This window comes from Nannobrachium achirus (assembly GCF_963921795.1).
Source record: "Nannobrachium achirus genome assembly, chromosome: 24".
Classification (NCBI taxonomy): domain Eukaryota; kingdom Metazoa; phylum Chordata; class Actinopteri; order Myctophiformes; family Myctophidae; genus Nannobrachium; species Nannobrachium achirus.
Window position 1 is genome coordinate 26,096,678 of NC_137831.1, and position 60,948 is coordinate 26,157,625.

Genomic DNA, 60,948 nt, shown 5'->3' on the forward strand with positions numbered 1-60,948 from the left:
TTTTCTGCAGAGAATGCAGTTTTCGACCACTTTTTGAGCAATTCTCCGACCCTTCACAACCCATGCTCTTCTTCTCATCTTGAGCAAGGTTCCGGCCACTCCATCGTGGTTCTCCTCGTGTGCTTCTCGTGCTAACAGTGTCGACACCCAGGCTTCATACGGCAAGATGGGGACAGCAACTTTATCTTCATTGAAGATCTGCACGCGACCCCCACAGACCAACAAGCCAGTCTCTTGGTCTTTGTACACCACCAGCCTGTCTGTGGTTGTGCTTGGGAAGGATGTACTTTGCTGTGCCGCAAGGAAGATGTTTCTTAGGGCGTCTTCTCTCTCTGTCACTGAGATGACTTGTGAAGACGAAGCTGCCTCCCACTTTGGGTTGTTTGCAGTTCGCTTGTTTCCTCTCATGAACGTCTTCGCTGCTCTCCGAATCCAGGCGATTGTTTTGACAAGTCGGCTTAGGTTGCTGAACCGCTTGACATCCACAAGTTCTAGGACACCTGATCCTGCTGGTGGCCTCTTTGGTTGTGTTTGGGTTTGAGCTGGTTCCTCTTCTTGCTTTAGTTCAGATGGCTTTTGAGTGTCAGTAACCTTTGGATCTGGTGGCAGTTGTGCCTTGGCCTGTGCCCGGGTCAGTGCAGCAACAAACGCTTTCTTCTGTAATCTGTTGACACTGTCTCTGGCAGCTGTCACCAATTCTTTGGCAGATTTAACTGGCCACTCATCCACTGTTGACTTCAAGAATGCTGGTCCGTTCTGCCATTCTGAACTTTCATCCAGATCTTGAGGACTGGCCCCTCTGGTTATGATATCAGCAATATTGAGAGGACCAGGAATCCACCACCAGTCTTGGATCGCTGTTGTGTTCTGGATCTCCCCGATTCTGTTCGCGAAGAAGGTTTGATAACCGTAGCTCTCTCTTTGGATTGCACCGAGAACTGTTTGGCTATCAATGACATGGAACCACTTTTCAACTCGGATCTTGCTGTGCTGCTCGAAGTACTTTTTGAGCCGTGAGGCAAACACTGCTCCGCACATCTCTGCCTTGACAGCATCACCTTTGTGGTCTAAAGGAGTTAGCTTCGCCTTGGACTCCACTAGAGTGACGACTGGGCCCTGGTCGGTGTTCCACCGGAGGTACATCACTGCGCCGTAGGCATGCTCGCTTCCATCCGAGAATGTTATTGCCCAAGGTTCTCCACTGAAGCTTGGAGGGATTATGGCCCTGGGGAATGTAATCTGCCCAAGTTGCACATACTCTCCGAAGAGACGGATTGCATCTTCTCTGAGGCTGTCTGACAATGCTGTATCCCAGGTGTCTTTGACAGGGCAGTTGTCGGACTTAGCCTCCTGGAATGCTCTCCGCACAAGGATGGCACCCTTTTGCTTGGCAGGAGTCACCAGGCCAACTGGATCATATAACCCTGAGACTTGACTCAGGAGGTCCCTTCTTGTTAAGGGGTTAGGGGTTTGCACTCTTACTTGGTCTAGTAGAAGGTCTTGGCCAAGTCGCATCTTCTTCTTTCTCTTTGAGAAGTTTATGGATGACATGACGTGGAGCTTATCCTCTTCCACAAGGTAACCTAGACCGAGCGCTTTGTTATCGTCTTCCCTCATTTGATTTGGGAGGACCATGTTGTTAACTTTGGTCTTGCTTGCTTCGTTGTCGTTCCCCTTCCTCCCACTTTGGCCTGAGAAGACCCAAGGCTTCAACAGGAAACCTCCAGCTTTCAGGATTAGCTCCACGTTTGCTGTGATGGTTTTCAGCTTCTCAAGGTCATTGTGAGAGGTTAGGATATCATCGACATAGCTGTCATTGTGAAGTACTCCTCGCTCCTCTTCGAGGTGGGCAAAGAGAGGTAGGTTGGCTGTTTCTCGCATTGCGAGCTGTGCGATGCAGCCTGCTGGTTTATCACCAATGTTGACTCTGGTGATAGCGTACTCCTCCAACTCCTCTTCCTCTGAGTCTCGCCAGACGAACCTGTGGAGGTGCATCTCACGGTCTTCCAACCAAACAGAGTTGTACATTTTTCTGATGTCCCCTAAGGCAGCGTTGGTTCCCCCTCTGAACCTCAGGAGGACAGCACGTATCTGGTTTAGGACGTCTGGCCCCTTCATCAGCAGGTCGTTCATGCTGGTGCCTCTGAACTTTTGACTGCTGTTCCAGACGAGTCTTACTGGGGTTGTTACAGAGTGTGGGTTTGGTGCTATAAGGTGACTCACAAACCATACTGGTCCTTTCCAGGTAATGATCTGTTCTTTAGTCAACTTTATTGCAGCTCCTCTGTTCACCATGTCATGCACTTGTGCTTTGTAGGCAGACTTCCACTCTGGTGCTTTGGCTAGCTGCTTCTCTGTCCTCAGAAATGTCGCCTCCACTGCTCCTCTGTTGTTCGGCAGTGAGGCTGGATCCTCTATCCAGGGATATTTTGCATGCCAATGTGGTTCTCCGCTGTGATTGTCACTCATGACATAGGTGAGTCCTTCTTTCACCACCTCAAGCTCCCTTTCTTCTGCAAGGGTCATTTCTTTGCCACCGGGCTGGCAGTTTCCGCAACGGCAGCCACCGCATCTGGGCTCACATGCGGCGCCAATGCTATCCCATTTCCACCACTCCAGGAAACTTTGTTTGCTGGTTGAAGCGGTTGAACCTTGTATTTCGAGTACTTCTTTGCTTGAGATGTTTTGTTCTGGAAGACTGTATATGAGCTCCTCATATTTCACAGCTGCTGCTCTCATTGATCTTGCAAAGTGCGTCTTTGACATGTGGGCTGTGACCTCAACCTCCTCGAACAGTTTGGGGTGGGTTCCTCCAACCGTTTTCCCGAGTGGTCCGTCCCACAGTACAAGATCCCCCACAACTCTGATTCTCTGAGGAGCTAGCCGGCCTTCTCTGTGGCTAATGAGAAGCTCCACTTCCTTGGGCCTCACAAGCTCATCAAGAGGTACATCTGAGAAGAATGGTTGCAGCTGTCCAGGTGTCACACTTTTGTGGACGTCTGCTATGCTGTCAAGCCCATAGCAAATCAATTGATGTGCTCTCAGTGTGCCCTTGGAGGTGGATACACGGATCTTGAGGAGATAGCGCTTTGTCCTTACTTGGACCTTCATTCCGGCTACTCCATGGACGACGAGCATGATGTCTTCACTCTTCAGATTCAGACGGCTTGCTGCTCTGTGAGTGATGTAATTGGTGTCAGATGCTAAGTCGATGAGTGTTCCGACTTTCTGTCCGGCATTGGCTGTGACAACGAGTAGCATCATGAGCACTGGAAACTCCTGCATTCCGCTTGTTTCAAGTAGACCTTGCTGGTCATTTGAGGTTGTGAAGACTCTGGAGGCAACGTTTGAGAACACCTCCCTGAACTGCTTTGCTAAGTCGGGTGGGAGACTTTTGATGAAATCCTCTTGACCCTCTGTGTACTTCTTTTTGCCTTTATCCTTTTCAGATCTGTCAGACTTCTTTGACACAGATTTGGGACAGAGGTAGAAGTGATGCTCAGGAGCCTGCTCTTCCCTGCAGTCTTGGTTTTTGCATAGAAAGCCAGGTTTGCAGGATGAATGGTCGTCATGAACCTCAAGGCATCTTGTACACGCTCCCAACTTCTTTACTGAAGCCTTCCTTTCAGCTGCAGTCAGAGCCTTGAATTGCTTGCAGAAGTAGAGCTTTTTCTTGTGTTTGGCATCGCCGCAAACTACACAGCCTTGGTCATCAGCTGACTTTGTAGACTTGGTTCTTGCACTCCTCTGCTCAATTTTGTTGTCTTTCCAACTTGGTTTACTTGGCTCCTCTTCTCGTAGCTGCTCAAGCTCCTCGTAGATAGCCTCTTGCTGCTGGAGGAATGCCAAGAGATAATCAAACCTTTTGTCTGGTGTCACTTGATTAGTTGGATCGGCTACATAGACAAGCCATTCTTTTTTGAGGGATTCAGGGAGTTTACTCTCAATTGATTTAGTCACGAGGGGATTTTTTATGGCGCCTGTGTCTCCGAGGTCACTCAGGTCCCCGAGTGCTTTCTCCACGGCTTGAATCAATTCCACAATTTTCCTTGGTTGGCTACTTTTGACAGATGGCATCTTCTGTAGGTCTTCCACTATTTCAATGGCGATAGCCGTTCGATTGCCATAGCGGTTCTCCAAGACACGAAGAATATCTTCTGCAGTGTTATAGGTGTTAAGGCGAAAGTCTCTTTTGATCTTATCGTCAAGACTGTCGAGTAACTGTATCTTTTTCACTTCTTTGGAGCCGGTTGGTTCTCCTTGTTTTTGGAGCGACTCCCAGTCTCTTTTCCACCTGTGAAAATCACGCTTGTAGCCAGAGAATCTTGGGAGAGCTGTGGGTTTCAGCCTAATGGTTGGGGTAAAGCTGTGATTGCTAGCAGTGTTAGCTGTATTTTCTGGTGGTCCCGTTATGAACTCAGCCTTTCTAGAGACCAGCCTGGTTGACTGGTGTTCCAGTTCTTTCAACCGACTACGGAACTCTCGCTGGTCTTCCACTGGAACCCACTGCTGCCATTTGCAGTGCGCTTTCTTTGCGGACTCCATAAGTGACTTCAGATGAGTGAGCCTAAATTCATAGGCGTCAAGGTTGCTATCGGTATGTACTTTTCCAACACGATCAGCTTCAGCTTCTGCTAATTCTACAGCAGTGCACAGTTCATCTCCAAACTTTGTCCAGAGTGTTTTTCCAAGTAGCTCTCCAACTTCCTTCAGCTTTTCATCACAATCTTTTACGGTCTTTGCTATGTCAGCGTTTTGCTGTTCGGTCAGCTTAACTGATTCTCCTTCACCCAGCTTGGTCTCCTCTTCTTCAATAACACCAGCCATGACTTCATCATTGGTTTCCATGACTTTCTCGGCTTCAATGGTGATTCTATTGAAGCTATCTCGGAGCTGGTCTTCTGACATGCTGTCGTGAGTTCTGATCACATTGTTCCTTAGACGTGTGAAGGATTTTTTGGCTGCTGTCCGCTCACTTTTGAGCTGCTCAATGGTTTTAGCCATGTTGGATTTTCTTGCTTATATATTGACTGTGTCAATTCTTGTTTGGGTCCACTTGCTGTTGCAGGGTGATTTTATTTCGATTTTATTTCTTCCAGGTCACTGTTTTCACTGTTCCAGTTTAAGGACCACGGTTTTTCACTGTCTAGCTATCTTGTATTTGTGCAGCTTCCCTGCTTGAAAGGGATTGGTACAGACCATAGGAGGTTTTAACTGGGTTCCACTCATACAATGACCACACCGTTTTCCTTCTTTTATACTCTTCTTTACTTTTCTTTTGTAGGTTTACAGGTACAGGTGAGCAGTAGGTAGGTATTGTGGGTAAGTAAGGTGTAAGTTGTAAGCTGAAAAACCTTTAAAGAAAATAAGAAAGGACTACAGTAAATGCAATGCAGATGAAATAGAAATACATGCTTTTCATATATGCTTTTAAACACTTGTAAATACTGTTTTTACTTTTCTGTGTCTTTTCATAAATTCATTTTTAACTGTTTTTTAAATATATGAATTCGTTTTTAACTGTTTTAAATATATGAATTCATTTTAAATGTTTTAAATACATGCAGTCCCAATTGAAATATGATAAACATTTAACTTTAGCAGCATTCATGTCGTTTTTATCAATCTACAGATCAACTAAATGAATCCCATTTGTTTTCAAACAACAGTCAAACAATCAGTGTTACTTTAGCTTCTAAACATCAAACAACAAACAATTGTCCATGAACTTGACCGCACGTTCCAACGTGCGCTACAAGCGGTTGCGCAAGAGTTTTACGATCGTTAAACAAACAAAGTCCGTCTCTCACCGGCCGTTTCTCCAGGCTTTTTATGGCTGCACCAGCACTGCTTCATTCATGTTTTCCAGCGCAACTTTGCTGCTGCTGGACACGCTGTCTGCTTTGTTTGAAAATGGAGGTTACTGAAGGATTCCTCCCTTCTTCTTTCTGTCCTCTGGTGCGGTGACGTGCAATGACGCTGATTTGTCAGGTAACGTTTTGGGAAGGGATTCAGACAGCTGTCACTCACGCTCCCCGTATTAACCCCTTCATTTCTAGCAGGGATTTTCCAAGTTGACTTCACAGACATATTCTGGTTCTGGCACACCTAGACTCTTGCAGGGTTTGCGTCGGCACACTGTTGTGGAGGCACTAGCCTACCTGTATGTGGTCGATCTGTCAGCCCGGTCGTGGAGTCTCAACATCGTTGTGCGTTGGAGTGAAACCGACGTCCCGTCACCCCTCACCTCCGATCCCATCCACGTCAACTGCAGAGAGAGAGAAACGGATAGAGAGATCAGATTTCGGGAAAAACAGACACACTTGACGGATCAATTTCCCCCAGTCTGTCATCAATCACCCAGGGCTTGTCAGGTTGTTTTTCTTTTCTTCAAGCAGGGGGAAATTATATTTCTGTGTGTGTGTCCTTTCAACTATTGCACCCATTCAGGTATTGATTAAGACACACATGAGAAGATTATACACCAAAAGAAAAAATGTGTGTAAATGTCAATATAACTGAAACTGCTTCTTCGGCTCATAATAATAGAAGAAACTCCACTTCTCAAAGTGGGGTCTGTGAAAGTGTTAAATGTATATAGCGCTTTATTCCAAAGCGCTTTACATTGCCAATCACAAACATTCAGCCATTCACACACATTCATGCACCGATGACAGAGGAAACCATGCAAGGCACCAACGAGCACATTGCCATCGGGAGCAATTAGGGGTTCACCGTCTTGCTCAAGGACACTTCTTTGACAATAACTCTGGGGGAGCCCAGAGTTCGGGATCGAACTGGGAACCTTGCGGTTCTCCATCTACCGGCCACTCTACCCCTGAGCCACTGCCGAGAACCAGTGTTCCAGGGGGTCCCCAGCAAAATGAGGAACAGATGAACCATGTCAACCATATTTACTAATCTGGCTAGCCGATGTACAAGCTCACAATGTGTGGTGAGCTTGACAATTTTTAACAAAAGACTTCTCTTTTGGGGGTCACTGCAGACACAAAATATTTACAGATGGGGTCAGCTGCAAAATACATATTAGTTTGGGGGGTCCTTAGAGGATAGAGGCATCTATACTATAAGCTAAAGAACCAATACTAAACCACTAAAAGATCTACTATAGGGTTGAACAGGTTCTTTGTACGACACTGATGATTATAGCAGCTCAACCTTCCCCCTAAAAACACAGAAGAACCAAAACATTTGTGTACTACTTCTGTCTCTGTTTACTAGTACAGAGAGAGAGAGAGAGAGAGAGAGAGTGCACATTTTATTACAAGATCCCTGAAATGAATCTCACCCCATAAAATAAATGAGGCTCTTGTTTTAATGTGAAACATTGAAACACACATGCACATACGCACACACACACACACCTACTGACAGTATTTGAACCCTAATTAACTAAAATGCAAATACCACATTTATATGCGCGGTGCAATTTGACACATCTGATGTTTTAAGCCAAAGGAATACATATCTGTTTAATAATTAATGTACACTTGAGACCAAGCCTGCTCCCCACACACACACACACACACACACACACACACACACACACACACACACACACACACACACACACACACACACACACACACACACACACACACACACACAGCCAGGAGTACAGTTCTTCCACTCTACCATGTGTGTGGACATTTCTTGTTGAAGCTGAAAGGGCTTGCTCCAATTTGTCAACAATTAAGTGTATTCAATCTTTTCAAATATCATTTTTGAAAAGATAGAATCAAACATTTAAGTCCTAACACCTTCCTCTACACCAGTGGTTCTCAAGGGGGGCCCCAGAAAAATTAGGTACCATTTTTAACCCTATACAATAGGTCATATGTGATAGCCAATCTTCAAGCTCACAACATCCATCTACTATTTTCAGCCCAAAGAGATCGAACAAAAAAGTACATATTGTTGAAACATCTTAACAAGACACATATTTTATGGGAGTCTCTGGCACGAAATGTTTTCAGGACACAGACCCCCATAAACAAAATAATGAAACCAAATGGATCCATAAGGTACAGACTTCAGACCTACAGTAGTAAGTGTCCATTTGGTTCCTATGCCAAACCTTATCAATCATTTAGCTGGGGACCCCCTCTCTAGCAGTGATTCTCAACCATTTTAATTTCTAGGACCCCCAGTTTGACACACATTAGGGCTATTTCTATCCCTGAGACCCCAATTAACTTGCTAGCACAGGGGTCTTCAATGTTTTCAGGCCGGGGACCCCCAAACTGATGGGGAGATGGAGCAGGGACCCCCTACCACCTCGTAGGGTGGGGGGGGGGTCGGGGCTACGACATATTTTTTATTTTAAACATGTACAAGTTACAGCGAGCAGGGTGGGCCGTACCACTACCATTTCTAAACATAGACCTACTACTTATTAACTGAGAACCAATGTCAATAATATCAACAATCTGTCAGTTGCATAGTAATCATGTATTCAAGCTATTCAAAATGGATAGAATCATGATTTATTTTTTAACATAAATTAAAAAAAAAAAAAAAAAAAAAAAACATTTTTGAAATCATTTTTTTTTTTTTAACCAATAATTTCGCGGACCCCCTGCAGTACCTCTGCGGACCCCCTAGGGGTCACGGACCCCCTGTTGAAGACCCCTGTGCTAGCATATTGTAAAATCAATGTTAATTTTAACTCTTTTAAGAGAATGTACAAATTCATGTGTACACTCTCTGAGTTACATACGTTTGGTTCCTAACTATCATTTAGCTGGGGACCCCCTGGAACTCCCTCAAGGACCCCTGGGGGTCCCTGTGGACCCCAATTTGACAACCAATGAGCAATAGTGAAGGACCTGTCAGCCTGCACCAACTTAAATTATGATGATGAACAGGTGCTTATGTTATGAATCATCAGTGGTGTAAAGCAGAGTGGTTCTCAAAGTACTAGGGGTCCTTGAGGGAGTTCCAGGGGGTCCCCGGCTAAATGATATAGTTATAGGAACCAAATGGACTCTTATGGGTCAATTTGGTTCCATTTCAAGTGTACACTGGAACACCCTCTCGTGTAACATTGCTTAAATAACCGCCTACCTGTGCAAGGTTCCTTTTAAGTGTCACTACAAATACAGCGTTTGTGTGGTGGTGGTGTTAGTTGTTGTTGTTGTTATTGTTATTGTTATTGTTGTTGTTGTTGTTGTTGTTGTTGTTGTTGACGTCGTCGTCGTCGTCGTCGGGTGGAAACCTCATACTGTATGTCCAAAACTCTTACTTTTCAAAATTGAAATTAAAAGATAGCAAAAATAGCAGCTCAAAACGACAAGGTGTTTTTGTTTTGTCAATAAACTTGACAGCAGGTGTCACTAATCACGTTGATTAGTGCCTGGGAAACGGAAAAGATGAGGACCTCACGATGTCCCTAAAAACGACCACACGAGGGCAGTGTCCAGTAACAGGGTGCTATATTCGCTCAGGGCAGGTTTTTCAAATGTTCTCAAAATAAATTAGATGATTTGTATTTAGGCCATGTCACCACATTATGTTCCAGGGAGCCTAGTGTAAAATAGTTTTGTTTTAAATTACATATAATTGTATACAAGATGTATAGCAGTGAGTGATATTGAAACCTATTCCTAGAATACTATAGGCCTAGCCTACTCTAAAATGTCAATTGAATTTAATTATAAACCACGAAGGTGCAATTCTGGGAAATTGCAAGTGTGGTTGCACTGACGCGAGTCGCGAATCCACTGGGAACTGAATTCTGTCTTACTATTATATTGTGATGTCATGTGAAGCATGTCAACAATGGCCAAAAGCTTCACTTTTATGTTGTGCAAATAAGGTTAACAAAAGGTCCAGAGAGGTCCAGGCGCATATACCACATGGGCTCTGTGTCGCTGGTTCGAATCCCGATCCTTAAAACTTTTGCTGTGTGTCACTCCATCTCTCTCCCCAAAAGCCCAACAAACGAATCTTAAAATATACAAATCTCAGACCTAGAACAATAGTGGCCATTTATTGAATACTAAAAGGACTGTCTTTGGGGAAAAAAATATAAGGGTAATAATAATAATAATAATAAAGCATCTTGTCACACAGGGTTACAGACAGCTTGTCTCCATGGCTCTGCTTTTGATATCCCAACTCTGTTCATGTGGGTAGGATATACGTTTTATCCCTTCTCTGGGACTGAATGAAATACATGCACACCCGTGCGGTGTGTGTCTCAGGAGGGCTGTGGGTTGTACTGTTGTTAGCCCCCTGGCCCGGGGTGCGTGTTTGCGTATGCCCCCCTCGTGGCTCCGATGGGATTTAGGCATAGGTTACTAACACTTGATGACACAAGCTGTTTCCCTGCAACCTGCCCACCTGCTGAAGGCTTAACTCACTGCGACACCTCACACAGTAAACACTCCATTTAGCTCACTCTCTGCTGCATACGCTCTGACACAGGTTAGGTCACACCACAGCATGTACTGCAAATCGTCACTGTCAGGCAGAAACCTTGTATCTCCAAGTCTCAAATTGGTAAGTTTTTTCATAAAGTAGGCTATAGGCTAAATAAAAACCCTGCTTCATCATACAAGACTGTCACACAAAACTAGTGAAAATAGCCGATCTACAAACACACAATGCCTCACACTGCAAGGTGTTGTGTGCTTGTACTGTAGCTCGGCTATTTTCACTAGTTTTGGACATACATCATACATGGTTTCCACCCGACAACGACGAAATGGATCCAATAGGCCTCCCTCTGGAGTAAAGCCCCTATCAGAGTCGGTACCGCGGTGAAGAGCTATCCACCGCGGTGTAGTCTTTTTGAGTCATAAAACTACAACGTTACGTCATTCCTCGCGGTGAAGAGCTTTCCACCGCGAGTCCCAACACATCTCTGTGTTTTTACTATCAGACAGATCGGCTCTTCACCCCGTTCACTGATTGGTCGACCTGGACCAGTCAGTCACAGTGAATAGGACTTCACCGTGACTAACTATGATGGCCTTCACTTATTTTCTGACTTGAGGTGGAAAGCTTTCCACCTCAAATTTGCGGTGGATAGCTCTTCTCCACAGACTCTGATAGAGGCTTTAAACGTTGTCCCTATCGCAACCTCAAAGTATTCTGAGGCACCTCTGGACTGGCATTACGGCACCCTAGGGTGCCATGGCACCCACTTTTAGAAACCCTGCTGTACTGTAGGTAAACCAAGAACCTACCATCGGTCTAAACTAAAAGATATATTTACCACCGCTCATTAGCACAACAGGCCAGAGTGTTCCATATAAATAACATGGTGTTTGTCAGGAACAGGAAAGGGAAAAGGCTGTATGCAGGAGGAACCACAGCAGGTCTCAGCTGACTCCATTTAGTCAGACTCAACATCTGTTTATGTGCACTTTGCTTTAATGATATCATCACATATCATTAAGTGTGGCAGAGCCCGCTCTGTGTGCCATGAGCAGGTGCAGCTGTTTGTGTGCGTGTGCGTGTGCGCGTGCGTGCGTGCGTGCGTGTGTATGTGTGTGTGTGTGTTACTACACTTGCGAGGGCCTTAATGTCCCCGCAAGCTTAGTAGTATTTGAGAAACAGAAGTTCTCGTGACAGAAATGGTTGTTTTAAAGGGGGAAAAAAACAATACTTGAGTTATGCTTACAGTTAGGAAAAGATTCAGGTTGGGTTTAAGGTTTGGATTAAATATTTAGAGGTTAGCATAAGGGTTGGAGTTATGCCTGATTATACTAAATTGCACTGAAAATACTGAAAATAGCAGATATACTATTACTATATACTGTGTATAGCCTACTACTATATTATTGCTAAACGCTTCATGCTATGACACGTCCTTGTTGTAGAGTAGAGTTAAAAATAGCCTTTTCTTAATGGCATTCATAAAATCGGCCTCAAAAGTATGGCAATACAACGCCTATACGTGCACACACGCACGGTCTGTTTCACAAACACCCTAAAACACACACGCATGCACACACTTGCACGCACACACACCTCCACTATAGCTGAAGCCTAGCGCCAAACACCCACCCACCCACCCAGCTGAAATGGGCCCCTAACCAATCATTAGGTACAGTCTTGATTCCATGTGTATTTCACCTGTAATTGTAGTTGTTAACACACTGTTGATTCCATACATTTAGCGGAGGGGTGTAAACTGCTCACAATTCTACTGGCAGGAGGGATCGGCACGTTACGGACCGCAGCCAGCTGGATACTGCTGTTTATGTACATGCCAGCGTGTGTGTGTGTGTGTGTGTGTGTGTGTGTGTGTGTGTGTGTGTGTGTGTGTGTGCGCGCGCGCGTGCTCGTGCCCGCACGTGTGCATGTGACTGTGCATGTGTACCCATTCTGAGTTGTTTATGTGTTTACAATGCAATATAAATTACGAAAATGACAGAAATTATGGTTGGTTCTTTTGTGTTGTCAAAACCATGAGCTGACAATGACATTGTCTGACTGTGTCTCGTGACCAGAAGGACGGTCGTCCTAATCCGTGGAGTCTGCCGTAATTAGTCATCTGTTTTATAATCACACACACACGGCATCACACAGGCGACTGCAAAGAATTATAATAATGAATGCGTTTTCTCGAAAGCAAATATAGATCTGCGCACTAGGGCATTAACGAAAAAGTTGACAAGTCGACTCAGTCGACTTTATTACACAACGTCGAAGTTGAATAAAAACATCTTTGTATTTTTTTCTATCATTATTTTGCTCCATGAGTGCAGTGCGTCTGTACAGCATTCAAACAGTAGGATTGCTTTTTTATCAAGGATCCAATATTACAGTGGTTCTCAACCTTTTCAGGCCGCGACCCCATAATCATATTTTAACTGGGGACCCCAACCCTGACGAGCACTAAGAAGTGAGGCATTACATTTGGTATAACACAGATCTACAGGCTCACGATGCCTCGAGGCGTTGTGAGCATGTAGATCGGCTATTTTCACAATTTCTGCCTCTATATATATTTGACGATTTGGACAATGTTTAATTTGTCATTTTAGAGGTACTAAAAAGTCCTTAAATTGTCACTTTAGAAATGTGAAGATACCCTCTATAAACTTAAACGTTATGTTAGTTTGTTTACAGTTGAGTGAGAAAACAATGTTGCACATTAAGTTAATCATCTGGGGACCCCCCAAAATAATTGGGGGTCGTGTGTGATGATGTGATGACGTCATCAAACGATAAAGTCGACTTAAACTCAACTTTTTACTGAGTCGAGTCGACTTGCAAAAATCACAAGTCGTTAATGCCCTACTGCGCACGCAGTTGAACGATCCAGGCCTCTCCTCCCCAGGAGTGGTGGGAGAACGACGCTGGTGCTGTCAGTGAGAGGAGAGGGAGACGCCCAGGCAGCTCCAGGACCTCAAGAAAGGGGCCTTTTGGCCCTGAGACCTCGTCGATGCCTCTCTCAACTAGGGCGCTTTTCGACCGGGTTCTTTCTCCCGCCTATGGGATGAACCAGAGGTGAGCTTTTCCACCGGTTGATTCCGAACCGTAAAAGTTGGTTCGGGAACGGGAACCACAAAATCCTTGGTTCCTCTGGTTCAATATGGTGGAACGCAAGGCGGTTCGCAAGAATGAACCAAGGTTCCGAGAAAGTTGAACGCCACTGGTTCCACTGGGTGGTTTTCCCCTTTAAGTAAAACATGTGAGAACTTTTTCCACCACTGGGTCAACAGTGTAATACTGGACCCAGGTCAGGACTAAGCCCTCCATGCTAAATGCACCGTCAGCAATAATCGCTTTGTTTCTGGTTGGGGGTCTCAGACAATAAGACCCCCGTCACCCTCCCTCTCCCCAGCCACCAGTTATCTGTGCTCCATCCATTCATCTTGGGACAGGAAATGACCAAAGCGTCCAATCCGCTCGGATAAAATCTGTATGTGCTGTCCTGTAAGCGCTGCTGCTGTGTGTGTGTGTGTGAGTGTGTTGTCTTGTAAGGGCTGCCGTGGGATAATGAGACCTGATAAACACACGCGTTTCCTGACCTGCACCATTCATCATCTGGCTCTGAGTGTGTGTGTGCGTGCGTGCGTGCGTGCGTGCGTGCGTGCGTGTGTGCGTGCGTGCGTGTGCAACTGGGCCAATAGATGCGTGCTGCAGTCTTTGTGTTGTGTTGAACCTGGTAGAAGAGTTAAGGATAAAGTTGAGATGCTTTTATAGAGATCGTACACTGCACCATTTGCTCTCTTCAAACTCACTACTAGGCTACTGTACCTCTTGTTATCGTGATATTATTTCCTTCTTAGCTTTTTATGCGCATATTAGCTTCTACTCCAGGGGTCTTCAACCTTTTTAGGCCAAGGACCCCTTAGTTGAGAGAGAGATGAAGCAGGGACCCCCACAACCTGTTCATAGATTCCATAGTTTCATCGTTTGACAGCACAATAGTCATAGTATTTTGGATTCATGTCAATTTGTGTTTTCAGATATTTAACCACTTGAACCGTCAATACTTAATAGAATTGACATTTCACTCTGTACTTAGTCTGCTCTTTTTCCCCTCTACACCAAAGCTCTTTGTCAAAAATTGCCGATCTACAAGCTCACAACGCCTCGCACCGCGAGGTGTTGTGAGCTTGTAGATCTGCAGAATTTTGGCTAAAGTTCTCAGAATATGGATGCTAGGGTTCATTCAAGTGGTTGATATAAAAAAGAGAAAAAAAGTTTCTATCATTCAAGGATTTGGAGGACCCCCTGTGGTAACTCTGAGGACCCCACCCCCTACGGGTCCTGGACCCCCTGTTGAAGACCCCTGTTCTACTCTACTAAGTTTATGCCCGGGAACCCCAGCAAAATGAGGTTTAATGACAATTCAGACCATAGGTTTCACTCCACCACCAGGATAGACAGTTAACTTAAAGGACAACTTTAGTTTTTTACAACAAGGGTTCATATTTTAGATTGTAATTAAAGAATATAAAAGATCAGTGTTAAAATTATTTCATTTACTTCTTTCTATTGTTTTAGAGATTCTTATTTCAGTGGTTGGGGGAATGCGTACAAGTGGCTAAATATGTCATTTTACACAGAATAAGCCCATTCCCAAGATACAACGCAACGTTTCATGGTTGGATGTGACTTATGGGGGCTAGAAGTGTTACTGAAAATAGCAATTAAGAAACTGCTGGCTTATTGTGTCTAAAAAGACATATTTAGCCACTTGTACGCATGCCCCCATGCGTACGCATGCCCCACATTTTAGCACGGTTAACGTGATAAAACAATAGATCGAAGCAAATGAAAACATTTTAACACTCACTTTTTCTTTTCTCAAATTACAATCTAAAATATGAACCCTTGTTGTAAAAAACCAAAGTTGTCCTTTAACTCACACAAAAAGTAATCCTAAGTTTAGACCAAAGTTTCAAGTGGTCATTGTAAATAAAACAATAATAAGTTCCTATCCCACAAAGATTTGGCAGCCTCCCTTTAATAACTCCGAGGACCCCATGGGGGTCCCGGACCCCCTGCATTAATTCATTATTGCGCCAGCATAGCTCGCAAGTACTACTTTCAGTGCTGTCTGTATCCAATCAACAGTATACAGGCACAAGTTGGCACCTCGACAGAGTGCCAACTTGCCCACCTACATACTGTACTGTTTATACTTGGACCATTTGTAAAATACTTCATCTACAAGTTGTAAACTTGTCGATCAACTATTTTCAAAATAATTGTGCACGTTTTGAAAAATTACAGTACTTTTACTTGTAGGGCCTACACCATGCTTTTAAAACTATATTTTTTGTATAAATATATGCTTAAAATTGAGTCTTAGACAGGTTTTAACCCTCAACAAACACTCTGACCATTCTTTTTCTTTGTTCTAGCTCTACTATAATGAGGCTCTCCAGCTGCAATACCAAAACGGCCTCTGTTTGCTCAGGGGCGCATCTAGTGGGGTTTTTCCAGAAAAAAAAGAATTTTTTTTGAAAAAAAAAGAGAAAAAAAAAAGTTTTTGAAAAAAAAGTTTTTTGAAAAAAAGTTTTTGAAAAAAAAGGTTTTTTGAAAAAAAAAATTGAAAAAGTTTTGAAAAAAAAAATTTTGAAAAAAAATTTTTTTTGATTTTTTTTTTTTACTTTTTGACAGTTTTTGAAAAAAAAAATTTTTGAAAAAAAAAAAAGTTTTTGAAAAAAAAGGTTTTTTGAAAAAAAAAATTGAAAAAGTTTTGAAAAAAAAAATTTTGAAAAAAAATTTTTTTTGATTTTTTTTTTTTACTTTTTGACAGTTTTTGAAAAAAAAAATTTTTGAAAAAAAAAAAAGTTTTGAAAAAAAAATTTTTTTGAAAAAAAATTTTTTTTGAAAAAAAATGTTTTTTGACTGAAAAAAAAAACGGGAAACGCGTGTGACGTCACATGCATCAACTCTCAGAACAGCACTGTTCTGAGAACCCGTGGAAAGCTTTTCATCTCTGTCTTCCCAAAACCAGAGAAAGACACAATGTACAGAAATAGGACTTTGTGAGGATAGAAGGTGCCAGTGGGACCCCAAAAAAAGGTTTTAAAATAGAAAAAGTGAAAATTCATGGTGTAGGTCCTTTAAGTAAAATATTGAATACAGGCCTTTTGCGAGTAACAGTATGTTAATAATTGTAGTTGCTACTTTTACTACTTCCACTGTTCTATATTCTTCTGTTTTCCGCAAAGGTCAGTGAGATGTCTGCACCATGCGTTTTGTTGTTGGAGAGCCACTCTACATCATTTAGTTCAAGAGGCCACTTCTCACCCCTATAACCTACGCCCGACACACACACACACACACACACACACACACACACACACACACACACACACACACACACACACACACACACACACACACACACACACACAGAGTCCTCAGAAGCGTTGTGAAGGAGCTGCATTAATGCAGGGGTCTCGATTCATTTCACATTTCAGGCCGCGACAGGTTTTCAAAAGACTCTTTAATTTCACCCTGCTTACTCTCTCTTGTCGTCCTCTCTCTCTCTCTCTCTCTCTCTCTCTCTCTCTCTCTCTTAAGATCTTAAACACTGTTCAAAATCAAATTCATTTTTTTTATTCTAAATTAAGCATTGGCTCTCGCCTCACCGTACCAAGGATTAAGAATCTTGGTGCCACAGATTAGAATGTCTCTCTCTCTCTCTCTCTCTCTCTCTCTCTCTCTCTCACGCTCTGGGGGCGAGATAAGAGCCACATCCGGCCTCAGAAACCACACTGAAAGTAAACACGTAATAATGAACTAATGGTCTTTCTCGTGTGGGGCCAAGGTCCACAAACATCAAACGAACAACCGCACTCACGAGTTAAGAGAGTCTTTTGAGGTCTTTTAATGTGCCACGGCAGCAGCCCGAGAGCAACGGAATGTGCTTCGACCGACTGGCTCTCGTCAGCGTTTAGGCTAAGGTTCACCAAACGTAACGGGAAAAATCCTCACAAATGCAGATTTGTGAAAACGTTTTCCCCTTCCCTGTGAGTTGTGTCGAAGAGAAGCTCTATACATAAATGGCTTGAAAAGATGAAACGAATTATCGTATAGCGCCCTGCCAAGGGTGTCGACGTGTCCACAGCGTCGAAACCTAAACCGCTGCTCTTTCATACGCTTGTTTTCCGCTTATTTCCCCCCCGAAAAAAAATAATTACAAGCACGTCAGACGTATATGATGGCGGTGACAGTGGCCACACCGCAGCGGTGTCACACAACCACGCATCTATCTGAGCCTCCAATCCACTCAATTAGCTGCCGGGCTCTCCAGGTTAATGGAACTTTTGATTGGGGGGACAACGGCTGTTTCCTGGGTCCTGCAACCTCTTGTAGTTGGGGTTGAGAGAGGGTCAGAGCGCTGGCGTCTTATCTGCTGGACTGAACAGGAAGTCTATATCCTTGGAGCCACGGCTGTTTCGCAAGAGTGGACAAAGCAGTGGTAGTCAGGGACCCACCACAGGCCCAAAAGCTCAAGGATTAGGGTTGAACCTGTGATGTCATGCCGTACTTTTTATTTCTGTTTTATCTATTAGTTTGGTCATTAAGGTCCACAGAATGAGAGGCTTGCTCTGCCAGAAACATTGCAAAATCTTTCTATGGCCATTTGTATATTCACTGTCCCATTGACAGAAATCTGCTTTACGTAGTATGCAAGGTGTCAAACTAGGGTTTTTTCATGATTCTGAATCCATTGCATGCATTTGTTTTGCATGAAAAACATTCCTTGGGCTAAAAACGGCCCCATAAAACTGTGAAAAGTGACGACTCATCACTTTTCACACATTTTTGGGACCGTTTTTAGCCCATAACACCCCCCTATAAAGGAACCTAGAGTCAAAAACAGCCAATCAATTTTTCGCGATGTGATGCAGTGTGAGCTTGTAAAATATTTTTTGTATACATTTTGTACAAATTAAAACTCATGAAATGGGACATTCTGCATAATTAGTAGCCTACTTTCTACTTTTGGTATTTTAAGTAGGCTATATTTTGATACAAACACTTTTGTCATTTTAGTTCAAGTTAATTTAGAATTCCAGACATAGGCTACTTGTAACAGCATTTCTAGTATTTCTATACTTTACGGTAAGTAAAACATGTGAGTACTTTTTCCATCACTGGGACAAAGTACTCCACACCAAAACTTGAAACAAAGTGTAGATACCGGTACTTCTGGTCAAATATGACTCAAACACGATTGAAAGTTGCTCAGTCAAATGTTGGAGTGCTTGCTTTTAAATATGTTAGAATATTCAACAGTGCATGCTTTTCAAACTATGCATAGGCCTAATGAATAAAAATATTCAGGAGTGCAAATTACAAACGAAAATTTCCTTTTAATGTCAAAGTTAGGTTGTTGCGACCGAAGGTCGCAGTTTACCATGAGAAATGTCACAGCTTGTCTCCGTGTGTGCACACATTTTTACAGTCTATGGCTTGGTTCCCTTGACGCATCACTGTGACATCACATGTCACATCACCTATGTAAAAGTCCGTATTCCCCAGAATCCCTTTTATGCCCATGTACTGTATGAAGATCCCTGATGTCAGACATGGCCCATATCTGTGTGGCTGGTTCAGATAAGGATCTCCATGTATGGGCATAAAATATATTGTATGTTGTGATGTCATGGGAACCACTCTAACATAATCCCTTTTATGCCCATATATGGAGATCCTTGACGTGATCAATATTAAGCCCATATCTAACAGGACTTCATATGGGAATGCCCATATATGGAAGACAGCCCATATCTGTGCGGCTGGTTCAGACAGGGATCTCCATATGGGCATAAAAGGGATGTACTATATACAGTACATGGATCTCCATATATGGGTAACTGGTCCGATATACATCACTGGCCAGAAGGGCGAGGTTGCATGTCGCCTGCCCCTGATGCGTCTAACTAGTATTAAATACTGCATTAAGATTTCAACAATAATTTTAGCCTACCAAAATTATTCTAAGGACTTTCAAAAAAATATATAGGCCTATAATAGCGAAAATAGCAGTTCTGAGCTTGCAGTGTAACAAAAGAAAAGAAAATATTAATGAACTGTGTACTGTAGCTGTAGCCTATTGTAAAAGTGTATTGAAAATAGGAGTTACACAAGTTAAAACACCTCAACAACATTGAACTTAAATACAGTACATGAGTAGCCTTGCACATTCTTGTTACTTCCCACTACTATTAAACTGACAAATGTTGAGGGTATTGCAGAAAGGAAAACTGTAGACATTTCAGAGTTGGAGTGATTCAGGTACTGAGGCAGAAATGAACTAGTACTAGTCTCTCTTTCATGGTGCTTGTCTGACCTCTACTGGTCTTTTGGTGGAACTGTCACAGGCTGACATAATTGTCATATAGGCCTGATTGATTGAATTGATTGAAGAATTTATTAGAAGTTTGCAATAGAAAAAAGTACAGTTTCATGACAGTACAAATCACTGGTACAAGGTCAACTAAAACGAGATCCTAGAAAGCCGAGGCTTATTTCCACAGGAACCACACTTTAAGTATCTCAACATTGAAAGACAGACGGATAGAACATAGTACTTTATCTAGGATAATATCAGTTTCAAAAGCATAACATCAAATACAAAGGCAGAAAAAAGAATAATAAAAAAGGGGGGGGGGCATGGGGGCTTAGTCTATTTACAAGTCACGGGTAGCAGCTGTCTGAAGGTGACTTTTCATACCAATTTTGAAGGAGGCTAGGGATTTGCTCTCCTTTAGGGCTTGAGGAAGGGCGTTCCACATGTTGATGGTGTAGCAGGAGAACGAGTTAGAGCCTTGTTTAGTGTTAAATCTACGTCGATGATGATTAGTGGAGCTGCCTCTGGTGTTGTGGTCGTGAACATCCTTGACCTTTAAGAAGTACCCTTCTTTCCCCCCTGTGTGCATGCGTGTGTTTGCCTTTATCTTTGAAAATATGTAATCAATGAGGTCAAATGGGTCAGTTCACCTCCTGCTTAAAGCGGGGTGACATCCTATATGCTGGTTTTTGTAGTTCTCCAGTTCTGGTTAAAAACAACAGGATAAAAACATGGCAGGCTGCATCGACTCATAAATGTATAAGTAGCCTACAGTAGGCCTATACCGCTGCTGTTCAATGGAGCGATGTATCATCACATGCCTCGCATAATAGGGCAAAGCAGTGGCCGTGGTTTACTGGTGCCATTACAAAATGTAGCCTACTGGTGCCACTAAAAAAAACGTCCAATAATTTTTCCCATAGAGATTTACAAAAATATTCAGGCTATATCAATTATCTTAACCCTAGAATCAAGCCATCCGGGATCCTGGTGAATCATGACCATAAAACCCTTGATTCTGCGGAGAAGAAGAAAAATATAAAGAAAAAAGTTTAATTATATGAAATACATACATTTTATAAATACCCTTTGTTTAGCAGTTTTAAATTGTTTATGGTCATGTTTGGTCAACTTGGCTAACTTTGTGTTAGCTAAATGGAGATCCATCTCCTTGGGGCTATCTCCTCTATCAACAAGACTGTGGGCATAGTCTGTCCAACACCACAACCTGGACTTTCTCTGAACTGAAAACCAGCGCCGGCAGAACACTGCCCGGGACCCGAGACAGCGATCACACTCGCACAGATTGTGGTCGCTGTCTAGGGTTCCAGGCTGCACCCAGCCAACCCCGACCCAAACCCCAAGCAAAGTCTGAGGGCCAACTCCACATCCTTCGGTATTCCAATCTGGATGTGACACAGATCTGATTCAGGCTGGATCTGGCTGACAGTGTAAATCCGGCCTAAGAGCATTTTTGGTAAAGTCTTCATTAACAGCCAATGAGGCCACTAGGGCACACCTCATGGCGTGCTCTGCTGGCGCACAAGTAAGTTGGCACCTCAATAGAGTGCAGTTATTATTATTTTTCAAGAGGTTGAAATTTTTAAAAGGTTGAGAAACTTGAGAACCACTGCTATAAAGACCCAGAACAGATAGGAGTGAAAATCCTTTGTTGCTGCCCTACATGAAATAAAGTGCAGTAAATAAGTATGTATTTGTATGATATTCTACAGCTCCATTACTGTTCTGCCATGTTTTAATCTGCCATAGTTTTGAAGTGGGAAGTGAGTCTTTCATGCACCTATAATAGGCTATTGCCTATTCGGTGTGTGTGTGTGTGTGTGTGTGTGTGTGTGTGTGTGTGTGTGTGTGTGTGTGTGTGTGTGTGTGTGTGTGCACGTGAGCGAGCGTGTGTCAGGGTTCGGTATCCTGAAGACACTGTCATGCAGAATTGATTTCCTCTCCGCTGATTCATGCACACATTCCTGTAACACAGCTGACTCACCCCCCCCCCCCTCTCCCCCCACACCACCTAAAACACACACACACGCACGCGCACACACACACACACACACACACACACACACACACACACACCTTGTCATCCTGCTGAACGGATCAAAACAGAGATGAGCTGGAAATAGACACACTCTGACCGTGTCCGTGAACTCCACCGACAGCTAGCCCCGTGACACACACGCACGCACGCACGCACGCACACACGCACGCACACACACACACACACACACACACACACACACACACACACACACACACACACAAACACACACACAAACACACACACACCACAATCTGCAAACTAGCTCCCATATCTCTGCATCGCCAAATGCACTCATACAGTAGATACATACACAGGCACTTGTTCACACAATAAGCTGTCCTTTGGTGCGCACACACGCTCGCTCGCTCGCTCGCTCTCTCTCTCCTAGACAAACATGACCCCTGTCACCTCCTGTTGGTCCCACATGCCGTCAAGGCACGTCTGATGTGTCAGTTGAAGCATGATGACACAGTTTTGTGCCAAACACCATGCTCTCTCTGTAGTCTGTTTTCTCACAGAGAGCGAGAGAGAGAGAGAGAGAGAGAGAGAGAGAAACACAGAGCCTGATAGCATGTCTGTCTGTAATATATTGTCTGCTAAGCTTTCCCTCACAATGTGGATGCTGAAGTTTAAGTGGTTAATTAATTCACCTTTCTTCCAAATGTGTGTACATGTCTGTCTGTCTATCTGTCGCGTTTCATTCAGTGAAAGCCTCACATCCTGTTGTACCAAATTGGTTGGAGCATTGACCCAGTGGTAACATCAAAGAAACACCAAAAAAAGTGTTAAATAACTCAATTGTTGTTTTGTGTAACAGCACTGGTTCTCCAAATGCAGTCCCAGGGACCCCAAGGGGTCCGTGGAAATCTCGCTCTTTCGATTTGTCATTCTTTCGACAACCAGCGTCGGCAGGTTAGCTACTCACCCGTGTCATTGTTACTGAGGTTAGGGTTTGGGTTAGGTTTAGGCATAGCTGAGCCTCCGTCTGGAAACAGTCCCATTATTGTGGAAAACATCTTGTCTGGTACCAGTACCAAAGAAGAAGAACCCCAGTGTTCTGAATGACTTTAGACCGGTGGCCTTGACTTCCCACATAATGAAGACCATGGAAAGACTGGTGCTAGCACAAATGAAGCCCCTGGTGAAGAGCTTCTTAGACCCCCTGCAATTTGCCTACCAGGCAGACATTGGTGTGGACGATGCCATCCTCTACCTGCTACACAGAGCATGCTCCCATGTAAATTCACCGGGCAGCACTGTGAGGGTCATGTTTTTTGACTTCTCAAGTGCTTTTAATACCATACAGCCCTTGATACTTGCGGATAAGCTGCTTAGGATGCAGGTTGAGTCTCCCATTGTCTCCTGGATCACAAATTACTTGACCAACAGGCCACAGTTTGTGCGGCTGCAGGGCTGTGTGTCAGACTGGGTGGTGAGTAACATTGGCGCCCCCCAGGGGACAGTTCTTGCTCCCTTCCTCTTCAGCCTCTACACCTCAGATTTTAGGCACAACACAGCTACTTGCCATCTGCAGAAGTATGCAGATGACTCTGCTATTGTGGCGTCTGTTAGTGGAGGTCAGGAGATGGAGTACAGGGAGTTGGTGAAAAGCTTTGTTCTGTGGTGCAAACAGAACCACCTGCTACTCAACATCACCAAAACGAAGGAGATGCTGGTTGATTTTAGGAAGAAGGGGGCTCCCCCCTTGTCTCCTGTTTCCATCGATGGAGAGGATGTGGAGGTGGTTCAGAGCTACAAGTACTTGGGTGTGGAAATGGACAATAAACTGGACTGGACTGGGAACACGGATGTCCTGTACAAGAAGGGCCAGAGCCGGCTTTACTTTCTGCGGAGGCTCAGCTCTTTTGGTGTGTGTAGGACTCTGCTGAACATGTTCTATCAATCAGTGGTGGCCAGCGCAGTGCTGTATGCGGTGGTATGTTGGGGGGGCAGTATCAAGGAGGGCGACAGGAAGAGCAGCTATAAGACTGTACAACTCCTCATCTGGTTGGCTTGACCAGGCCAGTTAGGAGGGGGGATGTGGGATACAAGTTATTTCAGATCTCTATTAGTAATGTTTTGGTTTGGTTTGTCAGTTAACATTTTAACTTGCTTAGTTGCATTTATTTTAGATATTTATTATCATGTGTTTTCATTGACGTTTTTATGAGCTGCTGTAACGCTTGAATTTCCCCTCGGGATCAATAAAGTACCTACCTACCTACCTAGAGGTTAACATTCACCCACGTTGGCCGGTTAGCTTTTCACCAGGTTAACATTCACCTACGTCAAAAGAATGCACTGTCGAACAGATGCTATGTCGCAATATCGACACGCTCCCAAGGGGTCCTTTATCGGATTCCATTGGGTCCCAATCCCCATGGTACTGATAGTTGGGAACCAAATGGACCATCATATGGCTTTGGTACGGGTCCGTTTGGTTCCATGTGTACACTCTCAAGACTTAAATGAACATTGAGGATTTTACTATGTAGATTGCGGTCTCAAACATAACACATCCTATGAAATGAGGGCCTGCGACCTAGGCTAAGCATATCAAAATGGGGGTCCTTGAAATATAAATCGTGGCCTACGACAACAAACAAGAGGCTAGGAGCCACCAGCCAGCTTCAGCAGCCAGTACCCCCCCCCCCCCCCCCCCCTCATCTATTAAAACGTAGGGCATAAAGAAATGCTTCTGTGCTTTTAATTATCTAGTATTTCTGTTGGCCAAACAAACACTGACCGCCACTGGCAGCCATTACAGTCCTATCCCAGGTCACTGAACATGGCCAAGAGGCAATCACTACATGCATGGCTGTGTAGACTGAGCGTGCACGCGTAAGCCTGTGTCGCACACACTGTAGCCTACTGTACTTGTGAGGACATCGAGATTTTAGGACAGCGCCATGTGAGGAAAATGGTCCTCACAATATTTATTTCTCAAATTCGGCTATACTTCATTTGAGGACATTCGGTCCTCAAAACTGCACCACTGTGTGCGCAAACACACACAAACTCTGTAATATGTGGATAGCGGAGGACATTAGGGCATTGTGTGTGTGTGTGTGTGTGTGTGTGTGTGTGTGTGTGTGTGTGTGTGTGTGTGTGTGTGTGTGTGCGTGCGTGGTGTGTGTGTGTGTGCGTGTGTGAGTGTGTGTGTGTCCGCGCGTCAGAGACAAATGTAGCATCCCGGTAATTAGCTCAGAAAGCAACATATGAAACATTAAACACGGCCCGGTGCCCGACGACCACAATCAAAACATTTCATTTGTTGTCAATTATTCATGGCTTTGAAGGTTCAGACGAGGTCGTTAATATGGAAATCAGCTCGCCACACTAACGAGGTTATAACGATCTGATCTGAAATCATCTGAAACACATGAAACATGTGTGAGAGAGAGAGAGGCCTTCGCCTTTTCTTTAAGAAACACCCCTTCTCTTTCTCTCTCTCTCTCTCTCTCTCTCTCTCTGAGGCCCTAATAATTTTGCTTTTCCCTCATTTGCCGTTCGTCTCATTGTGATTTCTTTTATTCATGAAGTCCTTTCTCTTCAAACGAAACCATTTTTCTGACATCGGAAGGAAGAAAAACTTTAAAGTGCTTTTTATCCGCTTCATAGAGAACGGCTATTTCATGTATTCTTTGATAGTTTGGGTGAATTGCGAAGTTGGACCAAGGACTCACATGAAGTTAAGATTGTGTCAAAACTAACTTTGTGCTGTAGGTTATGAGCTGAGCCCATGCAGGCCAGCCTAGTGCATTTCAAAATGAATAATTTTCTCTCTGAGAGTTTGTCATTGATCTCTAGATGGCCAGGTCAGGTGATTCATTAATTGTCTCACTACCAAGTCTTGATGAAGGTCACTGATTTCATTGTATTAAATGGAACCATTTTAATTGAAGAGGTTCTGGTGCACTCGGGTGGCGTGGTGGTAAAGTGCCACTGCAGGGGTTGTTGGTTTGAAAACCACTGTGGTGCATCCGGCTTTATCGAGCGTCTAAGCGAACACAATTGGAGTATGGCGGGAGGGAAGTCGGGCGCGCGTACTCCTCCGGGCTGGTGCTGCGGTACCCGTCAGCCGGGAGTGTTGGGCGGGAGGAGTAGGACGAAGGCAATCCACAAGCTCACAATGTGTTGCGATGCGAGTCATGCAACACATTGTGAACTTGTAGATCTGCTCTGGTACTTTCAGTATATTTTGATGCCAATACTTTTGTACTTTTACTCATGTAGCCTACATTGTGAATTCTGGACTTTTACTTGTAACAGAGTATTTCTATATTGCAGTAGGCCTATATAGACAGCCTGTCAGCAGGGAATGCTGAATGGTAGAGTACATTAGGATAGAGGCGCTTGTACAGTAAGTCTGCCATTTTCAGTACTTTTGCGTGACACTGCCATATGACAAAGTATGAAATAGGGCCAGGGGTCATCGCCATGTTGGCTTGTGGTGGACATTTTTGACAAAATTACATTTTTGCAACAGGTTTGTTGTTAACTCTGAGTGTACAAATGGAACCAGATGGACCTGTTGTACTGTACACTCCCAGAATTATGGGGTCCAAACGTTTGAGAACCATTTGTACTACTGGACTCATAATATGTCAATATTGTCGTAGTTAATCAGTGTCTTACATATTCTGAAGAAAACCTGGAGAATTAATGTTCAGTAATTGGGTATTATGATCAAAATAAGAACATTATATGGTGTGTAAAACAGAAAATCTTAAATTTCCCACGGAAAAGGACATATCTTTGACATTTTTGATTGTAGTGTGTATACGTATTTTGTCTGTGATGACCCCTGAATAGGGCATCAATTTAAAAGAGTAGTTCACCCCCTAACTGACTTTTTATCTATTGATTACTCATACCGTGGAGATTTGAGCTCAATGATATTTATTTGTATTTTTCGCATTCCTAAGACAGAAATTTGACTATAGTAAATTTACCCCCATTGATTCCGGATGGGGACCCAAATGCATTTGGCTTTCTCCCTGAAAGCGACGATAGCCTATTTTGGCTCAAAATTAAACAAAGTTTCTTGACGTGCAGTGAGACTTTTCTCTCCCAATGCTCAGAACCTATAGGGACTAGCTTCTCGGGGTACAAACTGAACTATCAAAAGAGCGAGTCTTTCCCTATTAACGATAGCGCAAAAGGTATTGCACAAACAGATGTGCCATTCCACATTTCAGCCTCTGGTTTCAAATATCTAGGTGTAAATATTACGAACAAGTTCACTTCACTTTTTTCTGCAAATTTTACCCCCCTATTAGACCAAGTAAAGTTGGATCTTCAAAGATGGGATAGCTTGCCTCTGTCTCTGACAGGAAGGATTCAATCTGTTAAAATGACTATACTTCCGAAATTCTCCTTTCTCTTTCAATGCATTCCAATATACATCCCTAAATCATTCTTTGTAGCTCTTGATCGGATCATATCACCATTTATATGGGCGGGTAAACAGTCTAGAATTAAAATTTCTACTTTACAAAGAAGTCGCGAAGATGGTGGCCTGGCCCTTCCAAATTTTACATTTTACTATTGGGCTGCCAATGTGCAGAAGTTGGCCTACTGGTTCCACTCCCCATCGACGGACTGGTGCTTATTGGAGGCCCAATCCTGTCGCTCAACCTCTCTTGCTGTATTGGTCCATTCTAAACTTCCCTTATCACCGACTAAATATACTACTAATCCAGTGGTCATCGCTTCTCTAAAAATTTGGTCGCAACTGCGGTCCCATTTTAAATTCAAAGACAGCTCAATAAATTGCCCCATAGTCCACAACCATTTGTTTCCTCCCTCTACACTAGATTCTGCTTTCACTATTTGGAAAGATAAGGGAATTGTTAAATTCTCTGACCTATATGAGAAAAGCATATTCTGTAGTTTCGATAAAATTCGGACCAAATTTGACCTGCCCAGAAATAATCAGTTTCGTTTTTTCCAAATCAGAGATTTTGTTAGAAATCATTTCCCTTCATTCCCTGAGAGGCCGAGGGATCTACCTTGGGAAACTCTCCTAAAATTGCAACCCGGTGGGAAAGGACATATTTCAATGACTTACTATTCTATCACCCAACTAAATATGTTCCCACTGGCCAAGAACAGGGAGAATTGGGAGACTGAATTGGGTGAAGCCTTTCCTGACGAGTGGTGGGACGGGGCTATTGACAGGATTAATACGTCGACGTCATGTGCAAGATTGGGACTTATTCAATTTAAAATCTTTCATAGACTTCATTATTGCAAATCAAAGCTCGCTAAGATATATCCTGATGTTGATGACAAATGTGATCGCTGTGCGCTATCGCCAGCAAACCATACTCACATGTTCTGGTCTTGCCCAAAGCTAGTACAATATTGGACAAAAATCTTTGAGATTCTCTCTGAAGTGTTCTCGGTTCAATTAGAACCTTCACCCCAAATAGCTATTTTTGGAGTGCCATCGAACTTTCAGCTACTAACAACAAAGAAATCCAACATATTGGCCTTTGCAACACTAGTGGCAAGACGTAGGATATTACTGTTATGGAAATCTCCAACCCCTCCTTCTGCTGATTTATGGTTGAAGGACATCATGGGATTTCTAAAATTGGAAAAAATAAAATTCACACTGAGGGGATCGGTAGACAGATTTTTCTCAACCTGGCAGGCTGGCAACCACTTATCACATACTTTGAGGGTCTGAGGACACTTGCAGTAGACTGACCAACACTGTACAACTCAGAATATTTAATGGCCACCTCTCGGGGCAACTTGTAATGATATATACATAATTGAGGAGGATGATGTCTGTTAGCACTCTATCGACTTGATCTGTGTAAATAATACAACTATGGTTTCTAGGAGACTTAATTCCATTGGTATTTTTATTATATATATATATTATATATATATATATATATATATATATATAGTTTTTTTTTTTTTTTCTTTCTTTTAATTTATTGTACTTAACCTTGTTTGTGTAACTATTTTTCTTTACTATCGTGCATATTGTGTACGCTGATTTATTGTTTTGTATTTACTTTTATTGTTACTGTCTTTATTATTTTTTTTAAGGAGTGATTAATGATAGCAATATGGGGGGAGGGTTGGGGAAAAGGGGAAAAAAAAGAAAAAGAATGTCTTTGCAATATTGACTTGTTTAATGTACAATGTTGAAACATATGTGACATGAATAAAGATATATATAAAAAAATAGGGACTGCAGACTGCAGTAATAGTAATATTACAACTGCTTGTTATTCCTGTCAGGTGCTTGTCAACGCAGCCCCTCGCCAAGTTCACGCTCACCAAAGTCACACCGTCTAAGGGCTTTTTCTTTTTTGTTCTTCACGGTTTACTTCACCTACAATTAATGAACAGAATAAAGTCCCTGCCAGCGGCTCAGCACCCGCCTAAACACCTCTCTGAGACTGAACTACTGTTGCACCTTTAACCTTCTGTCATGTCAGGAGAGAGAGAGAGAGAGAGAGAGAGAGAGAGAAGGGGTAGAGAGAGAGAGAAGGGGTAGAGAGAGAGAGAAGGGGTAGAGAGAGAGAAGGGGTAGAAAGAAAGAAAGAAAGAAAGAAAGAAAGAAAGAAAGAAAGAAAGAAAGAAATGTGGCGCCCCGGGGCCACAATCATTTCGCTGTTTAAATGTAATTAGATTTGACGCGAGGCGCCCCTGATCCCCATTACCTGGCTGGCTCACTGCCACATAACAACCCTAACACCCCTTTCCCGCCCTTGGGTGGGGGGGGGGGGACTCTCTCAGCTTGTCAAATAGAGAGTGAAGGTAGAGAGGTAGCGAGGGCAGTCAGGGAATCGGAGTGGGCTGAGAGAGAGAGAGAGAGAGAGAGAGAGAGAGAGAGAGAGAGAGAGAGAGAGAGAAATTAACAGAGAGGAAGTGGCAAGGGAGGGTATTTTTTCATCTGCTAGTTCGATACATATCAAGGTAAGGGAGCCCAGGGGTGTCAAAACTCAAACGAAGACCTTAAAGGCTGGCGAGAGAAAGTAAGCATAGTGACAGCAAGAAAGGTCCCTCTGTCAAAACAAGTATATGGTTGTTGTCGGGTGGAAACCTTGTATGTCCAAAACCACCCGTTTTGTATTTATCATTGTAACAATTATTCAAACCAGTGAATAGTCAATCTACAAGCAACAACGCCTCGCGATGCAAGGCGTTGTGTACTAGTAGATCGGCTATTTTCACTACTTTTGTGCGACAGTCTTGTATGGTGAAGCAGGGCTTTGCTTTGAGAAAAGAAAAACATACAAATTTGAAACTTGGAGATTTGGAGGTTTCTGCCCGTCAGTGACAATAGGTACTACATCCACACACAGTGACAGTTTCATTACAAACACTGTGAAATACTGAGTGTACAGTAGCCTACACTTTAAAGACTACTTCTACTACGACAGAGGCTCTTTGTCCTCCCAGTGGGGGCTCCTCAATGGCAGGTGAGCCAAGTAGGGTACAACAGCAGTGGCAACACAAATGTTTGGGGAGAGGAATTGGAATACTGAAAGCCACACCGCGACAGTGCAACTACTCACAACTCTTTGCAACAAAACAGTTTTAAATAGGCCTATACTGTATACACAAAACAAAATTCAGACTAAAGGCCCATTCCCACTGGGCCAGATAACAGATAAAAAAATCTCTTTCTCCAGATATTTTTCCATTCAAAGTGGATGGTAGATACAGATAAAAATATATATATATTTGCCACAGATAACAGTATCTGTGGCAAATATCTGTGGTAGATCTTTTTTTATCTGTATCTACCATCCACTTTGAATGGAAAAATATCTGGAGAAAGAGATTGTTTTATCTGTTATCTGGCCCAGTGGGAATGGGCCTTAACCCTGGACAGACAGACCCTTATATGGAACCAAATGGGCCCACTCGGAATAGATTTTCTTTCTTTCATTTATTTATTTATTATTTTATTTTGTTTTAAGATTAGTTTTTTGGCTTTGTTATGCCTTTATTGATAAGACAGTAGACCGACAGGAAATGGGGAGAGAGATGGGGAGTGACGCGCAGCAAAGGTCATCGGGATTGGGACTCGAACCCGCAACGCGCTGTCAGGCAGCAGAGCCTCTGTGGTATATATTCCTCGCCAGTCGCCTCAGAATTTATTTTCACTGAGCTTGCACACTGCTCTAGTCTAGAGGGACCACTGTTGTGCTCAGAACTAACTAACTTACTAACAGTATTGGGGGGAAAAAAACAAACGTCTAAATCCATTGCAGTGTGGTGATAAATGTGATAGTGTGTTCATGTTTACAGCACTAGCAAAGATCTGACTCAGTTGATGTTTTGTTCAAGTCTTTGTCGCCCTCATGTGGCCAAAATGAATACAAGTGGAAGTTGTTAAAACCAGTGTTCTATCAGTTAATAAAATATAAAAAATCAAACCTCGTTCGAAGTGGAGCGGTGAATTTAAGCAGTTCCAGGTCTATGTTTTAGATTCTATGTGTTCTAGATATCTGAATTCTGATGTGTCTTAGATCTATATAACGCAGTATGTTGCAGTATCCCATCAGCCTCCATGCATCCGGGCGGAGGGGAACTCAATTCGATAGGTACCGAAATGTTGTGTAACTGCTGTGCGCACGTGTGTGTGTGTGTGTGTGTGTGTGTGTGTGTGTGTGTGTGTGTGTGTGTGTGTTTGTTTGTGTGTGTGTGTGTGTATGTGTGTGTGGGTGGTAAAATCGCGCATGTGCAGATCCTCTTCAAACTTGACTGGACAGACTCGTACTAGTGAGGACAGACACACTCGTACTAGTGAGGACAGACACACATTACTGCCTATAGCGGAGCTGCTGTGTTACACACACCGCTCCAAAAAAATGGGTTTACATATGGCATTAGTTTCTACAATATTAAGCTACTAAAAGCTACACTCACAATGAGACACATGTGTAAAAAGATATATATTTTTTTTCAGTGCGTGCCACCATCGTAGAACAGAGCAAAAAATATTTGATTTGTGATGTTACAGGAAACTGAACAAACCTCAGACGAAGGTGAGCATCTTAGGGCTTCTACTGGTTCTTAAGACCCGTCCTCGCTGCCATCATAACACCCAATAGCATTTTGTTTCCAGCTGCTTTTCTGGACCGTAGCCGCAGGGTAGGCCTAAGTCCCAAGATGATGGATTTGAACTGGCTGAAATAGTGGCTTCAAAACAGGTCTGGGTTGATATACCAATGGGTTGATATACCTACTGGGAGAAATACAACAACGTGCAAACACAACGGAAAAAAATGTGTGAACTATTGCGATAAAAGAAGGCTAGTGAATGGAATACAACCACCCTAAGGACTACAAATCATTGAGTGACCCCTAGAACTGCTGCACATATAAACAGAGCTCCTACCTTTAAACACATTTTAATATTTTTTGTTTTGTATACGATTTAAAATCATTTTTAAATAAAAAAAGATGCTGCCATTTATTGTCCCAAACGAATGCAAGATTGCTGCTATTCGTTTATCAAAAAGCTTTTTATACCCTGCTCTGTTTACACAATGCTGTACCCCCTCCAACTGTACGTTTCCCTTTTTCAACAGTTATATTATGACACTTACTTTGCCGTATGTTTTATCATGCCAATAAAGCTCTTTGAATTGAATTGAAATGAAATTGGGTGACGTCACAGCTCCCCTGCAGTGGTTATCAAACCTTTTCGTACCAGGGACCTCCAAATTGATATGCATTTGGCCATCTGAAAATGTTTTGAGCCAGAGACCCCCTGAAGAGAAGATTTATATTTAAAATAATGCAAAATTATTCAAAATTCTTCATATTTTTTGCTATTTTTTCAGAATATGTTCAAAAATAACAGGTGTCCAAGCTCGCAGGGTGGCACAAAGTGACACGCTGTGAGCTTGTAGATCTGCTATTTTTGAATAGTCAACGTATAAATGGATAAAGGTTAAAATGATTGTGATGCTATGTTAAATACTTTTGCTGAGGACCCCCTGGAACCCCCCCAAGGACCCCACTTTGAGAACCAATGATCTATGGTATCATTGGAAGATCAGTAGTTACTATTGAATTAAAATAATCTACCATACAGATTGGTTAAAACAACATTTTATTCATTAAAATAAATTGTGTGAGGAAATCCATAAACACTGCAGCTGTTCCATTTCCAATTTTGTGCAGTAACATTTTGAATTGCATTATAAAGTAAACTTTCATAATTATGTGTTTTCCTTCCAGCGCTATAAACCAAACATTATGAACCACTTAACTGTAAACCAGGGCTATGTATTAGTGACTGATTAGTTTTCCACTCGTCGCTGATCCACAAGCACACAACGCGTGGCATTTGCGGCACGTTGCGAGCCAGTAGATCTTCTATTTTCTGCAAAAGTGTTCCCCAAAATAGGCTGGGATATTTTTAAATATGCATGGTAGCCCCTTTAAGTGATTACAAATCATAGCGTCTATTTGTGCTGCTGCTGTTGGCCGGAGGCGGCGAGCGCGTCTCCCAGGACCTCGATGAAGCGGTGGACGTCACTGAAGGAGTTGTACAGAGGAACCGGAGCCACTCGCAGCACGTTGGGCTCTCTCATGTCACACTGTGGAAACAAGAGCACAACAAACATTAGAACCAACCGTATTCTTTGATGGATTGAATATTAGTTTTTGTTTTGTAACCCATTTTCACCCAGTGCCAATTGCCTATGGTAGGCGTAATCCTGGGAACTACCAATAAGCACTTCCTAATATAGAAGATACACGTTCCCAATTGGAGCCACTAGAGGCGACACGGTACACAAATTCAGTACACAAATCCTACAAGTGGGCGGCCTGCGTCTGGCGGAAATTCTCGTGCACATCCTATGATCCTATGCTTACTGGTGCTAGATCCCGCGAGAGTTGCTGGGACAGAGAAAGGTTGATAATAAAGTTGATTTTCTCTTGATTCATTTGACCCTCTGAAAAACAAAAGTTTGGGGAATATTGTGTGACTTGTGACGATCGGGTCCAATATTTAGTTCCGTGACCACAGGGATAAAGAATGGTTCAATACGAGATCCAAGAATCACACACAAATAGGTTTAAGGTTGTTTATTATATAAACCCAAGAGTATGACTCGTTTATGCGTGGCATGCAGCATTTAAGGTCATCACTACACACGCAAGCGTGCAGTGTGCGGCTTAGATGGCCAAGGGCATAAACAACATATTTAGCTTCTGGAGTATGGTCGTTTATGGGCGCGTCGCATGCGTGGTCCGATATTTAGTTTAGTGATAAAGAATGGTTCAGAAGCTGTGTCCACGTTCACTCTCCCATTGGAATGAACAAACTTCAACCTGCTTCTCATCTCCTAAAAAGGCGTCACTTCACACAGATAGAAATGGCATGTCTTGCTATTTCTGTCTTGGGCGCTACTCTCCACGACCGAGTACTTCCCGGTGAACCTAAGCGCAAAGGTGGGGGCCGATGGGCAGGAGGGTTGCGAGCTTATGAGAAACAACTAAAATAAGACCTTAAAACCTGGCGAAAACAGTTGTGAGCATTAGCGCAAGATGACGATAAAGGAAACCATCAAATGGAGAACATTACATTAACTTCTGAAAAGCCTACACGGCCTTAAAACATGGCAAAAACAGTTGCGTGCAATAGCGCAAGATTAGATGAGGATAAAGGAAATCATTAAATGGAAAACATTAAATTAACTTCTGAAAAGGCTTCTAAGCCTACATAAATAGTGAACCGCGATCTTGCCACACGTGAATAACTGTAGTTGTAAACAATAACACAGACAAAATATAAATCCTTGGTCTAGTTGTGGGAAGAAAAGCATATCATCATGGCCCCAAATAACTTTTAAATATCTTGCAATTGGCGACGAGTCTCTTACTAAATCGGCAAGAGTGCCTCTCATTCTCAATACATAAAGGCTAAGCTATATAACCTCTCCATCATCAGCAATAGTCAGTGGTGCGTGTTCCCCACCCTCCCAAGCCCCCGCCGTTACGCTTAGGTTCACCGGGAAATACTCGGTCGCCTACTCTCCCTCTGCCAACCTGGGGAGAGCCCCGGACTGTTTCATGTTTCCTTCTTTTTGTGAGGGTACCTATCCTAGGGGACACGGGGAGAAAATGCGAATACCACACAGAAAGGCACTTTTGTCAACCCCACCTGGGGTATGGGCACTGATGACGCAGAGGGGAAGAACACGCCCCCTGTCATGCTTCATCGAACGGTTTCTGCTCCCTTACAGCAAGCGGTTCAGATGAACTGTAGCCGAAATGGAGTTATTTATTTGTGACGAGCGGACCTGTTGTTATTGAGAGTTAAATAAAAGACCATTATTGGAGAAAATAGGCCGCCACACAGCACGGGAACTTCCGGCGCCCATTGAATTCTATTCATCCTGGCTGCAGAAACATGGATACTGTATATCTCTGCTTCTTTTCCCATGTTGCGTGTTCGGTCAAAACAGCATGTTTTCTATGGACCCAAATGTACACACGGATCATCGCGGTTGTATTTTTTTCTGTGAAAGAAAAGACTTTCGCCGGTCGTGGACGGGAACAACCACGCACACAACATGCACGAGCCACTGAAAATCTGCTAAATACCTGTAAGGCTCCCTAATCGGGAGATAAGCAACCCCCCAAATGGATGAGACACAAAACAAACCAAAGGTTTTATTTATTGTGGTCCATTAAACATTCAACAAACAATTTAGCCAAGACCAATTAGAATTTTGGTGGAGCCATGATTTAAGGTCAGCTTTCTGGATCAGGGCGCACAGCTCACCACATTTCTCTGAACTTTGACCTTTCACTAAGCAGATTCTTCAGTAGGCCATTGCTATGGAAAACCAGTAATGGTAGGACCAATCCATTTAACCTCTTCAACTATCTATCTAAGACGCGTGTATCTTTTCTGCATCTAGCATGAGGCAAGACCCAAATTCAGAGTGAACATTTTTAACTCAAATCTTTGCTTCTGGGGGTCCCTGGAACAAAATATGCTGAGATGGGGGTCCGCGGCGAAATACATATCATTGACAAAGTTTGAGAACCACTGATATACTGTAGCAACATACATTTTTTCAGAAGAATCGGCCTATATCAGCGGTTCTCAAACTTTGTCATGTCAAGGACCCCTAAAATGATTTGTATTTCACCGCGGACCCCCATCTAAAAATATTTTGCTCCAGGGACCCCCAGAAGCAAAGGTTTGAGTAAAAAATTGTCACTCTGAAGTTGGGTCTTGCCTCATGCTAGATGCAGAATAGATACACGCATCTAAGATATATAGCCTATTTCTTTGTTTATTCTATCAAAAGAAAATATATATTTTTATTTTATTTCTGATTTCGGACTGTTTCGCGTTGTATTGTTATATTTGTCTGTCATTTAGTGTTTCAATGAATTGAGTGCAAAGGACCCCAATGGAAACAAGCCATAGTGCTTTCTTGGGTTTAAATCCACTTAGCAGACCTTGTATTGAACTATATTTTCCTATGCTTTATTTTGTATTTATTTATTTACAGGGGTCATCACCATGCTGGCTTGTAGTGGACATTTGTGTCAAAATGTCATTTTTGCCACAGACTTAAAGAAATCAGTGGAAAATAATATTATTACCAGAAACACACATAAAGAGCTAGCCCTGAATGGCCATAACACATCTGTAACTTAGAGAGGGTACAAATGGAACCAACTGGACCCTCACGGGTCCATTTAGTTCCATTTGTACCCTCTTAGAGTTAAGGGGGTCCTTGCATATTAAACATTAGAGAACCACTAGCACTAAGCATAATACGCACTAAGTCATACGTACATATTCTGAAGAAAACCTGGAGACTTGACGTTCAGTAATTGGGTCTCATGATCGAAACAAGAACATTATAAAGGCGTGTAAAAAAGAAAATCTATTATTTGCCACGAACAAGGACGAGTCTTTGCAACAAACACATATGTCCGTGTACGGACATATTGATGTCCCCTTAATAAAGTATTCAATCAATCAATCAGAATCAAAAGATGTATGGCAGTCGATGTACTCACAGCGACTCCTCTCTTCTCCAGCTGGTCGAAGACCTCTCGGATGGGAACGGAGAAGGACAGAGAGAGCTGGCAGCCCCTCTGCTGGGGGTCCGAGGGGGTGATGATGCTCACGGTGGCCTTGTGAGGCTGGGAGGGGTCCGCGCTGTAGTAGCACCCGATCAGGAACTCCAGGTAACCTGTCAGCAGAAGGGACTTCCTCCTCAGGGCAGACATGCTGGTCATCGCAAACACCTGGGGAGCGGAACATATCATAACATGTGAGCTTGTGGATGGGCTATATTTTAAAACAGATTGTTTTTCATTACAAATTTATAATTTTGTAATGGATGAAAGCTATTAGTTGAAGTGTTGCACCCAGGGGTCTTCGGTCCTAAGAGCCAAATCTCTGTGTGATAAGAAGTTTTCTCTCTCTCTCTTTTTTACATTAAAATAGGAATACCACTGATTTTCAACATTAAACTATGCTGTTTTACCACTTTTATCTGATGATATATCCCAGAACAATCAGTACATTTCTTATTTATTTATTTGCTGTGGGATTTTACGCTACACCGCATATTTGTATCGCTTGACTTTTCCTTTTTCTTGATTACATACATTATGTCCTTCATAATGGTTGAGATGTGTTGACAGAGTGTTGTCAATAACGGACTGCCGCAAAGAGGCAAACTGCCGCTAAATCACACTGGTTGTTGGATCATGGAATAATATCAGATTACCATAAGAAAAGCACTCGTCCGGAATATTCCTTTAACTCTAGCATCCCTATTTTGCCTTTTTCTGAGCATTTGCCAAAAAGCATGCATCACGCAACAATGCATGCTTGTAGTTCAGCCCATTTTTCGGCGGAAGAGGTTCCGTGTAGAGGGGGTTGGGGGGGGGAACAGACCAAGTACAGAGCCAAAGGACAAGTTATGTCTGAAAATATACATTATTAACATGAATCCAACACGGAAGGATGGAACGAGTCTACGAAGCTACCTATGAAATCTATGACTACGTTTAATCTGCAACACAGTTTTGTACAACATGTAGTGGAGGAGTCCCTGCTTCATCTCTCTCTCAGCTAAGGGGTCCTCGACCTATAACAGCAGTACCTCTAGGCTGGCCTGCAGTGGACAGACCAGCAGGATGGGTTGGTTGGACAGCCTGTAGCCACTGATGCCTGGCTGGAGATCCATCACTGAGACAGGGAAACATACAGAGCACATGCAGTGGGAACGTATTCAATGCAGTTCAAATATGTGACATATTCATTGTGTGTTTGTGATATGGATTATATGTGTGTGTTTGTGGGTGTGTGCGAGCGCATGCGTGCATGTTTAAGGAAGCATTTCAAGCAGTTTCAATCTCATCTTCATATACTGAAATTGCTCCTCACTAATGCTCATCATAAGACCGCACCATTTCTGTCTTCATGTAATGAACATTTGCGAGGACCAATAATTGTATGAAAATAATGTGATAACTAAAAGTGCCCTTAAAGTGAAATATATCAGTTAACAGTTATGAAAACGACTCAAAATGGTAATCCCTATACCATTGTTATTGGCCAACAATCCTATTGTCGTAATTCATTATTTTTGAATGCATTTTCATTTTCTTCATTGGAACACGGAACAACATCAGTTGGCTATCACCGGTGTAAGTTATAAGTGGATAAATTGATAAACCAGAGTACACAAAGTAGAATATTGTGTCAGTTTTGTGTACAGAAGTGTAGTTACTAATAACAACCACAGGATGGTAGCATGCTATAAAAGGTGTTATAGCCTTCCAGCCAAAGGTAAACTAAATGTACCTCACTTACTTAAAGGGATATTACACTTTCAAAAAACTTTTTGTCATTGTATGGTCTAATCAGGCTTGTATGAACACCCTGAACAGTTTTTAATTTTCTTCATTCAGTATTTAGATATTTGATGTAAAAGTTATCTGGCCCTCCAGGCCCAGGGCCTCTCCCCACACACACTCATTGTAACTTCAAACTCCATTTTAACCATGATAGATTCATTAAAAATACCCATTATTTTTTCTGGTGACTCAAACTACCCTCCTAATACGTGAGCAGGCCGTGTTTTTTCCATAACGTTTTTCATGTATTTTTAATAATTCTTTGTGAAAATGAAAAAAATTAAATACAATAAAAATATATAAAAAAGACATGAAAAACGTTATGGAAAAAACACGGCCTGCTCACGTACTAGGAGGGTATTATGAGTCACCAGAAAAAATAATGGGTATTTTTAATGAATCTATCATGGTTAAAATGGAGTTTGAAGTTACAATGAGTGTGTGTGGGGAGAGGCATGGGCGTGTCGGGCCTGGTAACTTTTACATCAAATATCTAAATACTGAATCAAGCTAATTGAAAACTGTTCAGGGTGTTCATACAAGCCTGATTAGACCATACAATGACAAAAAGTGTTTTTGAAAGTGGAATATCCCTTTGTGCAGCACTCCAGTAAACATACTTCATTACTTTCCACAGCTGCCTACCAGGAAGTTATGTGATTATGTGATTATTCAGTGTAATAATTATGTATTCCTCACCATTATTCATCTTGAAACGAGTTTTAAGATCATGACCCCACCATCCTAAGAGACTGGATGATGACAACAACAGTAGTGTTAATATCTATATACATAGGTGGGACATTACATTACGCCTGTGTATTTCATAGGACACCATATAATAATACTTAAAGCAGTGGTTATCAATGGGGCGTGATTGATTGATAGATAGATAGGAAACAAATGGAACTTTATGTGTCTGTAGCTCTATAAATGGAACCAACTTTGGTTCCATTTATACTACTACTACTCAGGGGCGTCACACCAAATTCTGGGCCCTGGGTACAAGGATTCACTGCGGGCCCCCCATGAATGTTAACTATTGAAAAATAGCAGATATACAAGCTCACATCGCGGCACCGAGTGCCGCGCTGCGAGCTTGTAGATCTGCTATTTTTGAAAAATAGTGAAAATGTGTGCAAGAAACCTATGTTTTCATGTCAGTGGTGCTCAAACCTTTTCATGTCAAGGACCCCCAAGATGATATGTATTTGGCCACGGACCCCCATCACAAAATATTTAGTTCCAGGGACCCCCCAGAAGCAACATTTGAGTTACAAATGTTCGCTTAAAAAGTACATAATTCAAAGATTTTCACACATTTTCACGACTTTTCAAAAATAGCAGATCTACAAGCTCGCAGCGCGGCACTCGGTGCCGCGCTGTGAGCTTGTATATCTGCTATTTTTCTATAGCTAAAGTTACTAGGGCCCCTCCACCTTGGGCCCTAGTAACTCAGTCCCACTTTCATCCCCCTTGTGACACCCCTGCTACTACTACTACTTACTTATTTGAATTAGTTCTCAGTGAATAACAGCTTGTGAGAAAACTACCAAATCCATTTAATGTCAATTTAGGTGAGGCTGACAAAACAATAATAGATTAAATCACAGTCAAAACCACAGAACATGTGCATCAAGTTAAGCTATGAGAAATGATTCAGTAAGAGTTACTAGTAGTAGATTCGTTACTCACGCTGGTTTCACTGTATGTGCGTGTTTCTCGTGAATGAATGCACCCGCTAGGCCTCCCGCACCAGAGTTCACATACTAAAAACGAATGAAACAAATACAACTCAGTAAAACAAGTCGAATAAACTAAATACAATCAAATATAAATGAAGTAATCATGAAATAAGAAATAGTAAAAAATAAAAAATAAACACTTCAGAAAGGCCAGAAATGTTCCGCTTTCTTTTTAAAATACGGTATCTAAACTCTCTGTCACTCCTAGCCATAGTTGTGGTTGTGACACCATGTACTTCCATTTATCAGGACGCAGCAAGTCCCACAAACAGGATGTCACAGTTAAACTGCAACCGTCTCACCCATGACTCGCGTATCTTACGTTCATGCGCTGTGGTTTGTGCAAAGGTATGCACACACACACTGTGTGCTTAACCACTTAAAGTTAAACCCTATATCAGAGTTTGGAAGCACTCGTTTTCAACAACACAACATCCTGCTGCCTCCTGCATTATGTGCAATTTAGAAACAGGTGGTATGCAGGCCCGCTGAGTGATTTGCAACTAGCACTTCCAAACTCCAATGCTCCATGGCGCTGCTCAATGTTTTGCCACTCAGTCTAGATTAGGGGGACGTGGGGACGTGGACGTCCCAGTGGACGTGCATACCCTCTATTAGGGATGATTGGATGTTATGTTGATGACGTATCGTATGGCATTCTTTTCTAAGAACTAGGCCCTGTGGAATCTTGCAGGCGGAAATGGGCGGGCCTAGATCGGGAGTCGCATTATGATCCGAGAAATTCCGGGGGAAATTGTATCGTATACAACCCACAGTTTGCACAAAAAACATTCCTTGGGCAACAAATGGCCCCAGAAAATGATGGTTTAGTGATGAAAAGTGACGAGTCATCACTTTTCATCAGTTTCATCAGTTTTGTGGGCGTTTTCTGGGGCCATTTGTAGCCCAAGGAATGTTTTTTGTGCAAAACAAATGCTTGCAATTGTTTCAGCATCATGACAAACCCCTAGTTAGACCCCTCACATCCTACTTATAATTTCTGGGTATTTTCCTCCTGTATAGAAAGTCGATGGGAGACCGACTCTAGCGGCTGATAACATCAATTAAGCTGGGTCTCAGAAAGGGTTATCATACCAAAATGTAAACTAGAGACATGTAGGAAGTCAAAAATGTAAAAAATGTACGGTCACCTTGGGTGGTACCAATTTGTGAAGATATCAGAATTGGCCCCAGGCCTAATAATGAAGGAGACGATTTAGGATAGCAACACTGACCTTATAAGAGCACCAGCAGGCAAAGTCTACTCCCCAGTCGTGTAGTTTGAGTTCAGCATTTCCCACAGCATGAGCACAGTCAAAGCCTACATAACAACCCTGTGAAGGGGAGGGTAGAGATTGTATTTTTGCTACTTTTGTGTGACACTGTAGCAAAAAAGGGATAAACTAAAGTAGGGGATTATTATTATTTCTTTCTGTTGCATTCCTAAGCAGCGGTTCCCTATTGTGTCTCCATAACATTGTTTTCTCACTCAACAGTAAACAAAACAACATAACGTTTAAGTGTATAGAGGGTATATGCACATTTCTAAAGTGACAAGAAAAAAATAGCAGATCTACATGCTCACAATGCCTCGCCTTGTGAGGCGTTGTGAGCATGTAGATCTGCTATTTTCACAATTTCTTCCTCTAATATTTGACAATTTGGCCAATGTTTAATTTGTCATTTTAGAGGTATTAAAAAGTCCTTTTAGCCTCTTCTTGTCACATTAGAACTGTGTTATAGAAAATGTAATGCCTCAACTCCTAGTGCTAGTCAGGGTGGGGGGTCCCCAGTTAAAATATGATTATTTGGGGGGTTGCAGCCTGAAAAGGTTGAGAACCACTGCAGTAGACTACCTTCCTGTGTCCAGCCTGGGTGATGGCAGCCATGTCAAACAGCTGTCCGGTGTAGTACTGCACCCCACTGAACATCACCACAGCGATGGAATCCCCCTCCCTGTCAATCACCTCCACAATGTCCTCCGTTCGCAAGGTCTCCTCCCCCTGACAACACAGTTATAAAACTAGAATTAACAACCATAATGATAAAACAAAAACCTTCATGGGGACATTAACGTATCTCCGCCAGACCAGGTGTCCATAGTGGTGCATAATGTCATCTATACAGTAACATAGCTATGATGTATGACTCAGTGTTTGGGCATTGTTTCCAACCGCCATTGATTTTCTGAAATTGAAGTATCTCAGAAACAACCAAACATACGTACAGTTGATTGTTTACCATTCATTATGAACACAATCACCGCCAGGTATTCATTAATTCATTAATCCGCCACTGGCAGGCTTTTTCAGTGTTTACCTTATTTTCGCCGGCAACAGGCCACGCACCATGTGGCCAGGATGTAAACAAAAAACACATGGCCAGGCAGACTATTGTTGTTTCTTTCACTCTGAAAATACAATTTGTATCCGCGATCATCCGTTCTGTAGTTACAGTAGGGTCCGATCCGTAGGTGGGAAAAAGCTTGTTTTTGCTATCTACTGCATACTGTAGTACCGTGTTCTATCTGTCTGTCATTCAATGTTATATGAGATACTTTAATGGTTTCCTGTGCAAATAAGCCAAGTGCTTTCTAGGATCTCCTTTTAGTTGACCTTCTACCAGTGAACTGTACCGTCATGAAACTGTACCTTTTCCTATGCAAAATTCTAATAGTCTTCAATCAATCAATCAATCAATCAATCAATGTAATTTCCTGTTGCGTTCTGGGATCTGTAGTCCTGGGATCACTCACGGTTTGTTTTCAGTGAATCACTGCAAACACAGACATGGCGTAGATCTACATCTTTGGCGGTTAATAATAACAAAATGTGATACAAATCTAAAGGGCTACTGTAGTGGTGACAGTCCTACCGGCCTGGGAGAAACCAGCACCATGCTCTCCTTGGGGTCCAAGCCCCTCAATGCGATCTGAGACTCCACGGCATACTGGAGAGGAAGGGGAGGGGAGGGGAGAATAATGCTGATCATTTTCAAATCAATAAAGTTTACAGGCAAAATGCATACTTATCTGACTTGATTTTACATGAAGGACCTTGTAGTACTAAATGCCAGGTTGTTCCTAGTTTAGCCAATACAGGTTGATTTGATGACAGTGTGGCAATAGTTTAACCCATAATGGCACTTTGACCTTTATCTATTTATATTCAATTGTATCCCGGTCAATCTTATTTTTAATGGCTTACTCTGCCCTGTGTAACACACTCTGAATTGCCTTTGTGAATGAAATGTGCTATACACACACATTCATTTTATAGGTGCAATATACAAGATGTCCATCGACAAAGGTCAGCTTTGTGGAAAAAGTGACGTCCTAAGTGTCTGAAAATGTGACTTTGCCCTTCTCTTCTCTATAAAACTAAATGGAATTTTATTCAAAAGACTATGACTAAATCAAAATTTGCTGTCAAAATCAACACCGGCAACCAGATAACACGTTTTACTACAACAGTAAAGCGTGTTCATTTAACACAGAGAGTGTGAAAACCTAAATTAACCAACTGTTGCGCCCTTCTTTGTCCTTTGTACAGGGTTGACTGCAGGCACGGTGGTCTCAAAAACGTAAGTGAAACCGGCTATGTTCACAGAATGCCTATTATGAGGTTACGGTGGTTAACTGATGGCTGCTGGATCACTCACGTGGTCTGAGGGGAAAGCCTTGTCCTCCAGGAGAATCTTGTACCGTTTCTCTGTAGGTTTGTAAAAAGAAAGCTACAAGAGAATTATTTGGCATCCTAGTTAAAGAAGTACTTCTATAATACCCATTACGGACGAACAGTGGTCAATATCACAAAAAATGGTACACTCGTCATCAGTATGTGCAAGGCATGGCCTTCTGCAATTTAAAATTTTACATAGACTACATCTGTCAAAGGAAAAGCTTAAAGCTATACTGTGTAAGTTGCTCAACTAGTGGTCAGTAGCGTCCGCGTCTTTCGGCCGTTTTTCGCCGCGGACCGGGCCTCACACCCCCGCGTCACCCCCGCGTCTGCCTCCACCTCGCCGAGATCTATCTTTAGAGGGGTCCCTGGTTCCTGTGCGTTCAGGCATTCCGGAGAAACGGAGTGTTTCACCCGAGTATAGATAGACACACACAGGCGCCTACAAATATGGCCGCCCTATTGTGATAGCTAGCGACCCCACTTCAAGATGCGCTGTGATTGGCCGGCAGTGTATAACCCTCGCTGTGATTGGCCGGTAGTGTATGATGACGTAATTTTTGCGCGAAAACCGGACCCCGGTCAGGATCATAGAAAACATATAAAGAGAAGGCTTCAGAAGCTGAAAATAACGGAGTGGGTGTGCTAAAACTTTAGCGATTTAAGAGTTAGGACAATTTTAAGATTTGTTTTATAAAAAAAGTTACATGGTATAACTTTAACAGAATGTATCCAAACGTAAACCCAGCCTGCGACAGATGTGGTCAAGCTCCAGCAACGTTGGCTCATATGTTCTGGCACTGTACAAAATTAACACCATATTGGCAAAATATATTCAAATCACTATCAGACATACTTGAGAAGCCTTTTGACCCGGATCCACTAACGGCTATTTTGGGGGTTAAAGGGCCCAATGTTAAACTGACTAGTGCACAATATAACATGGTGTCGTTTGTGACTATATTGGCTCGCAGGCTGATACTGTTAAATTGGAAACAAGTGTATGTACCGACACATACTGCTCTTATGAAAGATGTTATGCATTATCTGCAATTAGAAAAAATAAAGTTCGAATTGAGAGGGAGTGAAGACAAATTCTATAAGATTTGGCAACCTTTCATCAGCCACTTTAATAAAAGTAAGCTGACCCCCCCAACATAATAATCATTGAAAATAATAATAATCAAAATCTATGTGGAAGGGATGGAGAAGAATGAGAAAGACAAAAAGGACTAGAGTATTTCCATTTTTTTTATTGTTTTATTATTCCATATCCCTTTGTTTCATTTTATAAGTGAAATACATCCGTGGCCTAAGACCACTATCGCCTAAGACCACTATCGATTAAAGAAACAGAGGGAATAACAGAAAGGGCACGATCCGTGCTGGAGGACTGAGAGCAAGATTGTCTTATTTACTGTTCTGTTTTTTGTTTTGTCGTTTGCTATGTTGTTTGTCACTGTTTGTTTGTTTCTGTTTTTCTTTCATGTTATATTTGTACAGTACTTATATTATTATTTAATACTAGAAGCTGGGCCGCCCGAAGCGACCTGGCCAACTCGGGAACGATGTAAATAGGGAATGAATGCCCCGCCCTTTAATGCAAACCCCATTATACCTGTTGTCATAGGACCCGTCTTGACCATCTGTTTGCCTGTGTCCATTTATGCCCATATATGGAGATATCTGTATCTGTCTGTCTGTCGGCGTCCATTTTATGTCCATATATGGAGATCACTGCAGATATAATCCTGGGTCCATTTTATGCCCATATATGGCCATATATGGAGATATCTGTCTATTTGCATCCATTTTATGCCCATATATGGAGATCTCTGTATCTGTCTGTCTGTGTCCCTTTATGCCCGTATATGGAGATCTTTGTGATTCTGCGTCCATTTTATGCCCATATATGCCATATATGGAGATATCTTTTTATCTGCGTCCATTTTATGCCCATATATGAGATCTCTGTCGCTTTTTGTTTGTTTCTTCTTTAAGCATATGGAGATATCTGTTTATATGCGTCCATTTTATGCCCATATATGAGATCTCTGTCGCTTTTTGTTTGTTTCTTCTTTAAGCAGAATACGCAGCCTGCTTAAATCTGCATCATTCAAGTCATCCTCCCAGTCCCACGCTTTGTTGCTTGTCTTATGTTTGTCTTGTCTCTTTTATTTTCTTTATCTTTTTTGGAGCGGACCCCATTAATGCAAACCCCAATATACCTGTTGTCATAGGACACGTTTTGACCATCTATCTGTTTGCATTTGTCCCCACCCTTTAATGCAAACCCCAATATACCTGTTGTCAAAGGACCCGTTTTGACCATCTGTTTGCCTTTGTCCCCTTATGCCCATATATGGAGATCTCTGCACACACAGTACCGGTTGCGGAAAACTCTGATGTCAGACATCAGCTCCGCATACAGGCATTCATTTTATGCCCATATCTGGAGAACGCGCGTGCCGGTGGGAAGAAGGGTTCTCGAGATACGCGGATTACATACATACATACACATTCACAGAGATTTTTTGTTGACTCATGTGGAGTACGTGATGTCAGAGCCTTTTATGAAGTGATGTCACAATGAGTCAGCGCTTGCGCCGGTTTCCTCCGAAACACCTGATGTCAACAATCAGCTCCGCATATGGTGATTCCGAACGTTTCGCGCCGGCGTACGTGATCTGCATCATTCAAGTCATCCTCCCAGTCCCACGCTTTGTTGCTTGTCTTATGTTTGTCTTGTCTCTTTTATTTTCTTTATCTTTTTTGGAGCGGACCCCATTAATGCAAACCCCAATATACCTGTTGTCATAGGACACGTTTTGACCATCTATCTGTTTGCCTTTGTCCCCACCCTTTAATGCAAACCCCAATATACCTGTTGTCATAGGACCCGTTTTGACCGTCTGTTTGCCTTTGTCCCCTTATGCCCATATATGGAGATCTCTGCACACACAGTACCGGTTGCGGAAAACTCTGATGTCAGACATCAGCTCCGCATACGGGCATTCATTTTATGCCCATATCTGGAGAACGCGCGTGCCGGTGGGAAGAAGGGTTCTCGAGATACGCGGATTACATACATACATACACATTCACAGAGATTTTTTGTTGACTCATGTGGAGTACGTGATGTCAGAGCCTTTTAGGACCCGTTTTGACCATCTGTTTGCCTTTGTCCCCTTATGCCCATATATGGAGATCTCTGCACACACAGTACCGGTTGCGGAAAACTCTGATGTCAGACATCAGCTCCGCATACGGGCATTCATTTTATGCCCATATCTGGAGAACGCGCGTGCCGGTGGGAAGAAGGGTTCTCGAGATACGCGGATTACATACATACATACACATTCACAGAGATTTTTTGTTGACTCATGTGGAGTACGTGATGTCAGAGCCTTTTATGAAGTGATGTCACAATGAGTCAGCGCTTGCGCCGGTTTCCTCCGAAACACCTGATGTCAACAATCAGCTCCGCATATGGTGATTCTGAACGTTTCGCGCCGGCGTACGTGATGTCAGAGCCTTTTATGAAGTGATGTCACAATGAGTCAGCGCTTGCGCCGATTTCCTCCGGAACAGCCTGATGTCAACAATCAGCTCTGCATAAGGAGATTCCGAACGTTTTGCGCCGGTTTCGGAAAACCGTGCGTCGGGTCGGGTCGAGGCTCGGCACTGCACTCCGCGCCGCGTCGGGGAACGCGCGTGCCGAATCTGAAGCCGGTGGGACGAACGGTTCTCGAGATACGCGGGTTACATACACGCAGAGATACATACACGCAGAGATTTGTCGCATTTATAGATAGATTACTACTTATATTACTCATTGTACCATATCGCTGCCTTTTTTATATTCTGTTGTTTATAACTGTGAAATTATTCCTTGGTATGCCCAAAACTCAAATAAAAATAGTATAAAAAAAAAAAGAAGTACTTCTATTTAAAATATATATTTTTTCTCCTATCAATTACTCAAGAAATAAAACATGAAAAGCCAAGCAATATTGTAATTATATCAAGCACGAGAGCCTTAAGGTTTATAGTTGGGGTTCAACCAAAAATGTATACAGTACATATTGACTACAGGGAAATAACATTCACTGACTCTACTGCCAAAGGTGGTTTGATTTGATAACATCTTACTAGTAAGAGGTGCAGATTAACTGTCAAACCATTCATCAATGCCACCTCCTCAGCTTTAGCCCCTGTAATGGAGACAGACAGACAGACAGACATAGACAAATTCAGTTATTTTCTTTCATGTCATTCATGAAACATTCTTAGTTTTAATTCTTTTAGCTGTTTGTCTTTCTGCAACACTCATCATGCTCAAAGTGCTCTGTGCTCAAAGTGAGAAGAGCCATCATGACAGCACTCTCTCTCAAAATTCCACAACTGCTTGTAACTGTTCTACAACTGCAACTATAAATACTGCAGCCGTATGCATAGGCCTCACAATTATTGTAAGATAAAAAGATAGTAGATTTATTTTATATTATTTGTAATTTTAAGTTATGTTACATCTGCCCTGTGCAATTTCTGCTTACCAAGCACTATTCCAGTGTTCAAACACAATGAAACTGTTGATCGCAATTATTTGAATGGCAACAAATTATAAAGTAAAATGTCATGATTGTGACAGCCTTGTGTACGTACTGTATGCCTGTGTTGAAATGCAGTGAAATGCAGAGAATTCTTCTGTTGCACTTTGGACTCTACAAAATACACCGGGATGCAAGAGTTCAACGACCTGATGAAGCAGCCTAAACCAAAACATCTATAAAAGTATGTATATCTGTGTCACTGTCCTTCACATGTCCTGAGAACCACTCATCCAATCCACTTAACACTTGGTGGGTGGACTGTTGAGAGGACACGGAAGAGCAGTGTCGATTGTCAAGTCTATCAGACGAGCGGTTCTCCAGTACAGCACATCGGCCATACCCCAAACTGGCAAGGCACTAGTAACGGTTAAAGGCCAGATCCCAGTACAACAGTAGAAGAATGTGGTTGTACTGGCCAGCTCTCAGTGACCGGTAGAAGACTGTGGTTGTGCTGGTCAGCTCCCACATGTGAATGTGTGTGTGATTGTGAAACAGGGCTGAAAGATGTTCAGAAAACCTACTCTAGCCTCGCGTAGCCAGGCTTACTCATCTGCGAAGAGAAAAGCCTGGTGACAATATCAGGCAGAGACTGTTCAACTTCCGCCGCGAGAATTTCACCGGCAGACTACAATGCATGACGTAACTTCCGTTAAACACAGCACTTCCACCACTTCCGCTAGAACCATCCGGAAGTCATATTGTGGCCAGGGTGAACCTACTCTGGATAGATAAAAAATATAAAAAAGTATAAATGATGCGAAGGAGTGTAATGACGAAGCGAGTTCGGGGGAGTGTTCTGGAGGTTGCGTGCGCTCACGTGGTCGGGACCTGCGCGTCCCGCCCCTATACAATATATAGGTAGACCTGCCTGTAGGTAAGGTATTGTTGCGCAAGCTACTGCTGCTGCTACGCATGGCTGTCTCGAGGGGCTACTGGTTGTTTGTGCTGCTGACTTCTGCTTGGATCATGTCTTTCGCGTCTTTAGCCGCTGTCTACGCTAGGATCAAGGGATTCAAGGCAAGGTTGTATGGGAAAAACTTTGGGATTGTGGATTTGGGTAGACACTGCTGTGTTCTAGTACTGCTTCAACAAGTGTGTGGGTCTCGCTAATGTTGCTAATTCCCAGCTGATTTCTGCAGTGCAGTGCTGCTGATCCTTGCGGCAGTTGTTGTCGTGGCTAGGCTAATTTAGTGTGTTTGTGCTGTTGTTGCTTAGCTAACTTAATTGTGCCTTTGTAGGCCATTGCTCTTCTTGTTTCGGCTGCTCACTATTGCTAAAGCGCATTTTTAGCTGCTGTGATCAAGGCAAGGCTTATGGCATAACTGTTGGGTTTGTTGTTTGTAGTAAACACGGCTGAGGTCTACTTCTAACTACTGTTTCATCAAGGTAATGTTGCCCATTCCAGCGATTTTTGCATACTACAGATCAAGATGGAAGTAGTTGTGGCTACTGGCTAATGCTAAAATAACTTCATTGTGCTTGGCTTGCTTGCGACCGTTCGCTATAAAGGTAAACTCAGTTGGTTGTGCTTATCGGGAACAGTGGTGTGTCGTCGACGGAGCTAGCCGTATCTGCTACTGTTGAGCAGCGTTCCTTTCTTCAGTCAGCCAAGGGCTAGCTTTGCTTGTTGTTAGCCGGCTAGCTTCTAACTTCTGTAAGGATAGCTGTTAGCTGGTAAAACAGCTTGCTAGCCATGTTCTAGGCACAAGTATGGCCCCGTGTGAAAACGTTGCCTCTATTAACAGTAATGTCTCATGTCAGGAGGAATAAATTAATATATAGGTTGCGCGTGTCAGTAAGCGGCATATTATAACTATGAATCTACCTAGCAGAGCTTTACGTCTTCACGGAGGAGGTTTACGGTAGCACATACTAAGCGCTGCGTGTGGGAAATGTAGTTCTCTATCATGCCAAGCCTCGGCGTTGTGCTAGAAGTAATAGTCGTATGAACTACACGTCGGGCCAGGAGGAAAGCTTTCGATTCAGGCTTCGTCGCAGCGTGCTTAATCTAGTTAGTATCTGGGGCCTATATTGCTTCTGCCTCTCCTTGGGTTATGTGTATGTTTTGCACTGTCTGGCCCTCGCGGGATGAATGATTAAAACATTAATCGCCGCTCGCTATTATAACTCTATGGCCGCTCGTTTGAGAAGCTATAAAGGATGTCTGTCTGCGGGGGCTCCTGGGAGGAGGAACCCGCTAGCTCATAGGTGCCATAGTTTACGTGCGATCAATGTTTTGCTTCCGCTAACGCAAGTCGTGCCTGTCTGACCTGACGTCACCAGTTGAGTCGCTAGTGCATGCAGGGAAACGTAGTCTACTCTAAAGCTAACCATTCTCTTCAGTTTTCAGCATCCATCAGCTGCAGCTCATCAGCTTTTTTTCTTCGCATCGCAGGCTATTAGTTAAAGTTGATAAGTTCTAAGTTGTCAGTTGTGCTGCTATATTAAATGCTAAATAAATACGCCAATTGTTGCTGCTGCCGCAGTCGGATACCGTCATGTCTCCGTGGTTTCGGCGGAGGCTAGCTCTACTCAAGCTGCTAATGCTGCTGTTATGGCTGCTAATAATTACAACTGACGCTTCTGCTTGTAGGATGCTGACATCATGTTATCTGTGCAGTTCATGCTCAGTGCCACGTGTCTGATACTAACATTATTTGTATCATTGCAGCTCCTGGCTAAAGCACTTCTGGTCCGCTGCAATCGTTACTGCTTCATGTTAAAGCTGCTACCAGTGTATCAGAAGTAAAAGTGATTTAATTTAATTGTCGTTTCAAACTAAGGTTATAGTATTGGGTCACATAGCACACTTTATGTTTTCTTACAGCTCATGCTAAAGCTAATACATGTTGGTTGCTAACATCTGTTTATTATTTCAGCTCAAGGCCGGAGCGGCTGCAGGCCCACGGCTTCGGCATCAGGTTATCATGGCAGCTTTATGCTAAAGCGGCTACATGTTCCACTAATCATGTTTTACTTTATAGCTTCTTGCTGCGGCTGCTACATGTCTGCTGCTAACATTTCTATATTTTCAGCTCGTGCTGGAGTGGCTGCATAGCTGCTACTGCAGCAGCTAACATAAGCTTTATCACTGCAGATCCATGCCGGAGCTGTGGCAGGCCCGCTACTACAGCAGCATTTTGATCATTGCAGCTTCTGGCTAATCTCCTACAGCTTCTGGCTAAGCTCCTACAGGTTCCGCTAACAGTGCGTTTTTCTTCATAGCTTCTTGCTTCGGCTGCCACATGCCTGCTAACAGGTTTTCAGATTCGGGCTGGAGCTGATGCATGGCTGTCGCTACAGCATGTTTGCCATTGCAGCGTCGTGCTGCAGCGGCTGCGTTGTCTATTAACATGTTATCTTTATAGCTTCGTCCACGGCTGTAGAATACCATGAGGCCAGTCAGGAGTCGATTAGCACTGCAGAGGGCTTTGCTTCTACAGCATCGGCCAACCCAAGCAAGGCGGCCGTCACGCCTGCCAGCCCACCCGCCGCCTGCCTGCTGCCCGCTAGCCCGCCGCCTGCCTGCTGCCCGCGAGCCCACCCGCCAGCCCGCTGCCCGTGAGCCCACCCGCCTGCCCGCCGTGTCGTGCTAGAAGCTCATGGGGCGCAGGCTCGTCTTCCGGAGGCGCAACACGCCGACGCCGCCATCATGCCGCAAAGGAACCTGGGAACTGCAGTTCCAGCACCAGTGGCGGGAACTCCATTCCTCTCACCAGCAACAGCTATCCTAGAAGCACTGCGGAGCCAGACTCTAGCAGGTAAATAGCAGCGCATTTGCTTGTTCGGTGCTGTTGGGGTTTCAGTCGCTTTAAGCTTGGAAACAATAGGTAGCCTTAGTAAATAGCAGCACATTAGCTTGGTTGGTATATTGGCTTGGCCGCTCTTGCATTGCTTGACTTAAAAGTCAAGATGTGGTTTGTTGAGTTTCTTATATTACGCATCAGCAGACTCTGGAGCAGAACTAATTCACTTTTCCGTCCTTTATTTCCATGCTGAAACATCCGCCTGATGTCTGCCCCCGGCACCCATGACACGAGCCTGGTACGGCATAAAACCGAGAGAGCTGCGGCCTGCCCAACCAGCTGCCCACCTGCACGCCGCCCCCCACCCGGCTACCCGTCCACCCGCATAGCTCTCTCGCTGGACCGGGGCAGTGACAACAGCAGCGCTCCGGGTGCTGTCATCAACCAGGAATCCTCTAGCCGCCGGGCATCGGCAGCTATGTCCGTTACGTCAGACTCGGCAATCTGAAATCCGGCACGCCCAGCTACCAATGAGCATCAAGCCATGCAACTCGGGACTGAGCGGCTGTGCTACTAGCTCAGGTTTCATAAGGTTACATTATGCCGTTCTGCTTCGGCGTGTACCCGATATGTTTGTGTGTTTATTTGCCGCTGCGCTTCACATGCCTAATATGCAAAGCAAGTTGTTTGCTGGGGTGTCTTTTTAGGTTAATGGCTGCCTCTCTGCTGCGCTTCACATGCATTTTAATATGCAAGCCAAGGTGTCTTTTAGGTTAGATGGGTAAGTTTAACAGTATAAACCAGTGTTATACGCAGTTGCTCCTGCTCAGTATAGCATCGCTAAAATGACACCTACCTTCATTGTTGGTTGGCTGTTGCTAATATTAATACACTTCAGTACTACTGTGTATTTCTATCGCGTTTGCCCATTCTAGTATAGCATAGCGCTCGAGTTCTAGTGTTGATCGGCGTATCTACACTTTAGTTGCCTCCTGCCCACCGCAGTAATCGCTAAATTGCAGCAGTGCTACCTTCTTCGCCGTTGGTTGGCCTTTGGCAAGCTGCTAATATTAATAAATGTCAGTACTACAGCGTATTTCATTTGCTGTCCATTCTAGTATACGTTTTTATGAATAGTTGCATTGCTCTGCCGCACTCCATTTTCTCTGCAAAGCAAGGTGGTTGCTGGGGTGTCCCTTTAGGTAGGATGTTCTGAGCTGTCCCGCCGCCGTTACTTTAATAACTGAGCTTGGCCTTTCCAGAGTATTGTGTTAGGTAGTTATATAGTTCAGTGCCTCCTGCTCACAGTAAGCGCTAAAAGTACAGCTGCGCCACCTTCCTCACCGTTGGTTGGTCTTTGCACGCTGTTAGTATTCATTAATTCCAGTATTACTGCATATTCATCTGGTATCGCTCTAGAGTATTAAGGTTAGGCAGTTGGTGTAGTTATGCTCAGCACTAGTCGCCTATTTACAGCAGAGCAACCTTCACCGTTGGTTGGCATTGGCAGTGGATTCTTAGCTTTTGCTTGTGTTGGGGGTTGTTGTTTTGGGGGGTCTCGGGTAATTGCCTGCAGAGATATGTTAAGCCCACGACGTACACAGCCATACATGTACTTCGCCGTACATGGTACACGTGTGATCGTGGGCCTGCAGGAAATGACCCGAATACAGAATCCATCGCCAAGTTATGCTCCTGCCTAAGTTGCCATAGATGCTGTTCTTATTCCTAGGCTGTTGGTATGCTGCGGCCTTAGTATAGTATCACAGTATACATGTCATGCATTTGTCGCTCTCCTGCTGCCGTTAGTATGCCTAGTGTATGCTGCTGCCTTTATGTATCGTGCTGCTGCCTTCATATCTTGCTGATGTTTATATGCTATGTTGCTGCTGCCATTCTTGTCAATAAAGTATAATCTAACCTAAAGAACGCTCCCCTGAAATGATGCGAAGGAGTGTAATGACGAAGCGAGTTCGGGGGAGTGTTCTGGAGGTTGCGTGCGCTCACGTGGTCGGGACCTGCGCGTCCCGCCCCTATACAATATATAGGTAGACCTGCCTGTAGGTAAGGTATTGTTGCGCAAGCTACTGCCCCGCCACCACCCCAGCTCCACCGTAGGTTCTGTGTTAGACCCCGCGGGGGGTCTCGGGTAATTGCCTGCAGAGATATGTTAAGCCCACGACGTACACAGCCATACATGTACTTCGCCGTACATGGTACACGTGTGATCGTGGGCCTGCAGGAAATGACCCGAATACAGAATCCATCGCCAAGTTATGCTCCTGCCTAAGTTGCCATAGATGCTGTTCTTATTCCTAGGCTGTTGGTATGCTGCGGCCTTAGTATAGTATCACAGTATACATGTCATGCATTTGTCGCTCTCCTGCTGCCGTTAGTATGCCTAGTGTATGCTGCTGACTTTATGTATCGTGCTGCTGCCTTCATATCTTGCTGATGTTTATATGCTATGTTGCTGCTGCCATTCTTGTCAATAAAGTATAATCTAACCTAAAGAACGCTCCCCTGAACTGGTTTTATGTTAAGATTTAGCAGACAGTACAGGAAAACGGTAACACTAGTAATAGTGACAATGCTTGTAACTTGAAAGGATCACGGGACCTGAAACCCAACAACGGCTATAACAAGCTGGGTGGTCGTTTTCCCACAACAACGAGCTATAAAGGCACAAATCTATCCCATTTGTCAAGACTTATTGGTTGTTGGTTGTACTGGTCAGCTCCCAGTGACCAGCAAGAGAAGACTGTGGTTTTACTGGGCAGCTCCTGGTGTGTATAGTTTCATAGTCATAGCATATTCTACGTAGGGCAGAACTGGAAAACAACATCTGTAGTACTCAGACATTCTTTCCAGGTTGCTCCAAACCATCTTCACATGAGCTTAACTTTTATTACATTGTAAACAATACATTACATTGTAAAACATGTATAAAGATTGATGCAATCATAGCCTTCACCCATATCACCCAGATTAAGGTGAGGTAAGGTTACAGATTAAATTCCAGTTTGTCCATCCTACTCCTGGCGTTCATCACCCCGCACTGACAGGCGCCGCCTCGGCAGGTGTAGGTGTACGTGCAAAGACAAAGATAACCCTCCCCAGACACAACCAATTATGTTCGTATAGATCAGTTTCTCAACCAGTGGTTCTTGAGCGGGTTCCAGGTGGTTCCCAGCTAAATGATGTAGAGTTGGTAACCAAATGGGCCCTTATAGATCTTATATATCTCCCATACGGGTCCATTTGGATGTTAAGTGTGACCCCCCAGAATATGCGCTGGTGGACAGTTATTTAACCCAGCACCACCCGAGTGCCACTGGTTCACAATTACATTGTAAACTGAGTGTAATTTGTGTATAAAGGTTGATACTATCATAAACATGCCCGGATCTCTTGTAGACGAATGGTTACTGATTAAATTCATATGGATCCAAGTGGCCTTGAGCTTGACTACAGAGTCCATTTGTAATTTAAAGATGATCTTCTCCAGAGCGACTTGAAAGTACAAGATCAGAGTTAATGGCAAGAGCTCTCAACAGAAATGGTCACAAAATAAATAAAAAAAACGATTTAAGTTCCTAGGATGCCAAAAACTGCTAAAAGTAGCACCGCTTGACCATTTTTTCAGTTTACCAACTCCAAATCCAAAGCACTTTACAATGTGCATGACATTCACTCACACACCTGCAGCAGAGGAAACCAAGCCAGGCACAAACCTACTCATCTGGGGCAGTTAGGGGTTCAGTCAGTGCCTTGCTCAAGGACACTTCCAAACTAACAGGGGGAGATGGGGATTGAACCGGGAACCTTCTGACTCCCAAGGGGGCACTCTACCTCCTGAGTCACTGAAAAGGTAATTGTATGACGAATAGAGAAAATTGCCAAATTACAAGCTCACAAAGTGTCATGGGGGAAACATTTTGGAGAAAAACAAAATAATAAAATCTATTAAATGTTTTGAAACATGCCCCAGTTCCTTCCCCAGTATAACGTCTGGCCTTCGGCCTATTGGCAGCTTGAAAAGTGGGCGGGAGTACTTGCCTTGACAGACAGACTCCTCTAACCAATCAGCGTAGCAAAACATCTCTCAGCCAGTCGGAAGAACGGCAAACAAACACGTCTTTTCGGCCTCTAGCGCATCCCCCGTGGTCCTTTTTAATTGTTGTAATTGATTCCAACTCTGAAATAACTGCACTTATTGCTTGTTTTATGGTTAGAGCGTTAACTGTTACACTTGTTGCATCGCAAGGGCAGCCATTGTTGTTTTGAAAATGCTGCAGCATGCACTACGTCACCGTCTACACATGGACCAATCAGGGAAAGATTTTCACTTGTTGTCATGACAGGAAGACTACGTTTGTTGTGCCCCGATCAGAAAATAATCAGGATACTCGCTGCCTATGCCGGGAAGGCCAGACGTTATACTGTGGAAGGAATGAGTGAGTGAACACAGTATGACGTCGGGCCCCGCCAGGCTACAGAATTGGTACTGTATGTCAGGTTCAGGTATAGAGCAGTTGCTATAACAACCAACATGGACACAGACTCACATCCGACCAGAACCTCTCAGCTTTCCTGTCTGTATCAATGCATAAAAACATGTAAAGATGAGTGGACTGTGTTTTTAGGAAGAAAAATAAAAGCTTGTTCTCACCCACAACGTTGGCCATGAGTGCCTCTATGTTGTTCTCAGCCCAGGCCCACGGCCGAGAGCCCTGAACGTGACCATGAACACCTCTGGAAATGTGACAACAATATTAGCATGAACAAACACCGCAGGAAATAATATGACATACAACAAGACCAATGAACACCGGTGGAAATATGGCAACAATATGATCAGAAACAAGAATCAACATCATAGACCATGGGCCACATCTTCGAATGCCCAGATATGGACATACTAGTGTCCGTCTCATGTGGTCTATGACGTCAAACATCTATGATGTCAGCCATCTCCATATTTGGGAAAAGTTTATTGTTTTGCATTTTCCCATTCAAGTAAATGGAAAAAATGTATTCATAAATAAATTAATATAAATTAAACTATATATAACGTATAATGCGTGCCACCAAAACTGCAGGAGTTTTAAGTACTATGGTCACAAATTATCAACGTACATTTTAGCCCAATTCTCCAGCTCTTCGTCCAGGTATCTCTTGGCCTTTTTGGGCTGAAGTCCCAGCGAGTTTCCCACAAAATAGATGCATTCTTTAGTGCCGTTGACAAGCGAGAGATCAGCTGTACAGACAAGAGACAGTACAATGGGTTAGTAAACTATGCTGGGTATGTAAACTATGTTGACTCATACAACATTTAGATAGATAGATATCTTTAGCATTTATTTCTACAACGTTATATGTTAACATGTCCCTAAATAGATTTTCACACACACAACCCGGCAAAATGGATATACTAATAGACAACTCAACCTCTTTAATGTGAATGACCACCAACTTGACATGCACATGCTAATTCATTCATTCATTTAATCTCTGGGACCTCAATCTAAGAAAAGGTGTGTTGATAAACATGATTTGGTCCAACATTTAGTCCAGAGTTCCTATACTGTCTAGTGTCTACATACTGTAGAGATAACAGTCAACTCAACAGCCATTATTTACATCCCTTTTTATATACTCGCAGGGAAAAAAGCACAAGTAAAGTACAGTTCAATACAAGGTCTGCTAAAAGGATTTAAATCCAAGAAAGGCTTGTTTCAATTGGGGTCCTTTGCACTCAATTATTACATTAAAGTGCATAACTCTCAGAGTTATTGGTCCTTGAGGGGGACAACAAGTCTTGGGTCTGAGAGGCTAAATCTCATCAAACGGTGGTCTGTGGCTCAAATGCCACATAAATAACGGACCATGACGTGAAAAGGGTTGAAAGCACTTGGTTTACATACTGTATGACTCATGTGTAATATGTTAACTCACACGGAGGCAGGTCTGCGACTTTGGGCACCAGGAATTCCTCCCTCAGGTGTCTGAGCTGGTCCTGCTGGTCCAGGTAGTGGGCCACCTCCACCGCGGTGGTCCTGACGCCCAGGCGAGCCGCCACCTGCTCCAAGGTCTCTCTGGGAGACCCAGCCGTGGAACCCAGCACAGAACTCATCCTCTGGACCTTGGACTGAACTGGCACACAGCAATAGTTATAATAATGTCCTACTGTTTGGAAAGAAAGCCTCAATGTATGAATTGTAGACTGACAAAGTGTCAATGTTATGTTTTTTAAAACGGTACAAACTTGAGGTATGTGCAATCTTGTCAATGAACGGACTGCACCAATTGCCTTACGGGGTGGGTAATGCCCTTTAACCCTGGGTGATCTATGTAAATATATTCTCTAGCTAATCATTGAGAGAGAGAGAGAGAGAGAGAGAGAGAGAGAGAGAGAGAGAGAGAGAGAGAGAGAGAGAGGCCTACCAGTGGTGGAAAAAGTACTCACATTCTTAGTAAGTAAAAGTATCAATACTGCAATATAGAAATACTTTGTTAAGAGTCTGGAATCAACATTTACTTGAGTAAAAGTACAAAAGTATTGGTATCAAAATGTACTTCTAAAGTACCAAAAGTAAAAGTACTCATTGTGCAGAATGTCCCATTTCACGTGTTCAAAATGTATAAAAAGCCGATCTACAATTCAAATGGACAAAATGTATATTAATGTCCATCCCTGCGTAATTGCGTTATAAAGTCCTGTCTCTATGATCAGTCGTTAAAGTCCTGTTGTCTTGTCTCTATAGTCTCATTATGATCAACTTCTGTGTATCGTCGTATCAAACATTACAAATAATTTCTAAATAATAACATGCATTTCTCACCTGCACATCATGATTAGCCTATCTTGCGGTTGTCATGTTGTATTTTCTGTTGGTGTTTACATTCTGTTGGAACCATTAAGTGCAGTTGTCACGTGGTTGTTGAACGCATGGAACGCCAGACAGCTGACATGTGTATGTGACCGTATCCGTCCTGCTCTCAGAGTTCCTCTAGATGGCGGTAAAGTGTCGCAATTCAATGACTGAGCCTCTTCCAGCAGACAGTGGTTTTCAACCTAGCAGGGGTCGGCTACTTGACCTTTGATTTTTTTTTTTTTTTTTTTTTTTTTTTTAGTTTTTTTGAGGGCACAAAAGACAAGACAATTGAATGAAACAATGATTAAAACTATATTTCAATGTCAAATATATTTGCAACTTCAAACTCCATGACAGATTCATTGAAGACACCCGTGGTTCTAGTGACTGATAGTCCTTTTAGAGTGTGAGGGGGCCATGCTTTTTCCATTACTTTTTATGTTTATTTTATTTGAAAGTGTCCTTTTGAGTCCACAGAGAGTTTTTTTATGACACATTGTGAGTTACTGAGCTTGTAGATCTGCTATTTTCAAGAGACACATTTACACATTTTTAAATATCTTATTTTCTTTTATATATACTATTATTACTATCATAATATGCCATAATGGTCAATTGTAAATTTGACCCCCCCCCCCCCCCCCCCCCCCCCCCCCCATGGACCCGAGTGGCGTCTGGAAAGCATTGATTTAGATAGTAGTCAAATGAGGCATTAGACAGATGTTTAATAGGTTTGATTGGTTTATCTGGTTTCCTACTTTTTATACAATTTATTGGTTTTCTTTGCACTCTTTTCACTTGACCCTTGACCCTTCACCCTGCCAAACTTAAGTAACAAAACACGTGAGAGCAAAAAGACCAAGGTCTGAATGGTCATCGATCATCAGACAGTCACTAGCATCAATCGAACAGAAAGTAGGCCTAACTTTCAACCTGGCATCCCTATCTTGGGCATCATAGGAGAAATTCTTATTTAGAATATCAATTAATAAATTAATACAATAAAATATGGAAAAATGAAAAGGGGGGAAATAATCAGATTATTTACAGATTTCAAGCTCACGGTGTGTAGTGTCATTGTGCTATTGTTGTTATTTACAACCAGAATGTTGTAACTCTTTAAAACAAAATGAGTCATTTTATGCCACGTCCTGCAGAGCGAGGGGACGACGCACAAACTTTAGTCACTTTTCAAAACAACACACGCCACACACTCATAGGCGGATTGCCAAATTGTCGCTTCGCGCCGCTTTGTGAGCTTGTAGATCTGCTATTTTCATGAACGAATGTGTGACACATAAATGACATAAATCAAGACACTCTTAAATGGTATCATGATGGTTTGTTTCTTGTGACATCATTTAGGACTATTCCTTCAGTTTCCAGTCAGACTTTTGGGGCTTTATTATTGACATAAATGACTCAGGCATTTGACAAGAAATGTACATGTAATAACCACGACAATTCCCGCAAAGGCCCTGCTGGCTTTGAGGCCCCCCGCCCCTGAGCTCTTGCGAGCCT

General features: G+C 43.0%; 1 protein-coding gene across 3 annotated transcripts; it reads right to left on the reverse strand.

The window, feature by feature from the left end:
• Positions 1 to 32,958: 32,958 nt before the first annotated feature.
• On the reverse strand, positions 32,959 to 59,477 carry kynu (kynureninase). Of its 3 annotated transcripts, none has more exons than XM_080720793.1 (14): positions 59,395 to 59,477; positions 58,508 to 58,700; positions 57,689 to 57,809; positions 57,222 to 57,304; positions 48,343 to 48,404; positions 44,171 to 44,242; positions 43,385 to 43,459; positions 42,367 to 42,513; positions 41,746 to 41,844; positions 40,461 to 40,534; positions 39,465 to 39,517; positions 38,009 to 38,094; positions 36,912 to 37,142; positions 32,959 to 33,457 (listed from the first exon to the last, which is right to left on the reverse strand). In XM_080720793.1, exons 2-14 carry the CDS (start codon positions 58,683 to 58,685, stop codon positions 33,323 to 33,325), a joined length of 1,416 nt encoding a protein of 471 aa, XP_080576919.1. In that variant the 5' UTR covers positions 58,686 to 58,700; positions 59,395 to 59,477; the 3' UTR covers positions 32,959 to 33,322. The 3 variants fall into 3 exon arrangements, with proteins under 3 accessions (XP_080576919.1, XP_080576917.1, XP_080576918.1); XM_080720791.1 differs by lacking the exon at positions 59,395 to 59,477 and adding an exon at positions 58,818 to 58,877 and having other exon boundaries at positions 58,508 to 58,705; XM_080720792.1 differs by lacking the exon at positions 59,395 to 59,477 and adding an exon at positions 58,818 to 58,862.
• Between the last annotated feature and the right edge of the window lie 1,471 nt (positions 59,478 to 60,948).

Bases quoted from the DNA above. Each gene is read 5' to 3' on its own strand.
- kynu (XM_080720793.1), bottom strand. From the start codon at position 58,685: ATGAGTTCTGTGCTGGGTTCCACGGCTGGGTCTCCCAGAGAGACCTTG. The intron at 44,243-48,342 runs GTAAGATGTTAT...ATTCTCTTGTAG, and splicing joins TTAATCTGCACCTCTTACTA to CTTTCTTTTTACAAACCTAC. The intron at 38,095-39,464 runs GTGAGGAATACA...TCCCTGTCTCAG, and splicing joins TCGTTTCAAGATGAATAATG to TGATGGATCTCCAGCCAGGC.